The sequence below is a fragment of the Centroberyx affinis genome, unplaced genomic scaffold (genome assembly GCF_046629955.1).
Source record: "Centroberyx affinis isolate AG114_WGS23_722 - 3 ecotype Tasmania unplaced genomic scaffold, CSIRO-AGI_Caff_v1 ptg007942l_1, whole genome shotgun sequence".
Lineage (NCBI taxonomy): Eukaryota > Metazoa > Chordata > Actinopteri > Beryciformes > Berycidae > Centroberyx > Centroberyx affinis.
In genome coordinates this window covers 446378-497500 of record NW_027283983.1, presented here as the reverse complement: position 1 = coordinate 497500, position 51123 = coordinate 446378, and the positions used below count along the sequence as shown (strand labels likewise).

At 42.2% G+C, this 51123-nt stretch overlaps 2 protein-coding genes across 2 annotated transcripts; one reads left to right on the top strand and one right to left on the bottom strand.

Annotated features, from left to right (window-relative positions):
• The first annotated feature begins 15608 nt into the window (after nt 1-15608).
• olig3 (oligodendrocyte transcription factor 3) lies at nt 15609-16433 on the top strand. Its single transcript, XM_071514093.1, has one exon. The coding sequence runs from the start codon at nt 15612-15614 to the stop codon at nt 16431-16433; it is 822 nt and encodes a 273-aa protein (XP_071370194.1). The 5' UTR covers nt 15609-15611.
• Nucleotides 16434-37379: 20946 nt separating this feature from the next.
• LOC139639919 (amine sulfotransferase-like) lies at nt 37380-49963 on the bottom strand. The gene is made up of 8 exons (XM_071514071.1): nt 49952-49963; nt 47789-47802; nt 41108-41277; nt 40267-40475; nt 39949-40075; nt 39117-39211; nt 37822-37996; nt 37380-37528 (listed from the first exon to the last, which is right to left on the bottom strand). Exons 1-8 carry the CDS (start codon nt 49961-49963, stop codon nt 37380-37382), a joined length of 951 nt encoding a protein of 316 aa, XP_071370172.1.
• Between the last annotated feature and the right edge of the window lie 1160 nt (nt 49964-51123).

The window sequence follows — 51123 nt, the reverse complement described above, 5'->3', positions numbered from 1 at the left end:
TGGTCCCTAACATATTTCTCCAACAAAAATAAATGATTATGCATTTTAAGAGGACTCTCATCATTTATGCTTGGTCTTAAGCAATCTAGCAAAATGAGTGTGGAAGAGCCGGCAGGAAAATCGTTACATGATCCCACTGAGCCCACAACACCTGCAGAGTCCCTGCTCACCACAACAGCTGCTCTGATGCGCCAAGTTGCCTTTCTCTCCGTTTGGAAATGCAAGCAGATCTGTACAGTGGACCAGGTGCTTAAAGATGTCAGCATCCTATACTGTGATTACACTTGTCTTTTCAGTGTGTCTTTTATTATCTGATCTCAACAGGATCAATTTGAACATCACCTTGGACAAGCATTTATCTTGCATTGTGATAAGTAAGTGTAACAGCACCAGATTGATGTCATTCATTTCTAGACCACTGGACACTTTTCACTATGAAAAAAAACATTTGGAAAAAAAACAACCAGGAAAGCACTATTTTATGCACCTGCTCCTTACTCAGAAAAAAGGTCCAACATTAGGGCATCCTGGTGGCTCAGTGGTTTACAGCGCATACCATATAACATATATCCTGGGTTTAGATCCAGCCCCAGACCTTTGCTGCATGTCATCAAGTCAACTGTTATTGTCCCAGATGGGCGATTTGTGCCGCAGCAAGTATAAAAATACATATCACAGCATAAAACATATAGTATCACATAGAAGCATTAAAAGAAAAGTGACAAAGGAGCTGCTACACAAGAGTTCATTCAAGATCCATTAAAATAGGCTTAAGCGTCCATCATGACCATGTGGCCTACAATAATATCATATGCATCAACAATGGTCCCAACAAGACTGTTGGGACCCCTCTCTCTCTACCCCAATCTTTCCTGTCTCTCTCTACTTTCAAATCTCAAAAGGCAAAAAAATTATCTTAAAAATGTCCAACATTGCACTTCAAGATGGCTGTAGCTTTTTGTCTCAAACATACGCAAAAGTTGCAGTGTTTTAATTTTTTTAGGAGCAGGTACTGTATATTGTGGTGTCCCAAGAGCCTTCTTCCATAGATAACCTTCCTAGCCTCTAGGCCAACACTTGTTAGTCTACTATGGATAAAACAAGTCAATGCTATTTGTCCAAACCTGCCAAACCCAACTATCAGTGAGTCTCATTAGGCCAACATGCACTCTCTGTATAATCTACAAGCCAAGCAAGCTTAATTTAGCTGGGCCTGGCTAGTGTGTGTGTGTGTGTGTGTGTGTGTGTGTGTGTGTGTGTATGTGTGTGTGGCTAGACCCTCTGGGGCTGTGTGTGTGGGTGGTGGCCTAGACCCATTAGAACGGGTCATCTCTCTCTCATGGAGAGTTTTCACGGCTGTGGAGCGGATTAGGAGAGAGAGACAGAGGGAGAGGGAGAGGGAGAGAGGGAGAGAGCGTGAGAGAGAGAGAGAGAGAGAGAGAGAGAGAGGGAGAGAGAGGAGGGAGGCAGGCTAGGCTGGTAAACAGGAGGAGAGAATCACAAAAAGAGAGAATTAGCATCTACACATAAGCATTTGTTTGTGGTATGTAGCTGACACTCTCATCCGGAGTGACCGACTTTATAGTGAGAACAAATGGCAGAACAAGTGAACACTGGTATCTCACCATCATCACAAGTAGCTTTCTAACAAAGAAGTACATGGAGAGAGTAGAGGAGAGGAGAGGAGAGGAGCGGAGAGGAGAGGAGAGGAGCTTTGAAAGAAAAGAAGAGAAGAGAAAGGAGGCAGAGAAACAGTTAACATTCAGTACATTCAGTTAAGGACAGACTGTCTAAACACTGTGATAATTTCAGTTAGTTTATTTGCTGCATTTTAGCTTTATCTGGTCTGCTGTGGTAGTGTAATAAAAGACAGGAAATAAAACGGACTGTTTTACTGTGATTTGCATCTACAATAATCAGTGCCATTCAATTTCAAGGGAAAACCACTCGGTGTAAGAATTCACTAGCTGTTGTTCAGTTCACTAGCTATGTTTACATCCAAACTGTCAGGCTAATTTTATGTACACTTTCAAAAAGGTGCAAAAAAGAAAATGTAAATTAGGTGTGTTTCCATTGGCTGGGTTGAAGCAAACAAATAGGCTATCTGAACATCATAAAACTCATTCACGAAAAAATTGGAAAGAGTCTTTCAAAAATTGATTAGTAGTGGGCAAGCTGTTGTTGTACTTTAGTGTCAGCTAATGTTGACCATATTTAATGTTTTCATCTGAGGAGTGAAAACAAAGAAATGCACTTGTCTGCAAATTTCGAATGCACCAACTGATGGCCAGACAACCATGATGGAGACCTTGTACATGTACAGGAAACTTTATCGAATGTTACCATTTCCATTCCACAACCTACTGTTGATCTTAGCGGACTACTCTGACTTTTTGGGAGTTTGGCCCATTGGTCACCTTACCCACTATCTGATGAGAGGATTGGGACCAAACTCCCAGAAAGTCAATATAGTCCTTTCAGATCCTATTGCTCAAATCTATCAACTAATTTGTATGTCATACTGTTGCACAAGCTCGTGTTGCTCTGTTATCAGTGAATCGAAGACTGACTTGAAGAACTCATACAATGTCTGAACTTTAATTTCCAAATAAGCTTCACATTGTGGTATTATATTCTCCAGACAAGAAGACGTAATGTTTTAACTTCCAGTCACCTTTTACATCTTTTCAAAGTCACTTTCAATATGAGGCCACAAAACAAGGTGGGTCAAAGACTTCTCTCTAGTTTCTGAGTATGTAACAATAGCGAACGTCACTAACACAGACAAAATTATTCTATTTCATAAAGATATCATGGTATCAATGCAGAAATCCAGTGGTATATCCCTTTAACTCCCTCACATCAGTGTGTAAGGCACGTGAAAAAAAACACCTGGCAATGTGCCACAACACAGGTAGGTAGAAAAATAAGCGACAAAACTAACAACCCCAAGGTGTCATCATCCCCCGTCTCACATCCCTAATGGATTGCTACTATGACAATCAGAAATGTCTTAACGGGGATATACGGCTTTCTTTATGGAATGTTTACTTCACATCTTAGTGGGTTGCTGAATGGTTCCTGAAGGTGATTAAGACCCAGAGTGTTCGATTGAATCAAACATTAAAGCAGAGAAAGTTTCACATTTACAATTAGAGGTTGAACTATGGTCTTAACTGCTGTCTCCCTCCATCATGCATACACACTCACACACACACACACACACACAAAAATGCATCCACACACACACACACACACTTACGCACACACACTCAGCACCAGCCGCCAGTTGGTTTTAAAGAGGCAAATTCCACCGCAGCATTTTCTCAACGTCGTAAAGCGGCTGCCGTTAAAGCAATGTTTTTTCAATCCGTCTGCTCTCCCCGACGTTTCCAGATAACGTTGGCGTTAGGTTGATTTGGGGGAATTTGCACACCATATGCTGCTGTGTCAAACACCTACATTTAAGCGGGCTATGGCTCTGCATTCCCTAATAGCAGCATCATTGGAGCTTGTTTATCTAATGCGCCTGTTAATGTTATTTATTGGGAGTCTGCCCGCTATCCCGTTCCTCCGTGCATGCTAAGGAGACAGACATAAGATATGCAAATGCTAACGTCGGCCCAACTTCACGGCAGTAAAACAGAGCATTTGCATTTGATATAGCACATAATAAACTGGTTATTAGCATTTTAAATACGTCAAACAAACTTGAAAAATGTGGCCTGTACTGATGTGGTTTTTATTGCTGCTGCTTGTAGTCAAAACACACATACACATGCCACACATGCATGCAGGCACACACATGGGTACACACACACACACACAAACACACATAGACATTAACACCCCTGCACACAGGAGCAAACTGTTGTCACAAGGCAAGGAGTCACAGGACAGATGATGCGTTTGATGAAGTTGTTTCTTCTGAAGCCCTTCCTACTCTTCCTCTCTCTCTCTCTCACTCACTTTTTAAACCTTCTCTCAGACGGAGTATTTAAATATACAGACAATCCATTTCTCAGAGTCATCCCTCCAACGCCAGAGTGGCTCTAGCTTTGACGAGGAACGACGATGAACAATCTGAATTAATAGTCTGTTTCCATCACTAGGCCTGCTGGTGATTCATCTGTGGGCTCTAAGTCATTTAGCCTCACAGATTTCATGTGAACTGTCACCTTTGGAACTGTTCAGACTGTCCAAACACGAGGTACAACACTCCAAAATGCCAGCTAGCAAGGAAGCAACAAAGAAAACCCAGTCAACAAGCAACACATTCTCTTTAATTTACACAAACAACATTCAGTTTGTTGATAATTTACATGTATTTAGACAAATAATTGGTGAGTTTGGTTAATTATTGGTTAATTAGGGTTAGTTCATGCTTAATGAGCATTAACTAACCCTTAATTAACAGTTAACTAATGTGTCTGGTAATCATTTACTAATGGTGTTCATGTTAACTAAGTTGTGTTAATTTATACATTTTTTAATAGTCATCTTTATAAACGATTAAATAATGTATAGATTAATACCTTAGTTAACATGAGCACCATTAGTAAATTATTACCAGACACATTAGTTAACTCTTAATTAATGTATCCTTATTGCAAAGTCTTACCGAATATATCCAATGCATGCAACATCATTACAATACAATGCATCTGCAATGGAATGATACAGCGTTAGCGGATACCCTCTTTTGAGAAACTTCAAGTTAAGAGAACACTACTGTATATTAAGTCAAAAGTGTAAATATCGGCATAAAATGTGTTGATTCGACCACAGTGAGATAATGTTGTCACATCAAAAGGTGAATATGGAAGGATGTTGTCAGCATTTGATTATGGATGTTTTATGACTATACAGCGGCGAAAAAGACCAACTTCCGTTCACCGTAGCAATAGTTAGGTAATCACAATCCATTGAAGTTGAAACAAACAGCTTCACAGTGCTGTGCCTCTGGTGAGGTTAGGAAGAGAGGAGATGTTTTGGGTTCCATGAAATCAGTAGCTCATACTACAGCATGTAAGCAGGGTGTCTGCCTGTATGTGCTGCACTTCACTGTAGCTTACAGACTTGTGCATCTCTGGAAATCACGGTCAATTGGCTAATAAACAAGTTAGTCTTATAAACTAACTGACATACACAAGAAAACTTGATTTGAACAACAGATTAAAAATCATCAGCACTATAAAAGTTAAGTGAGAGAGTGAGTGGGTGAGAGAGAGAGAGAGAGCCAGAGAGAGAGAGAGAGAGAGAGAAAGCATCTGTCTGTGTATCGTGTGTGTATGTGTGTGTGTGTGTGTAAGTGTATTTATTTTGTGTTTTGTGTATCTGTGTGCCTGAGTGTGTAAAGCCCCATTTGGACATGATTAGTTTCTCCAGGGTAGGTGGGGTAATTGTAATTATTACTTGAGCTATTCATTAATTTTAATCCCGTCTGGAGCGACCATGTTGGTGATTTTCCCCCTTGACCTCAGCATTAATTTCAGCTCCAATTACCAGCACAGTCGTACTGCAGGTGGACTGATATGTCTCGTTCATTTTTGTCTATGAAAGTGAAGATGGGCCAACATGGAAGCATTTGAGGAGGCTTTTTGATAATTTAACTGTACTGTGCACTCCCTCTCAGTAGCCAGTATGGTGAAGGAAGAAGTTAAAGCTGCACCAGGGAAGATTTTATGTAAAAATAATCCCATTTTATCAGCCTAAAGTGGGGCTGCAACAGAGAAGAGTGTATGGTCCCCCCAATAGAGACACCATAGACTCGCCCAGATCATTATTATTGTTATTATTCTGGTGTTGAGTATTGTCACTGGTGTCCATCTTTGTCCATCTTCTACGCACACAGGAAGTGACAAATCAAAACAAAAAGAGCGAAATACAAAACCTTCTCCTAAACAGCAGCACATGAATGCTCCATCCAGAGAAATTAAGGTTTGAGGATTGTGCAGTTTGAGAAGAAAATTTCGTATTTTGCTCTTAAGTTTTGTTTCATCACTTTCTGTGTGCTGAGAAAATTTCCCACCACTGACTCTACCCAACACCTGAGAGTAATTTATGCGGGTGAGATGCTCTTTTCTGTTGCAGTCCCAATTTGTGATTTGAAGGTGTGTTTTTATATAAATCCTTGTCTAGTGCAGCTTTAAAGTCCACCAGGAGAGCTAGATCTTATCTTTTTTGGATGCCATGTTGATTTTTTAAGTGCTGTTTGTATTGGGAAAAAACAACGTTAGTAACCCGGGGACATCTTACTGTACATGCCTCTGCCTGTAATTTGGCATTGGTTAAAAACTGCCCAGAGCAATGAGTAAAACAACTGAATAGCATGACTAATATTTTATTACCCTTGTGTACCCTTGTGAGAAAGAGAGCGGGAGCAGAGGGCAGGAAGTGTCTATTGGTTCGTCATTGGCAGTTAATGACGTGATAATCTCTTTCCCTAACAGCAGCCATGCCTAACAACACAGCCTCCAATAAGTGGATGCCTGCATGTGAGTTTGTGTATTTTCCTGTGTGTGCATGCATGCATTTGTAGTCCCACATACATGTATTTGTGTGTGTGTGTGTGTGTGTGTGTGTGTGTGTGTGTGTGTGTGTGAGAATATTTGTGCATGTGCATGTGTTTGCGTCTACATGCCTGTGTGTATTTGTACCAGCATATATGCATGGGAAGTGTGTGATTGTCTCCTTACGGCACACATTACTGTATTCACTAATGTATAATTAATGAAACAAACATGTTGAGAATGAGATGGACACTAGTCTGTAAGCCACACACACAGACACACACACACACACAGACACACACACACACACACACGTGCGCACACACACCAGCCAGATCTGATCCGAACTTTTCTCTCTACATGTAACCCCACTCCAGCACAATACCTTGCCCCTCACACCAGCTTAGCTGCCAAAGCTTACATGTTAATCTCTCTCTGTCCCTGTCTCTCTCTCGCTCTCTCTCTCTCTCTCTCTCCCTCTCTCTCTCTCTCTCTCTCTCTCTCTCAAATACACAAACATACTCGCTTTCATTCCCTACTCTCCCTCTGCTTGCGGAGCCCCCTGCTTCATTTTCTGGTCATGTGCACCCATTGGGAGGGGGCGAAGCGGACACAAAGTGACACAGGGAGCAGAATGGGGAGGAGAGGAGGCGAGGCTGGAGCCGAGCCTGAAAGGAGGCGATGGGAGGTGTCCGATTGTCCCGGACTGAAAGGGACAGTTAAAAGGAGAACCTTGTTGCAAAAGCTGGTGGGCTGGGTTGGGCTGGAGGCTGGTTAAGTGGTGATGGGGTGTGTGTGCGTGTGTGTGTGTGTGTGTATGTGTGTGTGTGTGTGTTTGGTAGTGGAGGCACCGGGCTGCTTTAGTGTGCATGTATACATGTGTGAGTATGTGATATAATGATGAGAATAATGAGGATGATGATGAGGACTGTGGAGGTGAGGATGATACTGGTGACGATGATGATGGTTGAGCTTTGAAGATCCAGTTCATCGATATTATGATCATATTCATCAAACATGTCACAGAATCCAAAGGCTCTCATACAACTGTAGGACCTGCTGTACCTTTAGCTTAATAAGGTGCAGGTAAGTGTGGACAGTGCATTCTGGGATGCCACATAGTCCCTGTTTTCACTAGTGAAAATCATGCTAGTCAAGGAAGCTCTAGCCAAAACAGAAATATTTTGTGGGGTGTAAACATGTAGAATCTTGCCTTGACCTCCATAGGTGAATGAATGAATCAAAGACTCAAAATCATTTTGTGCCATAAATATTCCTCTTTGCCTTGAGCTTTAGGGTTATCAGTTGTAAAAAAAAACGAGGGGGAAAATATGCCTTAAGATAAGCAGTTGTGAGTCCAGGCTTTGGATGGAAGATCTATGGAAAAAAAAAGTTTATTGCATCGAAAAAGGTGTGGCAGTTTCTGTGCTGCTCAATAAAATTCACTAGCATCAACATGCCTTCAGAACGCTTTGAGATGCCGAAATTGTATCAGAACTTGTTCAGACCGCATAATATAAGAACATGAAGGTATGTTTTTTTTTTTCATCCCAGAAATGTTAATTTCTCTTGTTTTTGCCTAATTAAAACCAATGTCTTGCAAGAACAAAACAGCCCTACAAATATTAATTAGGACCTCCATATTCATGTTGGCGGAGATCGTTGTGAGGTCTGTAATTAACAAGCTTTTTCTCGTTTGATCATCTCCTTAATTAAAGGCTTTCTATAATTTGAAGGTTTGTTTACTTTTCAGATAACTGAAAACAGGAATAAGGAAGGCAAAAAATCTTATTGATATTCTCTTTTGCCCAGCATAACCCAAAGAAAACTGAGAGGAAAAAATAATGCTTTTAAAAGTTCTCCAAACATCTCTGCAACGTATATCTTTTATTTTTTTTCACTAAGGATTCTCTGAAATACTTTTGATGGAAGGAAGCTGGAGTGTTTTAATGCTCCTGTCGCTGTCCCCCGTCTGCCATTCGAATGCTTCAACCTTTTGTGAATATCTTTTTGTGAAACTTCAAACTGTGGTTTGATGGTGCCTTTGATGGACAAAATGAAAGGAGGATAGATCAGCAGTTACATGCACATTTAGACAAATATACTGTAAGCCCACTCAGTTCTCACTGGTACATTCTGGGTATTAATTTACACAGAATCTAGAGAGAGTACTTTAGAGAGAGTGGTGGCACTCTCTCTAAAGTACAACTACCAGAGTGAAAATATTATTTTAAAGATCCTCTTTCACATAAGTCCAAAAGGAATAAATAGGATCTCTAAATATTATTGGACTCAAAAACTCCTATATTGGACAGCTCAGAAATTCCAGTGGACTGTTCATTAACTCTAATTAAAAATCCTTAAATTTTGACTGTAAAGAAAGAAATTTTTTCAGGATTGTGCCAGCATTATAAGTTTTTTGTCCATCGATCTTCAGGGACTAGCAACGACTTTCTATCTATCTCCAGAAACTTTTTTTAATGGAAACTTGCTCACATACCTCCCAATGCTTACTTACTTTTTCTTCTACATAAATTATCTATTATTTTGACAACACCGGCCCTGTGTAGAATTCAAGCGTGGATGCTGGAGTATGGACATGCCCCCAAAATACTCAGTAGCCAGTAGAAGCTAATCACTCTTAACTGCAGGTAATCCCGCTGCTTCACCATGCTAACCACTTCCTTAAGTGTGTGCAGTGGTGGCTGGGCCATTCTGGCTCGCACACTAAAGTAGTGGTTAAGTATGCTGTTATAAGTTGAAGTTTCACATTGAAATATATACTCAAATAATACACTGCATAACCAGGCCAAACTATAAAACACTACAGAAGAAAATCAACATTTGGCTTTTCAAAAATACAAAACATAATTAATAATTCTAGAATATGTTGCTATATAGTGTTAGTTATTTCGGCTATTATTTTGGTTATTAGTATAAATTGTACTTATCAGCACCTATCAATTCCTGATAAAATAATTTCTCCTCTGACATAATGTTGTTGTGTAAAAACAAGTCATCTGGGTGAACACTCTCCACCACTACAGATAAATCCCCTCTTACATTTTAACCATGCTGCTCATCACTCACAGCAATGACAGCAAACTGAAGATGAATGTGCTCATCAGAGGAGGTCACTGTTTGAGATATGCCTGAACTTTAAATTACTGCCTAGCTAACTAGCCAGCCAAATGTTGTTTGGTGATCCATCGAAGGTGCTATTATTGATCAGGAATCACTCCTTTACAGTCAAACTCTGTCTAGTGGAAATATGGAATTAGTACTCTTAGTACTCTGAGAAATTATGAATTAAATGATATCCCTTTCTCCCTGCAGGACGAGACAACACAGCACACACTTGTTTTCGGCCCAGTGGTGAGATCCAGGTGATGTCTCCGGCCCTCAAGTCGACCCAGAGTCAGACGGTCAGAAAACTCCTCAATGATCCCTGGATGAAAGGATGAAAATTGTACGGTGTTATTTTTGTAAGGCATGCATCTATATTAAATCTGACATGTTTTTTTACAACCTCAACTCTAGCAGCGAGTGTGCGCTATCAAAATAATAGCAAGCTAGCTTGCTGCTAACCAACAAATTACCACAAGCAGGCTAACTAGCTAGCAAGCTATCATTATGATACCTCAGTGTAACTACAGCAAACAAATGAGACCATGGTCAAGATGATTGGTAGCTTTTATCTCATTTCAGTTGTTAGTGCTAGTGTTTCTCAAAATTAAGACCATATGTCCCATAACACCTGATGCTTCCTGTCACAAGGATGTTGCTACTTGCTCCATTTGTGCTGGAAAGCACTTTGAATTGCCCCAGTGTATGAAATGTGCTATACAAATAAAGCTGCCTTGCCTTGCCTTGCCTTGCCTGGAAGAACAGAGGCCCTCTTCTTGTTTTGTGCCATAAAGCAATCTTGATTTGTGCCATAAAGCAATACAACAAATTTCCTGCAAACTCCAACCTCGTGGCACAGGCAGTAGAGGCTGCCAGTCTTCTTGGTGATGGTCTCATTAGTTCACAGTAATTATACTAATATCTCTCTCAAAACTAATGTGGTAATGATTTATTGATGTTAAAGTGCCACAAGTAGCACCTTTAACATACCAAGAGATAAACCTCTGATCCTCAACTGTCAGTGGCCAAAGCTTTGATGGGATACCATCACATGCAGACTGTTAGTGTTAGAGAGGGACTTTAGATATACTTTGGGTCAATGGGAGCTCCAAGGCCAAACTAAACTAGAAGACTGACCAATGACGCGTCTGAAATGGCGAACAATAGTTGTTAATGTAAACAGATGCCGGTTTCGTCCTTAAAGGAATTTTTAACCGGAGAGAAATACAACCAGAGTTAGGGATGGATGGATTATATTTGATGGGATTACACAAATGTGATTACAATAAATTAACATAATCTGTTGTAATTACTAGAAACGTTCCAGTAACTAATGGGATTACAGATTCTTTAAAAAAAAAAAGAAAGGTGATTACATGAAAAAAGCATGTTGACTGAGAGCTTTTTAACTGAACATTGTTTAACACATTCAGAAGTAATGGTTGACAGTTGCTGTAGTAGATGAAGATGTAACTGAAACAAACCTAATTTTCTATGGCTATTGTAGGCAAAGCACTTCCAAAATATATCTGAGTTTGAGTAAACCAGTGGATTATAGATTACAATATAAAACAGATCAGTTTTCTGTAACGGATTACATTCTGAACGCAACCTTGCCACCTACGGCTGCGACCTTGACCTCGTGTCTCCCTCCAAGTGTGTATTGTGTCCCATTAAGAGCCGCTGGTCCTTTCAGCTCAGAGATGTTCGACTCGCACTGTTTGAGTCACAGTGATAGTGAGACGGCCGCCGCTGACTATAGGCTGCGCTGTCTTTACATACTGCTGCAGAGACGCCTCCATTCACTGTTTACTGCCCCTGCTTATTAGAGGGGGCCACCCAGGAGAGAGAGAGCGAGAGAGAGAGAGAGAGAGAGAGAACTGAACTTCACTACATATAAAAATGTCAGAGACCTATTTTTCCTAATTCCAACAAACATGGGTAATTTTGAAGAACTCTCCCCTAACAAAAGACTCCTGTATATCATTGGAGAAAAAGGTGAGTGTGCCACTCTAGCTGCCATTTATATAACAGAGACAGATGACCTAACTAATAACACTTTCTATTTTGCTTTTTGTGTGAATCAATTTTGTGTTGTTCAAGTATTTGTATTGTTATTATTGCTACTTTTATTGATTATCACTCTTTTGCTTTGGCAACAGATACTGAAGTAGGCTATTTAATGCCAATAAAGCTCACTTGAATTGAATTGAGATAAGAGAGACAGAGAGAGACAGAGTCAGAGAGTGGGAGAGAGAGAGGGAGTGAGAGAGAGAGAGACACAGAAAGAGAGAGAGAGATAGAGAGAGAGATAGAGAGAGACAGAGACAGAGACAGAGACAGAGACAGAGACAGAGACAGAGACAGAGACAGAGTAAGTAAGTGTGTCTGGGGAGTCCAGAGGTTCACTTCTCTTGTAAAAAAAAAAAAAAAGAAAAAAGGCATATAACTGTGTGTTACATCTTGGAAGGAGCAGACAGCACAATATGTACTGTAAGCCGATGCCACCACGAGTGCCGCCTGCTCACTCCGCCTCCTCAGTCTTGTAGAAAGACAAGAAACTATGACACACAGCAAACTAACTGTCCTTTTGCTGCCGCAACCAACAAACCAATGTGAGAGGGCAGAGCGCCACTTACTAAAGAGGATAAGGATGAAGAGAGAAAGAGATAGGGAGAGAGGGAGATAGGAACAGCAGAGGCAGACATAGAGAGGAAGATAAAATAAAGCATCAGAGAGGAAAGAGAGAGAGAGAGAGAAGAAAGAGGAGAGAGAAGAAAGAGGGAAGAGAGAGAGGAGCAGATAGACAGGGAGATACAAACAGAGGAATAATGGGAAAGCGTAGAGCTTATGCAGTGAAAGGAACACATTAGAGGCGACCTGCTGTGACAGTAGTATGGGGAACACTAAATAACTGCCTCCATTTAGACCAATGTCCTGGTGGTATGGAGCTATGGGCCTCAGATGGACACACACACACACACACCCATGCGTCCATACACACCCACATGCAAGCACACACACACTTGTGAACACACACTCTTGCGCAAATACATATGTGGACGCAAAAAAACACACTCAAACTGCATGTACTTGTGCAACACACACTCTTACGAATGGATGCACACAGATGTGAGAGCACACACACACACACACACACACACACACACAGTATACCTCCGTCCAGCTCTCCTCCTCATCTCTCCTCTGCCCCTCATTCACACATTTTTCCACATTGGCCGGATTAGGAACACTTTCTCTTGGATGTGCGAGGCTGCCCCGCACACAAAGAAACACTTGGGGACAGGATTAGTAGGCTTAAAGGGGATTCACATATGTCCAGTTCAAGCAATTGGTATTCAAAGCTTTACACTTTCAAATGCCACCAAGAGAGAGCAAAGCCGACCAGCGCTTTTCTTTGCATTGGCAGCACCTTTATGAGAAGGGCTCTTTTGCTGGGCCAACAATGAGGCCGTGAATACACATTTTTACTGTTCTACGAGGGGGATCTCATTGGCGAAGGATAGAGCACCAAGTAGAATCTGAGACGGACTTTATTATTGGGGTTTGAAGTGCTGGGTGGGTGGGTGGATGGATGGATGGATGGATGGATGGACGGGTGGATGGGTGGATGGATGGGTGGGCTGACGGGACGGTTAGATGGTGGAAGAAAGAGTGCTTCAGTTACTTCCACATGTTATTGTTTGTGTCCCGTTCCTCCACTCCTCCGGAACAAAAAAGACTTGGAGTACACTCTTCAGAATGGAGAGAGCGCTCTCATCGGCTCAATATAGCCAATACTGCCTCAATTTAACATATTGTCTCAATATTTCAATATGGCAACACCTTTTAATGAATGAAGCAGTTTCGTAGTGCTTCACTGGTTTAGCTAATTCATCAATAAACTATGTCTTGTGATTATTGAATTACTTCTCACAGTAGGTCCCTCTGTTTTAATTTTTCATAAATTGCATTTTCTTTGTGTTAAGCTATTGGTGATCTTAACTGAATTTTTATTTCAGTCAAGAGGGTAGCTTATTGAAATATGTATTCATCATTAGTTGAGTAGGTGAAATACAAATCCTCTACACTGAAAAAAATGTTTTTAAGCCATTATTCAGAATTTTAATATTATTTAATATGATCTATTATTTAATATTATCTAGGGTTTCTTTTTTTTTTTCATTTTTATAACCATTAATAGTTGAATATTTTAAATCAAATTTCTGTTTGCTCTTATTCCATTTTTTTTTCCCATTTTGCCATCTAAAATTGAGAATTGATGCTCTCCTATTGGCTTAAAATTATTTGTGGATCTTCTAAATAATATAATAGGCTATAATATAATGTAATATAATAATGAAAATAGTAGTAGCCTAGTAGGAGTATCATTATTAATATTTAAATAATACTACTACTACTAATAATAATAATAATAATAATAATACTATAAAATGAAGATTTATCTCGCATAACACATCAAAACAAGTGATAAGTTTGCTAAAGCGCGGACCTGGAGCGGGCTGGACCTGCCGCCCACATGCTGCCATATGGCCAGCAGCGCGCAGTGTGTCGGAGCGGCATGTCACCTCTGTCCCAGCGGAGGCCCGCACCCCGCGGCTGAGGCGCTGCAGAGGAGAGCAATTTCCCGTCCCATTCCTTCCCATTCCCTTAGGCAACCATGAGCCGAGCCGGTGCAGCTAATTGCAGACACTTTTTTTTTTTGTTTAAATTTTGAAATCCAATGAGCTGCCAACGCAACTCCTCAAATTTAAGAGAGCAAAGTGCAGGCTGTGTGTGTGAGAAGTGACTCTTCGTGTGGCTGATGAAGTTTTTAAGAGGCCACAGCATATTTTATCACGTATTACTGAACGCGTGTTGATTCAAAAGAAAAGATTAAATGTGAAAATTAATTGGAATTATTATTTGATTATTTTACAGTAGTCATATCATGCGTGCATACATTGTGCAGTCTATCAGAAAATGCACAGCAGTGCTGGAGAAATACATCAGAAACATAGCAGTAATTTATTAGGCAATCAGTTATAACGAATTTACAGTTTCAGCAGCATTTAAGTACCCTAAAAATAAAGTCGTTGCTGAAGCAACTTCCACGACATTTGCATCTGCATTTTATCGTTTAACAAAATGTTTAACTGGACTTATAGGCAATTCCCAAGAGGAGCAATTTCAAAACTGACCCGTTTGTCCCAGGAAGAGCAATTTAAAAAAAAAAAAGAGCTGATCCACGACAAGACAAGAGAGGAGAGGAGTTGGGTGAGGAGATGAAAGCGGAGGAGGAATGATGAGAGATGAACGAGGAGAAGAGAAGAGAAGAGAAGAGAAGAGAAGAGAAGAGAAGAGAAGAGAAGAGAAGAGGAGAGGAAAGGAGAGGAGAGGAGAGGAGAGGAGAGGAGAGGAGAGGAGAAGAGAAGAGAAGAGAGGAGCGCTGTGCCCCCAACAGTGTCATGACAATGGCAGTGAATGGCTGCGCACCGTGGTCACTGGGACAGTCAAAGCACACCGCCCCCTTTCTAACGGGCACGTCATCCTAACTAGGCGTTATGAATAGGAAAGCCGCTTTTGTCTGCCCGCATATATAAATACTGACTATCTGTCTCCTCGCCACAGAGAAACAGTGTGTGTGTGAGAGAGAGAGTGGGCTTAACAGAGGACCGCACTCACAGCACAGAGAGAGAGAGAGAGAGTGAGAGAGAGAGAGAGAGAGAGAGAGAGAGAGAGAGAGAGAGATAACCGGCGGTGCGACCGGCAAGTGTTGGTTGTTGTGATAAAAAAGAGAGAGAAACGTGGGACAGCGCGGGATACCGACAACATCAGGTGACCACAGAGAGGCTTAAGGCTCCAGAGAGACAGAGAGAGGGCAAGGAGAGAGAGGAGTGAGAGTGAGAGCGAGAGAAAGAAGGAGGAAGCGAGCAGCGACCTCCTACCCAACCTCGGAAGCGAACTCGTAAGATGAATTCCGACTCCAGCTCCAGCAGCAGAGCCACTTCGCCGGACATGGACGGCTTGTTTCTCCGTGAGCACCTCCCGCACCTCCAGCACCACCACCTCGGCTCGGTGTCCTCGTCCACGCAGAGCGGCGAGCTGCGCCAGAAGATGACCGGCGGCGAGCACCTGTCGTCGCGGTCCGGGGACCCCAAGACGCCGGGGGGCAGCAGTAGCAAGTACAAACTAAAGAAGCAGGTGACCGAGCACGAAATCCAGCAGCTTCGCCTCAAGATCAACGGCCGGGAGCGGAAGCGCATGCACGACCTCAACCTGGCCATGGACGGCCTGCGCGAGGTGATGCCCTACGCGCACGGGCCCTCGGTGCGGAAGTTGTCCAAGATCGCCACGCTGCTGCTCGCCCGGAACTACATCCTGATGCTCACCAGCTCCTTGGACGAGATGAAGCGGCTGGTCGGGGAGATTTACGGAGGGCACCACTCCGCTTTCCACTGCGGGACCGTGACGCACGCCGCCGGCGGTGGACACCCCGGGAACCCCGCCGCCGCGCACCAGATGCATCCTCTCCTCGGGAGCGCGCTGACTTCGTCCACGTCGTCCACGCTGTCAAGCGCGCTGCCGGGGCTCACGTCCATCCGGGCGCCGCACGCCCTGATGAAGGGTGCCCCCACCGCGCCCCCGGCCCTCCAGCTGGGGACGGGCTTCCAGCACTGGGCCGGGCTGCCGTGCCCCTGCACCATCTGCCAGGTGCCCCCCACTCCACACCTCCCCATCACCTCCACCGGCCTTACGAGACTCACGGGGGAGAGCAAGGACGGGATGAAATGATGCCCGGTGTGACTGAGAGACAGAGAGACAGAAAGAGAGAAAGAGATGTCAATAATGTAAATAGAGAATTTTGGGCATGAGGGTGATCAAGGCCTCAGTGGTGCATGCGCTGTTTTGTCAGTTCTCTTGTTTGGCGTATGAGAAAAAAAAGTTTATTTTCCTCCTTGTAACAAGGACTTTGTCTAAAAAGACTGATGACTTTCTCAGTGAAGGTTTAAAAAAAGTTTTGCTGGTAGTTCGGTGTCATGCAACACGGTGTGACATTTCTCTGAGTCTCATCTCACATCACATCACAGTGTGGAGGGGAAGGAGGTTGCATGAAAGTTTTGATTTGTTATTACTTTTTTGTATCAGGCGTCATTTTGTGAAAACGAAGAATGCTCTCTGTGCCTTGTACCAAGGATTTAAAACCTGAGTTCTACAGTGTATGAAAATGGTTACAATTATGTATTTGACTTAAAAAACTTGAAACAATGGATTTTGACACCACTGAATTCTGGGGGAAAGACGTTTTTAGGTTTATTCTAATTTTGTGGCGTTACTGTATGTCCATTTGTGTTCTGATTTCGGAATTCTTTGGCATGATGATGATGATAATAATGATGATGAAGGCCTGTGTGGCCAGACATCACAGCATGATTGTTTTTGCTGAACAGAATTTGTTATGCCCAGAGACCCCGTGTCTTTATTTTTGTACATTGTTGATGACTGATGAAAATATTTATTATCGCCCAGCGTCCCTGGATGAAATTTCAATAAAACTGAAATAATGGACCATATCCGCTCTCTTCCTGTCCTCATTAGAAACTCATATTGGTTTTCTGTGGTTATTCAGATTTGTTAAGGGATGGAAAATAAGTCTATAGGTTATTTAAAAAAAAAAAAAAAAAGTTTGTTAAATTCAAAACAGTATTTGTCATGTGAACTTAAACATTTCTGATAAGTAGTTTAAGTGGGCTGTAGGCTATTTTATCTCTTTTATTTTTATTGCACGGGTGCATATTGCCTGCCCGAACTCAATAGGATAAATCCATGTTCACATCATTTACCATATCAAATCTAGTCCCTTCTTAAGTAAATGAAGGGTTTCATTTCCAAAAATCTATAGCCTACATCCATTTTAGCCAAAACATTCGTACCTCTTGCTCTTTGCTCAGTATTGCATTTATTTGAAACGTTAATTATTTTTCAGAAAGCTTACTGCCTCAGAAACTCAAGCCTATTTAACAGAGTAGCAAAAGGCCTCGGCTTTACAAATACCGGACGATCAGTTACCTTTTTAGTTTTATGGGCTAAAATGTTTTCATTGGCCCCCAACTTGCAATATCAAACTACAAATTAACGAAGGATAACGCAGATGTTTTGACTATAAGCTAAATATCTGAAAAAAAACTGTAAGTGCGATGGAAGAATAGTTTGAAGTAATTCCTATGAATTTTTTCATTTTGGCTTATGGCAAGCCTTCATTGATTTTTTTTTCCTATTCTATCAAAATATATTTAAGAAGAAACTAGTGTTGAAAATGAAATTGGAAAAAGCCTGAAAACTTCGCCTTCGACAAGGCAATTTCACGATTTAAAACAATTTCAAAACTATAAAACAAATTTCTTACAAGCAAATATTTAAACCTAGTATTAAATCAATTGATCATTTTATTATTCTGTTATCTCATTGTTGCACCCACTCAGACCCATAGGCCCCAGGCTGCACACTAACACGTTAATGATGAACTGAAACATGGTCAGAAAATAAGCACAATTGCTTTAAAATACAGCAAACCAATTCTGACAGTAAACAAAAAGAAGAAGAAACACAAAACGAAGAGAGGGATTGGGCTGCAGCCTAATGGAGCCCGGTTGAATTTTTCCCTGTAACAACTAGAAAGTGATCCGCCTTGGGAGCGCAGAGCAGTTTGTCCGCCGGGTCCCTTGGGTGCTTCCCCGTCTCATCTCCGCAGCGACAGAATGTATGTTTGTGGAGATTACAAGTTAATTGTTCATGGGGGACTAAGAGGAGAGAATCACATCAGAGAAAGGCGTCGGGATTACAGGCTACTAAATGCAGAAGATTATACATTCAGACCCCTCCTCATTCTCACCGCATGCAAATGAGTGTGTGGATTTGACAAAAAAAACAAAAAAAAGAAGAAGAAGAAGCCCTTTTGTAACTTTTCTCTTTGGAGGGGGAAAAACACCAGTTCTGTGTGTTTGTGGCTAACTTGGGAAAGAGTGAAAGAGGGAAAAGAGTTCATTTTACACTTTTTTTTGTCTTTAGGAATGAGTATAGCCTGTCTGTGCCGTGCAGTCTGCCAGATGGGATGTAAATAGCTGGGTAGCTGCAATGGCCTTTTAACCACACAACACTGAGGAGGATGTTGTCAAGGGAAGCTGGCGGTTTGCGAGTTAATAGTCATGAGTTGGGGTAATTACTTAAGGTTTATTATGCGCTGGTTTCAAAGGAAATGGACTCTTCAATGGGCCGAGAAATACTTCTTAATTCTGGCTAATTAGGAGCTGGGTAAAGCAGAGACAACTGGTGCTGGTGTGCGATCAAGCACTGTTAAATTCATGGTGTGCAACCCAGAGCCATAAAATGATACACATAGCAATAATGCACATGCAAATAACACGCCCAAGACGACTGGAAATTATGGCAATTGTATGCTTAATGCAGATTAATTAGTGAGAATGTGATAGACTGTAGCTTGTGGCTCACAGGAAAGCAATACTGTAAATATTGACAAAACACTCACAGGTTTTCCAGCATCTTCAGTCTCATACAGTGGAAATGTAAACCTAATATTTCACTTTTACATTGATCATATGGTAACAGGAATTTTTCTGGGTGCTGCGGCCCTGACCTGCACTCCCCACTAGTGTTGATTATAATTTGGGTGATCTAGGAATTAAAGCCTATTGTAAGAGTGTCAGCTAAATTCCTATAAATGTAAAAGTAAATCACAGAAAATAAATTTCAGTTGACAGAGTTATGAGTTATAATGGGGTTTCTCTCGCCATGGTTGCCATCATGGCAGAGCCATGATGGCAACATGATCCACATTACTCAGCCTTTATTTATTTTTTTCATTTAACCAGTTAGGTCCCAGACCTGGCCAAGACAGACAGACAGACCACAGTAAAACTGTTAATTTAACTCTGAAAGCGTTAAAAATCAACACTGCCAGTGTTTATATGAGTCCAATTAACACTTTTTAACATGTGACAACACCTAGTAGGTGATTCTATATGACAAATGTAACAAAGTATAAAATAGAATGGTTTTAAATAGTAAAGAAGAAAAGAGAAAAGAGAGAGAGAAGCAAGGAGAGAGAGAGAGAGAGAGAGAGAGAGAGAGAGAGATGAAAGGAGGCATTTATAAAATGCAGAAACATTTTGTTATTTCACAGTTATTTGGTCTCCAACATTTTACACTCCCCTCTCTAATTGATTTCCCTGTTCAAAAATTATCAACAAGCGTCGAAATGCATCCTAAAAATATTAGTGATGATGAGATAGATCTTGATGAATAACAACGCATTCAGGGTAAAGATCATACTGCTGCTCAAAACAAACAAACAAGCAAACAAACAAACAAACAACACATAACTATACCCAAATTAATGAATACATGAATGAATGAACAAAAACAAATATAAGATAGATAGATAGATAGATAGATAGATAGATAGATAGATAGATAGATAGATAGATAGATAGATAGATAGATAGATAGATAGATAGATAGGGAAATACATAAGTGAATAAATAAATACAAATAAATACTAGATAATAGATATAGATATAATAGATAATAGTATAATTACTTTTTAGGGATAGAACATGAGATCTCATATATCATGTCTGTTTTGACTGAATGGGCTTCTATCCATCAGCTCTCCTTTCTACAGCTTGACAAACGACTGGTTCTTTATGGAGCACACACCTGTTACTGGGAGCCACTCAAGGTTTATTACTCAGGGAAACACTGCTTTGTTCCCCCCTCTTCTTACACACACACACACACACACACACACACACACACACACACACACACACCCACAGGCCTTTTCTTACTCTGGACACGGATGCTAACAAGGCGACAATGCCCTGTCAGCCGCCCTAAACGTCCAAACTGCATTTTCCAGAGATAACCCCCCCCCCCATCTGAAATTTGCAAAGTTGTTTTGGTTCTAATTAAAGTACTGGCAGATGCTCACCAAATAGTTCATAGATGCCTTATGAGCTTTACAAAGCCACAAATATATAGCTTTTTAGTCAAATATGTACAAACAGTAGGGACATTTAAACCTTTTATAACTCCAAAGTATGTATAAACATCAAATTTGGCAATCGCAGACTGTCGTTGCGTTCTGAAGAGTCTCTAATCGTCTTTCTGTGAAAGTATTTATGAGTGTGGAGTGAGGACTGCTAGCTTGTTTACTCTCTGCTCTGCTGACCCCGTGTTCACGGCGGGCCGGGCCAGGCCGGGCCGGGCCGGGCCTGCGCAGGGCCGACGCCTCGGGGCAGCAATTGAAAATAAATTTCAGTTGAATAAGGGGCAGCGGCCGCATCAGCCGAGCTGCTGCTAGAACAAAAGCAGTTGAGAGGATAACTTATTGACTGGGCTGACAGCCTGAATGAGGCTGATTATAACCGCCTGGTCGTCCTCTGTGTGTGTGTGTGTGTGTGTGTGTGTGTGTGTGTGTGTGTGTGTGTGTGTGTGTGTGTGTGTGTGCGTGTCATAGCCACAGTATAGGCAGTGAAGCAGGTGCAGAGGCCATCCCCTCTCTCTCTGGCCCTGGGGGAAGCCTCAGGGCCTGCTGCCCTGTCCTCAGCTGATTCACTAGACTAATGTTTAGCCCATACTGCCAAAACAGAAAGCATATTTCCATCATAAGAGCGTTTTGCCATCGCCATTAGCGACAGAGCTCATTTGCATGCTAATTGTGCAGTTAGAGAGGTGGTGTTGACACTTCCCTTTGTCCATACAGGGTCGAGGGAAGTGAGAGGATGGGACTGCAGATTGACATCCATGTGCGTTATTGTTTGGGGCTGGTCGCATCATCTGCTATTATGGGGCTTTTAAGCACAATGGGAAATAGATATAAAACAAAGTTCCCTTAAAAAGGTATCATTCATAGATTGACATCACAATTCTCCCTTTCAGATTTCTTTAAGCACTCACTGGTAAAATTCTAACAATATGAAAATAATCAGAATAATCAGTCATTTTTCTGACAGACTTATAAGTGTTATATGTCCAATTTAATGTGAGCAAAATAATAAATAATAAGAAATACATCATAATAATTATTATTATAAGGCTATTAGTAGTAGTAGTAGGCTAGTAGTAGTAGTAGTAGTATAACATGGAGATCAAATATAATACACACTGATGAAAAACATGCATAGACATACTTGCTCTCACACACACACACACACACACACACACATTTTCATTTGTCCACATCCAAGTCTGTTTTGGTGTGAATACTGTGTAACAAATACAGACTAGGCCAGAGGGAAAGTGTGCATGTGTGTGTGTTTGTGTGTGCGTGCGTGCATGTATGTGTGTGTGTGTGTGTGTGTGTGTGTGTCAGCAGTAATATCCTCCTACAGTGACTGACAGATGGCGTTCAGTGTTTGGCCGTAAATGTGCTCTCTGAGTGTTTGTCTGTGTGCCAGTCGCCTGTAGTTTGGAGACTCCCCGTGAGAGCCTAACTGTCCTGACACTGCTCAAAACCAACTGTCCTTGATTGTCAACCATGGATGAACCGCAGCATGTGTGTGCGCGTGTGTGTGTGTGTGTGTGTGTGTGTGTGTGTGTGTGTATGTGTATACGGTGGCCTTCTGGAAAGAAAGGAGCAGGCCAGGGGCGCAGATGTTAATGGGAGAGATATATCTATCTAAATCACTGGCCACCACATGCTTCAAATCTGCCCAGAGGAAGCAGTCTCTCCACAAGATGACATGGGGAAACAGAGGCGGAGAACGTCTTATAGGAGACGTCTTACCGGGAGAAAGAAGAGGGTGGTGAGAGGAAGAGGAGATAAGTAGAGGAAGGGCAGAGATAGAGGACAGAGTCAGAGAAGAGAAGAGAAGAGAAGAGAAGAGAAGAGAAGAGAAGAGAGGAGAAGTCTATCAGTGTGTGTGTGTGTGTGTGTGTGTGTGTGTGTGTGTGTGTGTGTGTGTGTGTGTGTGTGCCAGCTCCAGGCCTGGCAGAGTGCTGGGTGACAGTACCCTCTCAGCAGGGAGAGTCGGGCGACAAAGTGAAACATGGTCGCGAGGAGAGAGAGCCACGACTGAAGCCAAGAACAGACAACACAAATAGAGAGATCAGACCCGTCTTTGTACGATCCATTCCAAATGAAATAAACATGCTTGATAATGATCCTCCGCTGAAAAAAAAAAAAAAATGAACACGGGAAAAAAAGTTTGAAAATGAAGGGAGTAACATGATGTCGTCTTGCGGTTAAGCCAACATAAACGTTTACTGGTCGATGAACATAAACTCTGGTGAAAATCCCACTCTGCTCTTACTTGCTGTCACACTATTGCTTTTGGAAACTTTAAAACAGTCTGTAATTTTACAGGAGGGTAAATTTGCCTGGTTCCTGAAGTAGATTTTCAATAAAACTTAAAACAAGAACAAAAATCTTTCTTATTAAAGTCACAATGAAATGAAAACTATGTTTTTCTCCTGCTTCAACATCCTGTTTCAACCAGAAATATTGTATGTCAGGTTACAGAAGCCATTGAAAAGCTTTAAATATGTTCTCCTATCTATCGTAAAATGGCAGAGAGTGAATATTATATCATAAGTAAATGACTGGCTGCATCTAATCATGTTTTGAATTGATTGAAATTAATGTAAGTTGACCCAATCCCAGTTTTCTGACCTTTGTTCGTCAGTCCGTTTTCGGACCAGTCAGTTGAGGATGTGGGATTCAAAACAAGCCTTTGGGAATTTCGCTAACATCTCTGCTGGCAGCAGTTTAAAACCAGACATTACACCCATCCAACCCGGGGTGGCATCGATGTTACACCCCACATCGTGTCTAACCTTCCTTTCAATCATACATCAGTTGGCAGCAAAATAAATATATACATTACACCTCTCCACTCTCTCACTCTGTCCAGATATTATACACCTTCCACCCACCAGTTGACCTGGGAAAACTATATCTAAAGAGGTTTGAAATGATTCCCAAGCTTCAGTGTAATATAATTCATCTTTAAAGGCGCCTTAACAGTCTCAAAAGCGGAAGTAAAAACCATCGCTGAAGTCTACCGAACTCAAACACCTCTCAAGTAGCTCCAAGCATTTCAAACCTTTTCATTCTATTTCCTCAGGTCTATCCCTGAGTGTGTGAGTTGGAAATTAACCCAGGCGTTAGCCCGCTACCTACCCTGCTCCGTGGGTTGGCAGCGCTATTAAAGCAGACATTACCCTCCTCCCTCTGGCATGGATGCAGCTGGCATGTCCGGGCCTCATTGATGGCGCTGCCAGGCGGACTCCGTCACAGTTGGTGATTTTGATCAATATCAACGTTAACAACACCCCGACAGCTTGTTGGAGAACAAACAAACATGTAAATAATGCGTCAACACATTCGGACGAGCTGGACAGGATGGTTATTGGTGGAGTGGACAGAGAGACGCATTAGAATAAATTTATCATGCATTTATTTCAGCTCAGAAACCGTGTGTAGAGAGTGTCACACTGAAGCAGATAGATACAGTATATTTCATTTTAACTGAGATTTTTCTAAGGTTTAGATGGAAAACAGTGTGTTATCTATTCTTAGGTTTCTCAGGTGGATCAGCCGTATCCTTATGAATTAGGGGATTTAGATTGGACTCTCTACTCTCTCTCTACTGCATAATATCTCATATAAAAAAAATTTAATTTGATATTTCATTTATCTCTACAGGCAAAGTCAGTTTTTTCTTGTCATCCCAATGAAATTATTTTAAATGCTATATTATTAATAGTAACACCCTTTGTTTTGATCTTCTTCATTTTTCTTGTGTGTGTGTGTGTGTGTGTGTTTTTAACACGCTGCTGAATTGTAAAGCACTTTGAGCTGCATTCTGTGCATGAACGGAGCAATATACATAAAGTTCATTCATTCATTCATTCATTCATTCATTCATCCCAGGAGCTGGTAGAGATTCAGTGTCTTGCTCAAAAGCACATCAGCAGGGCGGATGGATGGCGGCTGGAAACCGGGCCGTCTGCTCTCCCCACTCTGCTACCCAAAGCAAAGCAAAAACACAATTTAAAATACAGAGTTAGGTTTGCCAAAATACATCTGAGCACAAAGATCGTGGAGCAGAAATGATCTTGCCATGTTGCTGTAAAGACGGCCAGCGCCGGCCAGTCCGCACCAGCTCCGCTTGGCAAGCCTCAGCAGTGTGAACAGGATATCGCTGTGGAGTGGGAAACACACTAGCAAAGCACGGCTCTAATTATAAACAGGCATTATCATGGGTGTGAAACCAGAAGTGACAGCAGCAGTGGGCAGCCAGACACACACACACACACATGTACACACACACTCATACATGCACATGCACATACACACAAGCAGCGTCTGTACGGGCCAGAGTCATCATATGGACAAATCACAACTGCTCTGGCTCAGTAATGTCTGGCAGATGTTAACGCTTTGTACTTAATGACTCCCCCGAGACCTCACCCAATCAGACAGGACACAGTGCTGTGCTGGGGGATGTGTGTGTGCGTGTGTGTGTGTGTGTGTGTGTGTGTGTGTGTGTGTGTGTGTGTGTGGGTGTGGGTGTGGGTGTGTGTGTGGGTGGAGACAGTACTTTTTTAATCCTTAAATGTTATTAAACCATGTTAAACATCTGTAATATCTGTAATATTTTTATGTGTTACTATTTAATCAGAAGATTCAGATAAACCATTTAAAATGTGTGTGTGTGAGAGAGAGAGAGAGAGAAAGAGAGAGCAAGAGAAGGGAAGAGAAAGGCTTCCACAAAGCTATTTATGCTTAAATGCTGTATATTTCAAATGATGACAATATTTGTGTTGCACTTCATACCAAAGTTGCAACAAGCAATACTAAAGGGAAGACACAAACACATTAACAAAATGACTGTAGCGTAATGAGAGCAATAACAAGCTATCAGTTAAATGTAACTTTATAAAAAAATAGTTTTCAGTAGTTTCTTAAGAGAAGTTAGAGTTTGTAGTTGTTCAGTTCCTCCTTCAAATCCTCAGGCAAGTTTCAGAGCCCTGATTGTAAACAGTGGATCTGTAAATCTCTACAGTACATATGGACATAAAAAAAAAACATAATATAAACTGGGGCCAAGCCATTTACTGGTTTAAAAGTAATCAATAGAAGCACAAAATCAATTTTTAATTTAACTGGAAGCAAATGTAAGGTAGGTATAAAATGGTTGTTTCAGTTGTATATTATTTCTAATTAAAAATACAATTGCTGCATTTGGAAATAGCTGCTGATGAGAGAGAGTGTTACGGTTGAGGCAAGAAATGCATGCAGTTACAATACAGTCAGTATGAAGAAATGATGAAGTAACAGTCAACATACACACACATTCTGCTCTGCACATAGAAGCGAAAGTGGTGTTTTACAGCAATCTTTCTCTAGTACATAATGCCATAAAAGCAGCAGTGCTCCAGTTTGTTGTATTGAATATGTCAGCAGCAGCAGATGCTGTGCTAATAGCCACTGGATGCTGCACTGGAATCTAGCAGCTGGTACCCATGACACTAACTACCGCCAGGGAGAAACGCCATGCCATCCACAACCCTGTTCCAGTCCGGTAGCAGTACGCAACACTTCATCACGGTTTTTCCCGGGACGTTATCGAGCAGCAACATACATCGCCTCAGTTTACACTTGATGGGAAAAATGGATTTTCCAGGTTTCCAGCAGAGCTCAAGCCTAAGAGAAATATAGATTTGGTAGTGAAAACAGGATGTATCTATCTGGCAACAAACGTAGATATCTTCTGAGGTAACACGCCAAAACTAGATTCAAAGTCAGAGTTGGACTGTATCACTTTGGCTAGAGCTTTCTTTGAAGCTGGATATGAAAATGCACAATTTAAACAAGTGTAAATAGGGGCCAGAGAGATAAAAAGGAAAATACACTAAACAAATAACTGTTAAGTGCAGCATCAGCATTTGCAGATTAAAACATTTTCTAACTAGTCTACCAACAGAAGCAGTAGTCACACTTTATTTGGAAAGTCTAATCCTGATACTCAACTCACTATCAAGTGACTATTATGTGTTAGTTATTTTCAGATGATACAACAGTGTGAAAAGTAATCTATTAGATATTCAATGCCTGGGTTAGGGTTAATTTTAGGGTTAGGGTTAAAAATTGGGTTAGAGTTGCATAGTCTGTACAGATGCAACAAATAGGCAAATGCCATTTTTTTTAATATCTACTTTTTGTCACCTCAACATTAAACAATGCAAATAATGTATGATCAAATTAGCATGCCAAACTACCTGACTCTATTAATCAAAGGCATAGCATTCTAAAATTGTTCTCTCTCTCTCTCTCTCTCTCTCTCTGTCTCTCTCTCTCTCTCTCTACCCAGTGAGAGTCCTCCCCACTGCTCCTTCCTATCCCTCCTTTCTCCTCTCTCCCTCCTCATCATGCAGGAAATGCACCACACCACTTCTCCACTGTCGCTTTCTGACGCCCCACCAAGAGCCGTCACTCACCCCCACCCCTCCCCCCCTCATCCCCACCTTTCTCCGTCTGTCCGTCAAACAGGAAGAGCCCCCTTTTTCCTCTCCATCTGTTATCATCCCTCCTTCTCCATGAGTGCTGGGGGGAGGGGGGGAAAGGGGGGTCCGCGGGCTGGTCATCCCGTTAGAGGCCTATTAACAGTCCCCAGGCTCTCTGCTGGGGACCTACTGGAGAGAGATGCATGTCAATACCTGTCTGTTATGCCTCCTACCGCTAAACACAGAGAGAGAGAGTGAGAGATAGTGAAAGAGAGGGACAGAGAGAGAGAGGGCATGGTGCTGGAGTGCGGGCCTCCTGTCACCCTCCTGTTGTACTGATGGACCCAAGTAGACAATACAGAGTTTCAAAAGGCACACTTCCTAGTCCTGTTGGTGTCTTTAATACCATCGGTTGTCTCTTCGAATCACATCTGGCCTGCAGACTTTACAGCATGCCGCTTCCTCCAACAAGCTGAGAGAGGTGAGACTACAGAAGGGGGGCAAGGCAAAGCCATACATGTAAACAGACTTTGATGCTGAGGGGACTGTAAGGTTTTAAAATACACAGTGATTCACATTATGCCTCCTTGAAATGAAGTTTGTTGCAAGATGCTACATGTATCATTGTATTGCTCATGTGCCTTTTACCATTCACCACCAATTTCCTTAAGTTATCTATACAATGAGCAAATTACACTGAATGAGACTTGGAAGTAAATGAAGCGTGAGCTATGGTGTTCTGGACTGCATTACTCCCCATGAACTCAAAATAGATGATGCATTGATCAAATTACAAATGCTATTTTTTGTGTTAACTAATTTTCTCCTAGGTAATACTGTATTTAGAGGAACTACATGTAGCATTTTTAAACCTCAACATAGCTTCAAATTAATTGTGATACCTTGGAATACTTATTGTAAACAAATAAGGCCATGGTCGGGACGATTGTTAGTCTCATTCTCACACCAGTGGTATTGTTTGTGTTTTTCTCAAAAGTATGACCACATTCTCCATAAACCCTGATGTTGTTATTTGTCTCCCCCTCCCTGGCGTCACAAGAGGATAAACATTTTGGAAGTGATATTTCCATCAGCATTTCAAACCTTCCACCATCTGCCATTGTGGTAAACTTTGAAAAATATTTGCTCTTTTGTGCCGTAAAGCAATTCAGCAAATTTCACACAAAATCTGACGTAGAGTACAGTAGAGGATACCAATTTCGCGATGGTCTTATTTGTTTACAGTGAATACACTAATTTCTCAAAATAAATGTGGTAATGATAATGATTTTTACATACATCCACCAATCACTTGCCTCCAAACCAAGCCATCCAGACCAATCAGAGCCGTTCTTCCTTCTCATCCGTCATAGAAGTAGGAAGTGTAAAACAAACATGCCGCATGTGTCCATCTGTCTTGATGTTAGCAGAGAATAGAGGTCTGTTTCCTCATTAGCAGCTTATTAACAGTCACAACCCAGCAGAGAGCACTCTCCCCAGAGGACAGCGGCCCGGGGGGGGCATTCGAATCCCAGAGAGCGCTTTGTCTCTGGGCCTGGCCTCCCAGACCGGCCCCCTGTCCGGCCTGCCCAGGGGACACTGTGTTATGCATGGACAGGATAAGGAGAGCCAGAGGAGAGGGATGGAGAGAGGAGGAGAAGGAAGGATAAGGAGGGGAGGAGAAGATGGAGAGAGGGGAGAGTTGACTCGAGGTCATCCATCAAACCTGCTGTCAATGTTCCCACCTCCTGGGGAGACGACTGACACTTCTTGACAGAGAGAGAGAGAGAGAGAGAGAGAGAAAGGGAGAGGGAGAGAGGGAGAGAGAGAGAGCAAACGTAAGTGAGCTCAAATACTGCCTTTATAAAATCAGGCGGTTATAGATATTTACTCTGTTAAAGCTTGTGCTCAATTCATTTTTCCTCTTTAACAACCTCAAAAGTGACGATGCCGCTTTTGTTTCTCACGTTTTTCTAAGTATTCCAGCTATATTTTACTGCCATTTTAACCCAGATCTGAGCAACACATCTGTTCTGTGTGTTTGTGCCAATACAGCCATGTGTTGACCTCAGACCAGAGTGGGACCCCTCAGTGTCTCATGGTATTTGCTTGGGCTTGTACTGGCGATGGGGACACGGGTTCAAATCCCTGTTGCTCACACTCATGTAGTGCCCATCTGTCTGTATACATACATGTAAGAACATGTTCATCCAAAAAAAAAACACCCCACTGTTGCATACACACAAACACACGCTTAAATACACACAAAGACAAAAACACACACGAAAACACCTAGATACACACATTCGGCCCATTTCCCAAGACACACACTTTTTAACAAGCGAAACACCATATTCCACCGGTTAACCGTCTAATTATAAAGTCATCCTCGTATTTACAGTATTGTAGAACAAACAGACTGACAGACGACTCAAGCTGGCAGTTCCTCACAATACTTTACAAGGCTCTGCAAGGCAGCTGGTTAGCAGAGGGCTTCAGTAGGAGGAGGGAACTGGCAACAGCTGTTGGAATGAATGTCAGTAGTTAAACAGAAAGTCCTCCAGAGGCTTGGTCTGCATGTGAGGCTTGGAGTGATCATCCGAGGCTTTACATTACTGTATGGCGAAGAAAATGAGATGAAAATGAGAGTCATGGGATTAAAATATGGTTCTGGCACCAAATAGTCCATAAAAAGGTTAGTGTAATTTTGAGGAGATGTAAGTTTAAAAGTGTTTATAAATGATGTTATCAGGTGATCCCAACTTTCTATCTCCCTCCCATCCTTCTCTTCATTCCTGTCTTTCTCTTATAGCTCTCTCCCTCCATCCCTCTCTATATCCCTCTTCTGCTCTCCTCTCACCTCCCCCACTCTTCTCCAGGCCTTCCTTCCCAGCCTGCCTTGCGGTCCCGGAGGCGCCAGCCGCACCCTGTCCCGTGCAGACTCCCGCCGTCCCGCTGAAGACCGTGAAATCAGCATGATTAATAATTATAATTATTGGCAAACGTGCCAGCTGCTCTGTGGCAATGGGCACCTCTGATTTATGGTTCTGTAAACGCAAACAGTCATTGTCCATATTCAGAGAAGAAAGGAGGGAAGGCAGGAGGGGAGGTGGAGGCAGAGGGGGAGTTTTGGACGCCTGCCCTCAAAATATGATTTTATCTTCCGAAGTCAGCGGCCCTGTCCTGGAGGCTTTGTCCTCCTTCCCTCCCTCCTTCCTTCCCTCCTTCCTTCCATCCATTCGTCTCGTTCTGCCTCCACTCCTTACCTAGTCCGTGGTTCATGGAGCGTTGCTTTTTGATCTCAGTGGGCATCAAAGGAGTCTGGGGCCACTGGGCTTCAGGCATTGTGCTTGCAGACTGCTGGTTTTGTGGACAGACTATCGTTAGCATTGTGTTAGCATGGCCTTTAGTGTTGAGGTGTATGTCCACAGAGTGTGCAGAAGCTTGCACAGGGGCTGATGTAGGACAATTAAGAAGCTTTAGAGTAAAAGTAAAACTTGGAATTTTTCTAAGATAATTCATCAATTATCTGGGTACAATTTGATTATGCAGCGCCCATAAAAAATGGAATGCGACCAGAAGTCTGTCATAGATAGTAGATGGCTCTGACATGGAATTGGCTCTACTTATTTGTCTTACCTGTGTGTGTGTGTGTGTGTGTGTGTGTGTGTTCAGACTGATGGAGATGCACAGTCTGTTCATCAGGCCCTGGGGGTCTGCTGATGTGTCTATCATTGACAGAACGAGACTATGGATTACCTCGCTCATTAATCACCATCAACGAGGCAGCGTGCGCACACACACACATAGACATACACACGCACACACACATTTGCATCACATATATGGACAAATGCAAAGTCACACACTGCACAAATGCACACACACACGCGCATCTCTTCGCACACACACAGAGTAGTTGTGACAGCTACTGGCCACCAACCTGTCCGCAGCCTAATCTCATTAGGGTCCTTCTGGCATCTGGGCCTGTTCTGCTGAGAGATGGCCTGTGATGGAGTGGAGAAGACAAGGCGTTCAAGCGTATAATAGACGTCTAAATCATCTGGACTCAGCCAGCGGGTCCTCATGCACTTTCACTAGAAGTCCTGGAAGTATGAGGGGAAAGGCACAGGAAAGACAGAATGAAGGCTGTGAAGTATCTGAATGGAGACTCTCTTGTGTCAGAGTGGGTGGGGGTTCATGTTTTGGTGTCACATCCACACTAAAACAGAGAGAGATGAACGGAAAGAGAGAGGAAAGTATAGCTGACATTTATGACACTGTTGCAGTGTTTGTACAAACTTCCAGCTGGATAAACAAGGCAGCGACCGCTTAGTAACTCTAATGAACTCCATGCAGCAGTGTTTCTGCTGATGCTGGTGGCACAGTGACGCTCATCACACCTGTCTGCCACTCTGCAGTCTGCAGCAGCCTGTCCTGTCCTGTCTGCTCCTGGAGTGCAGTGTTGTACCTGTCAGTGTTGTGCAGATGGGCTCCGGCTCCCCCAGGTACCCGGGCTAAATACCCGTCATTAATCACCACATAAAGCCTCCCCAGCGGGAGACGCCCCAGGTTAGACCGCATCAAGAAATAAATTGGCTGAAAAATGGCTCTGGACGGAGTCACCATCCCTAGAGAGGAGAGGAGAGGAGAGGAGGAGAGAAGGAGAGGAGAGGAGAGGAGAGAAGGACAAGAGGGAAGGAAAGACCGAGCGCAGCCTTCCTCAGACCACAGAGTGATCTGTCAGCAGCTAACCGACATCATCATTCACTTGGCCCCTATCGTGTTCCCGCGGTGCTGACAATCTCGGCTGTTTGCTTTCAGATTTGTACACATTCATCTTCTTTATTTGCCAAAGTGGTTATGCTTAGAGGTGATGCTGAGCTTTAACACTTCTGGGTGTGGGGGCCTTCATGTCCGTAAGGCTTTGAATAAACACTAGTGAAAAAAAGGATGATACCAGGAGTGGATCGACAGAGGAAACAATGACAGAAGGATAGGGAGCTCCGAAACAGAGAGGGAAGGAAGACAGGACAGCAAGTTCCCGCCTCCAGCAGAAGGAAATATGATTAAATATATCAGATTTTTATCCTAGAAGCTCACTAGTCAATATTGGGTGCCTTGCTAATTCAACATACCTCACTTTTCTGTGACATGGGCATCTTTTGACAACATAACATAGCCAGTAGTTCTGGATAAAATAATCCATATTAATCTTCCTATGACCCACATTGAGGTCTTGACCCAATCTTGGGACAACATTGCTTTAGGGCCCACACTGATTTAGGGGCCAATAACAACTGAAAATCTAAATTAGGACACTGCCCTTTGTTACAAAGGGTCAAATCAGCAGAAGGAAGACCTGTCTGCTTTATCAATTAATCAATCAATCAAAATGTATTTATATAACACTTTCCATCCGTGAGAATGTAATACAGTGCACTCTGCAATCCAACAATTTAAACAAGTGATACAACGAGAAAAACTAACAAACCAACATGAAAAAAGTGGTTAAAAGCATAGATAAGGTCAAGGACACATTGCCGTCCACTCGCTCAGACCTGTCCACCTCACAAGAGCTTGTCTGTGGCTGTCCAGTGCGATGATTAATGACCAGAGGGATTCCCCTGGTCAGCCACTGAACCTCTGCTCTATCGACACCGGCCCTCCCTTCACTACTGATGTGCTGCAGCACCTCAGGGCCTCGCCGTACCGAGCCTCAGATGGTTGACTGTACAGTACAACCTCACTCATCTCACCCTCAGACATCCCAATGAATGAAATATGTGATGGTGTGAAGTATTATTGAGCAAAACTGATTCCATTTCCTTGTTGATTTAGGTAACTAGAACGATGCTAAGTGTAGCTAAGATGGCACAGGGTGTTTTGTTATGTGCTCACATGTATGTTTTATATTATCTTGATAGTGGGGCGCATTAGATATAATTACATTGAATTCAAAAATGTCATTTTCAGTCGTCCATATGTCTGCTGATTTATCATATCGCACTGCTCTTTTTGCATATCCACAGTAATCCCTACTGGCTTAAATCCCTACTGGCTTAAAGCCTAGTTATAGTAATGACTTGTGACCATAGTTTAAAGCCCAAGGCAGTATGGCGGCCTCTGCTGAAACACTGTTTCCCCACCACATGCTCTGTTTACATATCAAGCTCTCATACAACGTTAATATAATATGTAACAAAAAAGTTATGCACGTTGATACAAACTTTCTAAAACGACCCCAATTAAAGAAACGTAGTCAGTTTAATAAGTTAATGGCTGCTAAACGAAACGTGCTAATAAATATTTTCATCAACCACAAAATAGTTCAAAGAATATCTGGTGATAGCCAAACTGTAGCAAATCCCACAGGGATAAACTAGCTAGCTGCACACAGGCAGAACATGCCTCTCTCTTTGCTACACTACAGAAGGCTTTAATCTACTAAACATTTAAAAAATCAAACTTATTGACCTAGCAACCAGCAGGATAATCACCAGAATGGATTTCATTTAAATAGCTAATGAAAGCAACCAAGCTAGCTAACTCCATTGAAACAAATGCCTGCTTGTTACCAGGTATCCCATAAACAAAACCATAAACAATTGAATTCCAACCAGCATCATAAGCCAGCCAAACATCTCCACTTTATTCTAAGTCTACAGTCAAATATTTAAAAAAAAAAAACCCAACATGCTGACATATGAGCAGCTCAATCCAGTTACTTACTTACTCATGTTATGCATTTTACACATTCTTATAGCTGTAATGCAAAACAACTTTTTCAGAGCTATTTGAGTACATTTCAGGAATGTGTATTGCATGTGTACATTTAAGCCTGTTACCCTGGTGTGTCTATATTGTTTGTTTTTGTAGCAGTTTGGGTGAAAATTTAGTGTAATTAAATATGTAGAGCACTATAGACGCTGCATTTCAGGACATGTACAGTGACAAATGACACTGTTTATTGACAACATTGTTGTGAATTGCTGGCCTATACTACCCAGCTATTTTTGTTCACATTTCCATTTGCACTTGGATTTTGTTTTCATTTTTATTTTGGTGTGGGGTGTTTTTATAACCTCCATTTTGTCTTCATTTCAGTTAATATATGTTTTTGTACCTACTGTTGCATCATTGGCATGCATGTGCAAATACATTAAGGACAAACCTAAACACAGTGCTGTGGAATAGCAAAAATCAATGTACAACAATAAATAAATGAGCGTAAATGAATGCATTGTCCTGAAGGAATTGCTCAGAGATTACTTAACGATATGTTACAAACACTGTAGAGATCACATTAGCTCACACAAACAACAGTGAAATCCCTGTTGCCATAACCCAACACAGACTTTGAGCTGCAACATACCTCTACATCTCTGCATATCAGACCCTTATACAACAGACACTTAAAAGGCATAGCAGAGGACCACAGGCCATTATGTATTTTAAAAGGAGGGGCATGGTGAGTGGCCAGGTTATGCTCCTCTATTCTTCTTATTCTTCCTTCAGCAGAGCGGTCGGTGTCAGTAGGAGATGCCGGGACAATGGAGGTGATCTCTCTGATCTCAGTGGTTCTATTGTGAACCGGCGTATTATTAATGTTCATCTCTGAGAAAAGCCATGGCCTCTGCCTCTCCGCTTCTATATCGCTCTGTCAATTTCTCTCTGCTGGACTTTCTCTCTCTCTGTCTTTCTCTCTATCATACTTCATCTTTATTTTTCTGTAACGTATTTCCTCTGTCAGACACACACACAAACATGCACACAGAAAACATGCATAAAAACACAGAATACAGAAGAGAATTTTACATTACTTTGTTTTGGAAACCATGAGCCCAGTGTCCCAACTTCAGTACCAGTGTCAGTTTTGTTTATAGAAAAATATCCTTTTTCTGAAGCGTATTCATCAAGCCTTTCAGAGCAACTAAAGCAACAGACCAACACTTTAACTTTAACGTTTTAACTTTAAACCTGTACAGTCTTATAACTATAACAATTAGACAGGACTGACTGACCATCTTCTATGGGACAGCAAGGCTTTGGGACATTGATATCTGTGGTTTTTAGTTATGGTTTTTAAAGCTGTGATGCTGCAGAGAAGTAGTCAAAGACCTACATATCTTAAAATTTCCTCCAACTCTCTGCTCTGACACAAACTCATCACTTAAAGTGTCTTTAAACTGTCACATGGCTCCAAATCTTCACCCATATAACAGATTCCCACTCACTCCCAAAGTCTTTGTATTCCTATTATTGGATAAAAAAAAAAAGGGAACACTTTGAAGGTGTGCTGCCCACTCTCCTTTCAAAAACTAACAAACAAGAGGAGCCATGGTGCCTGTGTTCATTTATCAGTTGTGCCGTGGGCTGCCCATGCCGTGCTGTGCCGCGCTTGGGGTCAGGGTTTCTTCCCTGTGGACCCCGAGTAATTATTAACCCACTGGGATTGTCCAGCAGCCCCTCTGGTCATCTGGGACCGCTGAGTGTCAATCTGCAAAGGTCATCACAAGGCAACACAGTGGACAAGAAGGAAACAGAGAGAGAGAGAGAGAGAGAGAGAGAGAGAGATGGACAGAATTAGAGAGGCATGAATAAAGTAAACTCAAATTGGAGGGAAAAACAGACCATTTTTGTATCAAGAGGCAGTGATGTTGTTTTATGGATTACAACCTTAAACCCATTTTCCTGTTTCAAATATTTAAGCATTTACTCAACAATACAAACTCTAGAAAATGAATATATTTTTGCTCAGACTAGTTCTATATATACAAAAAAAAGATTTAATTTGCAATGAACTTTTCACTCCCTTAAGCCCCTCTCAGTCTGAGAGCTTTTACAGAGTTTTTGAATTTAATGACCAAGTGTTGAAAACAGTAATAAGTGTGAAGCTTTGAGTTTTAGCAACACACTCAGATTTGGCATCTAAAGGTCTCATCAAGGCAGCCTAATCACAGAACTGTAACAAACTCGATCTCTGTGCCTAACTTTATGCGTTATTAATTTTCTTAAACACTTCAATTCTAGCCCTTAGTAGATCTTCAGGTTTACTTCACCAACAGACTTCACCCAAAGATAAGCTCATGTCACCTTTAACTTCTTGTTTCCCAAACTAAATATTACCAAAAATCAATAGTAAAGCTCTGTTCCCCTTTCCCCTCTCCCCCCAGACCCCCATGTGTGATATAACCTGGGAACAAGTGGGCTTTAGCATGGGAAGGGAAGGGTGTGGATGTTCTCTACATAAAACCCACCACCTCAAACCTAAGGCAATTTATACTGCTGCTGTGGCATTGTGGCCTCTGGAGCCTTTGTGAGGCAGCGCACAACACATCTTCTAAAGATGTTTGGGTTTTTTGGGGGGCGTAAATTGTGCGGCTCGTCTGCGGCCCGGCTCTATATCATATTCGGCTGGCTTGTCGGTGCCAGCGGTGGTGAATGGGCCGCCAGAGGCCCAGTCACTAGCGGGTGGTCTGACACAGCAGGGTTAAATATGGTTCAGCCACGAACGCTCTCAAAGAGCCTCGCTGTTAAAAAAATAAGTTATGTGGGCTGTATGTCTTCAAGCAGTCAGGAAATTGACAATACTGGCGCAGTGAGGCACAAGGCTGTCCCAGGACTGAACTTCATGGTTGACCGTCCAATTGAAAAAAAACACAGAAAGAGTCACAACATCACTTGTTTCCGGTGGATTTATTGACGGGTCATCAAAGCCCCGGCTAGACGAGAGGTGTAAAATCACCACAATGACCATGCGTATATCAATATAATGGTTATATTCATTCAGCCCTTTTGTATCCGGGACTGCTGGTATAAACTTGAACTCCTCAGTGACAGGGAAAAAATGGAGGTAAACAAAAATACAGTAGTTACAGAAAAATATCAACAACACAGCTTAACTTAATATGTGCATTAAGTATCTTGAATTGACTGATCAGTTTTTTTCTGCATGGTATTAACGTATCAGACGGCATGGAAAAATAGACAGGGAGAGATTAGAAGAGACACAGTAGAGTTGCAGAATCTATTTGGAACACATAGAACAGAAGATAGAAGGGTTTGAATGACTAGAAAGAGATGCCAAAAATGGTTAAAGTCTGATTTCTCCATACAGTACAGTACAGTAATGCAGATATACAGAGAACAATGTTGATTCATAGGCATATGTAACAGAGGAACTAAGTCACGCTGAGGTTCACATGTTTATAAACTGGAGTCGAGTCCTTCGACTTGCTGCTGCTTGATCTCCCAGGTGAAGGTGAGAGGCAGGTCACTCATCTTCTCTTTGAACATCTGATCAAAACGCTCATTCTGGGCCACTGTAAAGAAATTCTTCCAGTCACCTGCGACACCTGCGCAGAATACACACACACACACACACACACACACACACACACACACATTTTCACAGCCTTTATTAAAGCGAGAAAAAGTAGGAGACAACCCGGATCTAGCCAGAATAATGTGCCAGTTTGGATCTGTGCTGCTAATTTGCGATGTTCTCATTAATTATTTGAACAGTTACTGGAGAGTAATATTTCTTTTCCACCACTAGAAGCTTCTACCAATTCTTTTTTCGCCAAACATAATATATATAAAATAAAAAGATAAAATAAAAAGAAGTGAACGGAATATGGAAACTGACCTTTGCGCATGGTTTCTTTCTTGTAGCGTTGGGTCTCAACTAAGTCTTTATAGTTTGCTTTGGGGTTCGTCTTCATGTTTTTGAAGATGGACGCCTCCACAACCTGATCAATGGCCTCATCTGTCAAATCTTTTCCCAGAAAAGCACAGAGCTTCACAACTTCCCCTCTTAGATCCTGTCAAATACAAATGTACATATAATTATTTTGATGAGCTCATTTAAACATGAAACACATATAAGAACCTCTACCAAAACAACCAACTGAGGCGAATTTGTAATCATTGTAATTTTATGCATCAGTAACTAAAATTCTAACAATTTATCTTTTTTTTTCACATCCCTGGATATTTAATTAATTAATGCCTGTTTGTTTAATGGCTCAGGCTCAGTTTGATTGTTTGAGGTTCAAATACCTGAGGTTCCACTGTAAGACTCTTTGAACACACGCACGCACGCGCGCGCACACACACACACGCACGCACGCACGCACACACACACACACACACACACTCACACACACACACACACACACACACACACAGAAACACCTATGTTTTCATTTTCTGCATCGTTTCACTTTTTGCTTTTTTACATTTTAGTTTTTGTTTTGTTTTTCACCTCACCTGCACAAATCTTCCCTTTCTGTATTTTATCATTGTGTTTCATCACTTTACTTCTGTTTTTCTGCAAATAAAAACACTAAATTAAACTAAGCTACATTTCAGTTAAAGTAATACATTGTACCTTTTAGTTTGTATTATCATTCACTGAGGTTGATATTGCCATTACTATAAGTAAAATATCATACAAGTGTCAGTGTAACATTGCATGCATCATGATGATATAATAGAAATTTCTCTTTTGTGATGTATTTTATACAACAGCTAGTTTCAACAACAAAAAAATGTCAAAGACGCTCTCCAACCATGCTGATAATTCCCACAATGCACAGCTAGCTGTGCTGCACTGGCCAACTCTTGTGGCAACCAGGGAGCTAGTTAGCGATCTTCTGTGCTTTCTCCTGATTTTCACAATGCTTTGAAGAAAACTTCAGCCAGTACACATGCTTTGGTAACTGTTGTAGAATAACCATTGTGTATTCTTAATTGTGATTATGGGTAACACTGTAGCCTCCTGGCTGTTGGATCGCGGTTGTGTGGGTCCATAAGTGGAACACACAGTAAAAAATGTCCAGTCAGTATTACTGCTACATTACCCAACTAAGTTAAATAATTTTAATGGCAAAAGCAAAGGGCATATAAACACTGTTCCAAAAAATCACTACGATTCACAACCTTCAGTATATCCTCATATTTCAAGAAAAGGATGTCCATCTGGTCTCTCGCTGTGTAATATTCTCTCACATGATCAAACCATGGTCCCATGTAAACTGTTGAAGACACACAGAAATAAGTCACACAAAAATGACAAATCCTCTCCTAGATCCTACATTTGTGACACTCTCAAAGCTCTCTAAAACCTTGCTGGTTGATTGTGATCTCTATTAATAAAAATCAAAGAGCATATATCAACCAAATTATAGCAGAATTTTTCATTAATGATTTCAACAAATAGTTGATTCATTTTACATTATTGTGTGTTTTCTCTTTCACTGGCAAAGCAGTTTGCACACAAACCCACATTTCCTTTCTTATGGGTTCTACTACTTGGATTGATGGCATTGACATTGGCAGCATGGAGCATCCAGTGCTAAAACATTACATGGGAAATGGGCAGCCATACAGAAATGTACTTAGATATTAATTATTTGTAAATGTCCAAAGTAGGCATTAGTTTCTTAGGTCATTGTGGTGTTTGTTAATATGCTCTAAGCAGAGTTTAAATGTAATTGACTCACATCAAAATAGACAAAGCAGTTCATCCTAGTGCTTTTTCAAACCTTTTTATAACAAAAACAATTTTGTGAAGCGTCAAATTTGGCCCAGAAGCTCTACTTTCGGTATATGTTCAGTACAAACCACAGAAATGGTGTAGGGTGGATGCTGCCACAACCGTTCAACAAACAGAGAAACGCAGGAAAATAATGGAAGTTGGTGAATTATCCCTTTGAGATAAAGCCCAAAAAATATGCCAGACTGGTGAGTGAGACTCTGGTTTTTTACCTACCATCACCATCCAGGAACTGCTGAAAGAAATCCTCAAAGCTCTTTGGTGCTTCCAGCATGGTCCAACTGTGAGCAAAGTGATAGAGGGACACCAGGACATCCTTGGGGTTCCTCATCACATACACAACCTGAATAGTAAAAATTATTTACACTAATACTGTAAAACTGGACTGAAAATATTTGAAAACTTGTCTAGTAGGTCTAAAATAACTTGTGTGCTTCAAGTTTAGCCAGGTCATGTAGCAGGATTACAGTTCATTTCAGCCTTGATTTGTCAGCTGAAGACAGTTTTTCCCCTTCAGTGAAAAGTGTAAGCTACCTTGATTCTCTTGGCTCTCACTCCATGGGGCAACATATCAGGGGGGAGGTGAGAGCCAAAGAGACGGGGGTCAGGTCTTTCTCGGTGAGGGTCGTCCACAGTTCTCTCCTCCAGCCAAGGAACTCGCACTCTGTTGGTGGTGTCCTCCACCTGATCAGGGTGGGCGGCGTCCATGATCTGCACCAGGATCTGCTGCAACCATGCTGTGCCTACCAGCATAGAATAGAATAGAATAGAATAGAATAGAATAGAGGACAATTCAAGAAAACAGAACATAAGTAAACAGAACTGAATAGGAGATTTGTTCCTAGTGTGCACAAACAAAAGTCATCAATCTATTTTTCAATATGGCAAATAGTATGCATGAAAATTGTCATTCCTAGGTAACACTGCTGTTTGGACACAACGTTGAAATATTGTGATTGCTAGACAAGATCTATTTATTTAGGCTAATGTAGGGGAAAATATGTTCGCTTCTCCTTTGAAAACACTGAACATGACCTTCATTTTCTAAGATATTTAAAAGCGTGAGATGTGCTTCAGTTTACTCGAAAATTGGCATTTTTCCAGTGAAGCAGTTTTGGCAAAAGAGAAGGAAAATAAAGTGTCTGAGTAACTGAGTCTGATTCAGATATTTTAATAGATAGTTATGTGGCCTCTATGACTGCATTGATTTATAATCTTTTACCTCAGTTTAGTTGTTGAATTTGTGAATGTGAAATACTGTATGTCAGTGCTGAAAAAGAGCATGAAAGGCTCACTTAACCTGCCCTGCATAAATGAAAGTTAAAAAATAAGTGCTTTTCTGGATTGCTTTAGACTAACGTAGCAAAGTCCTGACCTGACTTGGGATAAGTGATGAGGAAGACATCAGTAGGGCGAATCTCTACATGCTGGAGAGCATCAAGGTCCTTGGGCCTCATCGTATCCTGGACAAGGAAGTTCCTCTTTTTGTACCTGAACAGGTAAGGGCTCAGCAAGTCCAGAGAATCCATAGAGGCGAGTCGCGTCCTTGGAGAGAGGCAATGGTATATAGATAGAATAAGACCTGGGCAACAAAAAAAAGAATAAAACTGTTTAACGAGCAAAGTTCATAAGCAAAGTTTTCTTTTTTATTCTGAAATGTTTGTATCTCATTTAATTTGATCTATTTTAGTAGGTCCCACTGCATTTAAGAATCTTGTTCTCAAAAAGGCAATTCCACACTGATAAGAATCTTAAAGGTCCCATTTTCTACACTTTCCAGTGTTTTATTTTATGTCTTGAGGTCCATTCAAAGCTGTTTGTGTGGTGTCATGTTCCAAAAACACTCTCAATCCATTTTTACACATTAATTTTCCAGCATCTCTCTGAGCCGTACCAAGAACAGGCTGTTTCTGTCGCTGTGTCTTTAAGGCTCATTAATATTAACGACACTCTGTTCTGATTGGCTAACCGTTTCAAGAGTGAAACGTGAGACACCACAGCGCAGCAGCTACAGCTAGAGAAAACTCTCCGGTAATAAACAATGACAACCGCTCAACCGCTTTGAAAAAAACACTTTGTTAAACTATTATTTCTTACAAAAATGATAATGAGCGAACCTTTGTGACACCACAAAGTTACGGAAGTTCAAATGGCTCGTTTAGAGGCTCGCTTTTCTAATATAGATTGTGTGGATTTAGTTGGAGTTTGATAGTTTCACCATGTTTAGATAGCACATCCAACTCCTTTATAATCAAAGAGGCAAGGGAAATCCCGTTTTCAGAGGGAATCATACACAGGCATGTATGGCTGTAGCCGACACCAAAACAAGAAACGCATCACTTTACTTTTAAGAACTTAACAGAAGTCTCTACCCAACGCCCCCTTGTGCTGAGCCTCTACAAACCTCTGTGTACTATGACCCCAACATCATAGCTCACTCTGACACACAGGTTATGTTATCGGGTAAAAACCCGGAAATAAACTAGTTTTCTTTGCAGCTATTAGCCTGCAGAAACTACACCATTATAAGTGGGGGAGTATGGGGTAAAATGACCCACTTTTTTACATTTAGTGCTACTACTGCAAACTGAATGTATATTTATTTCTGACAATAACTGCTATGTATAATTAAGGTTGTTGGGCATTCATGAAAATAAAAATATTTTATGTTTCTACAGTTTTAGAAGTATGGCCCATTAAAAAAGTTAGTCTATAGGCTTGCAGTGGTCTGAACTGTTGCTCGGCACATACGCACAAACAGTAGTCAGAGTTTACCTCACTGCAAATCGTAGTGGCAAGGTGCTTCTCACCCCGGACGACTCCTTTATCGAGGAGTCTCATTCCAGAGCTGGAGGTGAGCCCAACCCTATCTAGTCAGTCCTGCTCAACCTCTCGCTCATCCCCATTCCCCGTTCCGAGAGTGTTCCATGTTCGCTTTTCGTTGCCAAGGTCCTCCAGGGTTAAACCCCTCCACCATGATATGGTTGTTCAGTTAGTAAAAAATATTCTTCTACTTACCCCTCAGGTGAAAATGTCTGAGGAAGCACTCGGAGGATGTAACAGCTGCCTTCTTTATCTCTGGCACTGATTAGACTGAGTCGCACTGTATATGTTCTTATATACATTACAGACACTTAAAAATGGGAGGGGAGGTTACCTCACTCCCCTTAATAACCAGTTTGATTGCTCTGACTTGCTCTGACTTGGCAAGTACGTAGCTTCACAAGCAGGATGGACAAATATACTTTGTGTATTTAATGTCTCTGCCCCCAAGGCTGGTATACATCAGATGTAACGGCTACAAATGCTTGAGGTAGTTGGATTTTCTCAAGCGTACAAAGGAGCAAAAGTGTTAAAGTTCAAGCCTGTATCTAAGAATTTAGATGTTACCGTTGATTCATTTTTGATCATGTTCAAGAATTTGTTTCATGTTTAAACCTTGAGCAACATACTTGGTTTATGTTTGTAATAATTTAAGATGAGATCGGACATGTTCAGGATGGTATGGCATCATTTCAAAATATTAGGTTTTGTCTTTTAATGACACTGAGAGACTTATACTCACTTTTATCTGACATCTTACACTTGTCTGCCCTGTTGACACATTGTAGAATTCTGCTACACACACACTTGCTCACCTTAACCTATATAACCCAGTTGTCCTGCACACGCCTCCATCACCAGGTACGTTTCCATGGAGACCCTGGGTTGGGCTGGGAACAGAAGGGGGTGCAGTAGTTGGGTTGGGGGTTCTGCTTACCACAATAACAACAGTTAAGTGTGTGGAGGGCTACGTTTGCCTCTGACACGGCCAAGTGAAAGGCAGTGTGTTTTGCGATTTCCACGGTCCATCCTCCAACTGGGGGTGGGGGTGGGGGGTAAGGGGGGGTAAGGGGCTTCAAAGCCCGGGGAGGGGAGTGTCCTCAGCCCCTGGCCCCCCACTGCAGCCTTGTTCACATGAGAATCAATCTGGTGCCAGTGTTTGATGTGAACCGCGGATAAAAGAAACGAAACAAAGAATGACAAGGGGGAGATATGGAAAGATGGGGCACAGACAGACAGAGAGAGAGAGTGGGACAGGCAGACAGAGAGAGAAACGGAGGTATGGAGAGGTGTGAGAGGGCACGGAGTCGGAGAGGGGAGCGGTATCGGACAATACAGGAAAAACACAAGACATATAAACAGGTGGAGACACATGTTACATTGAGAAAGAGACTAAAAGGCAGACAAACTGTGTCTCAGTCAGTCAGACTGACTGACAGAAACATGTAGGTAGGTGGACATCGAGCAAGACTGACTGAAAGACAGACAGTCATTCAGTCAGACAGACACAATCCATCAGTCAGTCAGACAGACAGAAGGGCAAAAGGAGGTTCAAAGCCAGCGTGGTGGACACCAGTGTAGCGTCTCCTCTCACAGTCTCCCCACGACGCCAGGAACTCACATTAGCATCACAATGCAAACTGCATTATCATCATCGCCATCACCATTATCATGAAAAATGAAAATCATATTGAGTTTAGACCAAAGCCTTCAGCCGGCTGGCTTTTGATAAAGGATTCACCCCTCAGGAATGTTGAGGTTACGTCCCTCTGTGTCTCTGCGGTTATCAAGAGTTTTGCAACTGGAGCCTTTATCACACCTCACCATAAGTTTTTCCATGGATATCGTTCTGCAAAGCCATTTTCATAACAAAGCCAATGCTACACTACCAGTCAAAAGTTTGGACACGCATTTTTTTTTTATTGTTACTATTTTCTACATTTTAGAATAGTAAAGACATCAAAACGATGAAATAACACAAATGGAATTATGTAGTGACCAAAAAAGTGTAAACAAATCAAAATTATCGTCTATTTTAGATTCTTTAAAGTAGCCACCCTTTGCCCTGATGGAAAGGCAAAGGCTTTGGAAAGAAATTCATACATAGGTATCAACTTCACTATTTATATTTGTCTAAGAAACACATTTCAAGCACTTAAGCATAAGCCTTTAGATCAAAATGGCTTTAAGGTGATGAAAAACATAGTGCATTCAATCAGGTGTGTCCAAAATTTTGACTGGTAGTGTACATGCATAACAATCATAAAATACATAACATACATAAAATGAAAAGCAGACACTGCAAAACTTACAGGAAAACCTAAACACAGTAATAAAACAGAAAAGGCCTGTATGAACCGAGCTGAGAACTGCCCTCTGATTGTCCATCAGCCAGTCGTCATGCTCTTCATGGAGCGGTGTAGGAATGTTGTTTTATTTGTACTAAGTTGAACAGAAAAATCAGAGCTCTGTCATCGCAGACCGCACAAGGACAATGAGAGGCGGAGAGAGCAGCTTTTGGGCCTTTTCTGTTTTTATTTCAGCCAAAACAGGCTCGGACATTGTCGTTCTTTCTGCTAATTAAGCTGTTAGAGAGAGGGGCTGGTCTGACAGGGCCCCGCTTGGCAGGGAGGCAAAGAGTCAATGGGCCGAAGCTGAACAGGAGACATTTATGGGCTGCCTTAAGCCATTGTTTCCCCCCACCGAGGATCTTTTCAGGTCGGCCGCCTCTGTCTCGGTGACCTGTACAATGAGAAGAATGCCACTCGGAGAAGCCGGAGCTGGCCACAAAGAGCAGGCCCGCAGAATGAGGATTTCACGGCACTGAGCACAAACCGATCTCTGCCAAGATTCCACGGATAGTTCTCACCTCTTCTGCTGCAGATCGTCAGGGAATCCATGTGCCAGTGTGTGTGTGTGTGTGTGTGTGTGTGTGTCTCCCAGAGGTGCCCCAACCTTAGTGAGATGTATTTTGCATTTAGTTGTTTTGGATATTTACTGACACAGGGAATCTTATCTTCATAAGACAAATGCATAATATAATAGGTACAGAAACTAGTTAAAGTCTGTAAATAAAATCCAGAATAATGAGACTGAAGAATATTTTTTCCCTCCAGAACAGACTGTCATTTCTCTTGATACATGTATAGCACATGACAGCTAAAAGCGAAATTTGTTTTTACGGTGCCAAAGAATATGATTACAGATTTTAAGTAAACTACGCCTACATGGCAACTCACAAACGTGAAAAGTTTCTTCTTTATCAAACTATTTCCCTTCAAGAATATACAAGTATATACCCGCAATTAATATGCTCAAAAAATCTGACTGGGGCTTTAATCAACTGTCCAAAACTTTTCCAGAGTCTTCTCTCCAAGTTTGTCTAGCAGCAGTTGTTCGAGCCACCTGTTCCTGCTACAGAAGCTGTCGCCCAACCTTGCAGATTAAACAGGTGAGATTAAGGCAAAGCTCTGGGCAGCTTGCAGAACATCCCCAAGTACCAGCTACAAACACCCCGTCTGTCCATGTGTGTGTGTGTGTGTGAGAGAGAGAGAGAGAGAGAGAGAGAGAGAGAGAGAGACCCTCCATGCATTTGCGAGTGCTTGTGTGTACATTTGTGCTTGTGTGACCATGCAGAGGTGTGTGTTTGTGTGTGTGTGTGTGTGTGTGTGTGTGTGTGTGTGTGTGCTCTGGTCCATTTGATGGTCATCCAAGCGTCTCAGTGTGTTTACTTGGACAGTGTGTTGGGTGGCGAGGCAGATCCTTCCTCTGTCCCCGAGTCACACAGCTCTGTCGCTGGCCCGCAGACGAATGTGTGATCTGCTTAGTTGTCACTGAAAACTTTCTTTTTTCAAATTGTGGTTTTCTACTGACTTAAAACAAACCATTTCTGTGTCAACACCACCTGCTTATGTCTCATCAGCGTGCCAGTTTCTGCTCTCTTTAGCAGCCGCCATGTGTTGTCATAATGTAGCTCCATTTCCCACAAAGTGTTGAGCGGCACTTTCAGACGAGCCAGCGCCTCGCACAACAAAGCGGCCCAATTATAGAGCCATTTATGTGTTTGTCAGGGGCTTCAAATGGGCACTGGTTTCTCGGGGCAGCCATATTGGCGAGGTCAGGCGGAGCATCTGAAAAGGCAGCTTTATTACAGAACAACCCATCTCTCTCTTAGTTGAACGCCCAAGAAGAAAAAAATGACAAAAAAGCAAGAAAGAAAAAAATGACAACTTTGTTCTTTATAACAGTTTGGCTGTGCCTGCCTGTCTGGCTGCTCTGCGGAGCGCAGCAGCATGTGTTTCAGGGATTGTTCTGGAAGGGGGAGTGCAGAAACAGCAGGGAGCAGAAGACAAACAGGCAATTCGTGACTCATTAAACGCGGCGACGGTGGCCAGCGCAGTGGAGGGGTGTGAGGACCCGCGTTCCAACCGGGCGATAAACCCCCCCTGTACCAGCTGGAGCAGGCATCTGTCAGCCGCACGCCGCACCACGCCACGCCACCGATTATCAGCAACAAGCCATATCTGAGTCGCCGGCCACCGCCGTTTTCAAACACCCGACACTTACATAACAGCCCTGATTGGCTCACAGGGGACCCGTTGGACCAATGACACGGCTTAACGCTGTAAAGTTAGAAAGGTGTTGGAGCAGCCAGCGGGCCGAGCCGTGTAGGGAGGCAAGTCCCATCTCTCTCTCTCTCTTTCACTCTCTCTCTCTCTCTCTCTCTCTCTCTCTCTCTGCTATATTAGAGGTTAAGCCATGTCATTCTGTCATTTTGTTATGGGCAGCAGGTTGGCTGTTTGGTTAAGAAAAAGGTATTTTAGTCAAAGTAATTTTAGCTAAAAACTTACGACACATACAACGGACAGTTACTTGCAATATGCCATTGTGTTTATATCGGTCCTTGTAAAAATAAAAAATGCATATCCATATCACACTGGGTGCAGGTTCAGACCCAGCTCTTTATGTAGGCTACTATCTATACTGGGAGGCTGTGGGTGTAAAATGGCGGTAAAAGTGGTTGTAAAATATTTGGGTTACTCTCAGGGAGAAGTATATTTTTGAACTTTTATCTATGAGTGCAAAATAGAGACGCACCTATGTCTAGTTCTGTAATATAACTGCTAAATAAACAGCAGTGTTGAACTGGTACTTGGAGCTGTAGCCACTGATACCAAGTGTGAGTACTTAATAATAATAACTTTATTTATATAGCACTTTTCAAAACACTTACCTGATAGCAGGGCACTAGTAACACAAAATGTGAGCACAAACTTGAACATATTTACACAGAAATGAGTATTAAACATTAGAATCACTTCAAAGACAGGAGAAAACAAGTGGAATAGGTGGTATACTACTATTTCATTTCACTTTCATTACCACCTATTTCTCTGTCTCAATAAGAAGAAAAAAATGCTAGAAGAGGATGTTCTCCCTGAAAAAATACTAAGACGCACAAATAACATAACTCTACAATAACTTATGACACCAAATGCAAGCTAATCAAATCCCTTCTATCGCCTGGAAAAGCCTAACATCAGCAACTTTTTGCAACGAGGTAAAAGTTTGCTCTCGCTGGAATTTACCGAGCCGCTAACTGCCTAATTAAACGACGAGAGCAGATAAAAGCATGAAATATAGATAAGCTGGAGCCGCTGCCTATAGCTCTGCCGCCCGTACAGAGGAAGACGGTGATGTCTCCTAAAGCCACAATCAGTAGAGTAACTAAACTGTGCCTTGTCCTCTACCCAGTTGTGAATGTTTAATAGGAGAGTGAAGCTGAACATGCTGCCGAGCTCTGCCTCTCCACCACACAAGCCATAAATAAGAGTATATCGCCTGCCAATGGAGTGATGTAAAAAAAAAAAAACCCTGCCTAACTTTCGTGGAAATGCCGGTGTTAATGTGGTACTTCAGAAGCCCATGGCACTTTCCAGGACTTAGGGATTGGGGCTTTAACAGCGCTCGCGGTGTGACAGAAGGGGCCTCTCGCTCTCCTCGCCAGTGGTAGCCAGGGTTGTAATTCTGACTTTAGCTGTCTTTACGCCCTCTCCTCATTTCTCTGGAATATGAAAACATCAGCATATGGCCGCCAACAGCACTGAGGCTAAGGAGTCAATTTCCCCCGAAGTAACATTGGGACAGGGGTGACATTCACTTCCGTACTGCCCCCCTGGCTCAAAAAAAAGGACAGAGGAGAGAGAGAGAGAGAGATTGAGGTAGAGACAGAGAGCGAGGGAAAGAGATAGAGGAGACAGACGGCGAGAGACACAAAAACAGACAGAAAGGAGAAATTCAGAGGCGGAGATGGAGAGAAAGAAAGAGACAGACAAAGATGGTTTTACTCTCTCCTTCCCTGCACCAGCAGGTCTTCATTGCCTCTGTGTCTCAGTGTGTTCAATGTGCAGTTCACTGTGTTTCATGCGGCTACCAGGAACAGAAAATCTGTCCATCAGCTGCCAAAGGTTCCAGCTCTGCTCCGCTCCTCTGAGCACTCTTAAAAACCCGCTGTTTCACTCCCATGAATTACACTATTTATGGCCCTGGTTAAAATGGGCAGTTTCTGGGCACACTGCATGTGTGTGCCTCTGTTTCTCTCTGTGTGCGTGTGTGTGTGTGTGTGTGTGTGTGTGTGTGTTGTGTGTGTGTGTCTGTGTCTGTGTGCGTGTGCGTGTGTGTGTGTGCACACCATGTGGCAGATGGGAGGCAATATGGCATACCTCTGCCCAGACAGATGTGGCACAGCACATCACACCGAGCCGTGAGAGGGATCGGAAACCTCAGGAACATCTGGACCTGGGGCAACCTTCACCCTCAGCCAACAAGCTAACTTTACCTAGCGGCTAAGGACCTGGAAGGAGAGGAATAGAGGAGGGGAGGAGGAGAGGAGGGGGAGAGGAGAGGAGAGGAGAGGAGAGGAGATCATCACTTTTGTTAACTCTATTCTAATACCATTTAAAGAAGTAACGTTATCAAATTAACCCCTCCACCCTCATGACCCCTAGACTCACATCTCCTTATGATCCCACGCGAAGCATCTTCATCTCTGATGGCACTTTGATTGGCAGGTGAGGAATCCACCTCCCTCAGTGAGGGCTGTCAATCAATTGCTCTGTGGAGTGGAGAGCTGAGGCCTGTCCCAACATGGGCCTGTCACGGCCTGCTGCACAGGAGGACGTTCCCACCGCTCAGGGCCAGCCTGGCTGGGACAGGCTGGGCTGGGGCTTTTTGCGAGGGATGGGGTGGTGAGAAATGGGATGCTGCTATAGGGGAGAGAGGGATGGGGAAGGGAGAGAGGGATGGGAACAAGAAAGCAGGAAAGGGAGTGTCTCATGTCAACCTGTATAAAGGAATAGTTCACCCAAAAATAAAAATTCTGTCATCATCTACTCACCTGAATGGCCATTTCGATACCACTCCATTATTCAGCCTGAGATTGCCTCCTTGTTAGCCGTTTTCTGTTTGGGGGGGGGGGGGGGTTGATTTTCCCCGAACCAATCACTAGTGATTGACATATCCGGCCGCTCGCGATGTGATTTTCAGTGACACTGCTGCTGGTCGTATTTACTGTTGGTCATTTTTGACAAACATATTGTCTTTGCAAAGAAAATATGTTGGTTAAGGGGATAATGTCAACAAACCTTATTCTGACAAAACGTCAACGAAAAACCATTGCATATACGGTTCAAACTTTAGTCCCGCCCGCGAAGGCGCTGATTGGCTCGATTGTTTCTCCGAGCTAGAACAAGCTGTTAAATAGAGCAACACCTGACTCTGAATCGCTGGACATCGCTTCAGGAGTCTGGAACCACGCTGCTACTCCCCCTAATGTCATTTGAAACATAGGTTCCAAAAAGAGAAAAAAAAAAAAAAAACGTAAACGTAATTCAAGTCTTCTGAAGCCAAACGATTGCACAGTGAGTGGAAAAGACCGATATTTACACCATTATTTAGCACAAATCTTCAAAATGACTCAAAGTGACTTAGAACGCTAACCACTTACTTATCACCTGTGTTTCAACTGGTATGAGGGTGAGTAGATAATAACAGAATATTTCATTTTTGGATTAACTATTCCTTTAATCATGTTAGATTGCGAGAATCCAGATAACTTTTAACACTTTTAACACACGAGTTTATAAAGCTAATGACCGCCCCAAAAAGTGCAAAAGCAAAGTTTGGAAATTCTACTGGATCTTAAACTAACTCCAAGGTTTGAATATATGAATGTGCGGTTGAGTCACTTTGAAAACAAGTCTCCCTCCTGCCAAGGCTGAGATGAAAAAATGCATTTCAGAGCCACGTATTTCACTGATAATATTTAACATTAGGTAAACCATAATAACATACTGGAGCAGCAACTGAAGCTCAATTAAACAATCAGAGAACAATTTCACAGTAGAGCAGACAACAGGTAATTAGCTGACTTTCCAAGGCAAGGAGGAAGCAGAGAATTTTATTTTGTTTTACACCATAGTAACGTTACAGTACCTGGGGCTGGGAGAGCAGTGCAAGATGGTCAGGAAATGTAGAGGGGATGAGAGAGAGGCAGAGAGAAATGCTGTA

Bases quoted from the DNA above. Each gene is read 5' to 3' on its own strand.
- LOC139639919 (XM_071514071.1), bottom strand. The intron at 40,076-40,266 runs GTAGCTTACACT...TTTACTATTCAG, and splicing joins TGAGAGCCAAGAGAATCAAG to GTTGTGTATGTGATGAGGAA. The intron at 39,212-39,948 runs GTAGGTAAAAAA...TGTCTTCAACAG, and splicing joins GCAGTTCCTGGATGGTGATG to TTTACATGGGACCATGGTTT.
- olig3 (XM_071514093.1), top strand. From the start codon at position 15,612: ATGAATTCCGACTCCAGCTCCAGCAGCAGAGCCACTTCGCCGGACATG.